At 35.0% G+C, this 72,089-nt stretch overlaps 3 protein-coding genes across 8 annotated transcripts; 1 reads left to right on the top strand and 2 right to left on the bottom strand.

Annotated features, from left to right (window-relative positions):
* The first annotated feature begins 24,926 nt into the window (after positions 1 to 24,926).
* LOC132610678 (PRA1 family protein F3-like) lies at positions 24,927 to 26,322 on the top strand. The gene has a single exon (XM_060325029.1). The coding sequence runs from the start codon at positions 25,122 to 25,124 to the stop codon at positions 25,650 to 25,652; it is 531 nt and encodes a 176-aa protein (XP_060181012.1). The 5' UTR covers positions 24,927 to 25,121; the 3' UTR covers positions 25,653 to 26,322.
* Positions 26,323 to 26,939: 617 nt separating this feature from the next.
* On the bottom strand, positions 26,940 to 37,889 carry LOC132610677 (E3 ubiquitin protein ligase DRIP2-like). 4 transcript variants are annotated; one of them, XM_060325025.1, is made up of 7 exons: positions 37,375 to 37,887; positions 36,429 to 36,528; positions 34,517 to 34,844; positions 33,936 to 34,381; positions 33,786 to 33,836; positions 27,975 to 28,047; positions 26,940 to 27,477 (listed from the first exon to the last, which is right to left on the bottom strand). In XM_060325025.1, exons 1-7 carry the CDS (start codon positions 37,487 to 37,489, stop codon positions 27,298 to 27,300), a joined length of 1,293 nt encoding a protein of 430 aa, XP_060181008.1. In that variant the 5' UTR covers positions 37,490 to 37,887; the 3' UTR covers positions 26,940 to 27,297. The 4 variants fall into 4 exon arrangements, with proteins under 4 accessions (XP_060181008.1, XP_060181010.1, XP_060181009.1 ...); XM_060325027.1 differs by lacking the exon at positions 37,375 to 37,887 and adding an exon at positions 36,999 to 37,017; XM_060325026.1 differs by lacking the exon at positions 33,786 to 33,836 and having other exon boundaries at positions 37,375 to 37,888.
* Positions 37,890 to 54,597: 16,708 nt separating this feature from the next.
* LOC132610681 (magnesium transporter MRS2-I-like) lies at positions 54,598 to 58,923 on the bottom strand. Of its 3 annotated transcripts, none has more exons than XR_009571260.1 (11): positions 58,461 to 58,923; positions 58,326 to 58,355; positions 57,746 to 57,905; positions 57,287 to 57,408; positions 56,356 to 56,430; positions 55,755 to 55,970; positions 55,600 to 55,644; positions 55,450 to 55,494; positions 55,323 to 55,352; positions 55,069 to 55,148; positions 54,598 to 54,925 (listed from the first exon to the last, which is right to left on the bottom strand). XR_009571260.1 is itself a non-coding variant. In XM_060325030.1 (11 exons), the coding sequence occupies exons 1-11, from the start codon at positions 58,650 to 58,652 to the stop codon at positions 54,839 to 54,841; spliced, it is 1,122 nt and encodes a 373-aa protein (XP_060181013.1). In that variant the 5' UTR covers positions 58,653 to 58,920; the 3' UTR covers positions 54,598 to 54,838. The 3 variants fall into 3 exon arrangements, 2 of the variants coding, with proteins under 2 accessions (XP_060181013.1, XP_060181014.1); XM_060325030.1 differs by having other exon boundaries at positions 55,069 to 55,188; positions 58,461 to 58,920; XM_060325031.1 differs by lacking the exon at positions 58,326 to 58,355 and having other exon boundaries at positions 55,069 to 55,188; positions 58,461 to 58,922.
* Between the last annotated feature and the right edge of the window lie 13,166 nt (positions 58,924 to 72,089).

Raw genomic sequence — 72,089 nt, forward strand, 5'->3', positions numbered from 1 at the left:
ATCCATCTACGCTGCCTCGAGTTCAAATCCCTCTGACTAAACACATGTTGAAGACTACTATGATCCATGAAGACCTCACAATGGATTCCATATAAGTAATGCCTCCAAATCTTCAAAGCGAAGACTACTACAGCCAAATCCAAGTCATGAGCGGGATAGTTCTTCTCGTGAACCTTCAACTGTCTCGAAGCATACACGATAACCTTAACCTCTTGCATCAGCACACAACCCAAGCCAGTCCGGGAAACATCACAATAAACGGTAAAGTCCTTTCCCTCCACAGGTAAAGCCAAAATCGAGGCTGAAGTCAATAAAGCCTTGAGCTTTTGAAAGCCCTTCTCACACTCATCAGACCACTGGAAAGGCACATTCTTCTGAGTCAACCTAGTCAAATAGGAAGCAATAGATGAAAACCCCTTCACAAATCGGCGATAATAACTCGCAAGGCCCACGAAGCTCCGAAACTCAGTCACCGAAGTAGGCCTGGCCCAATCTCTAATCGCCTCGATCTTCTTGGGATCAACCATAATCCCGTCCTTGGACACAACATGTCCCAAAAATGCCACGGAACTGAGCCAGAACTCACACTTGAAAAACTTAACATACAATTTCTTCTCTTTTAACAGGCCAAGCACGATCCTCAGATGCATCTCATGATTTTCCTTACTCCGAGGGCACACCAAGATATCATCAATAAACACGATCACGAACGAATCCATGTAAGGCTTGAAGATCCCATTCATTAAATTCATGAACGTTGCAGGGGCATTAGTAAGCCCAAAAGACATCACCAAGAGTTCATAATGACCATAACGGGTCTTGAAAGTGGTCTTCAGAATATCCTCCGCTCGAATCTTCAACTGATGATAGCCTAACCTCAAATCAATCTTAGAAAAGATTGATGCACCCTGAAGCTGGTCAAATAAGTCATCAATGCGGGGTATTGGATACTTATTTCTGATTGTAACCTTGTCCAATTGCCAGTAATCGATACACATCCGCATGGTACCATCTTTCTTCTTCACGAACAGAACGGGAGCACCCCAAGGAGAAACAATGGGTCTAATAAATCCTTTGCTAAACAAGTCTTGCAACTGCTCCTTCAACTCTCTCAACTCTGCCGGAGCCAGCCGATAGGGTGGAATAGAAATAGGTCGGGTGCTTGGCTCCAAGTCAATGCAAAAGTCAATATCTCGATCAGGCGGCATACTAGGAAAATCTGTGGGGAAAACCTCTGAGAACTCACAACCAACTGGCACCGACTCCAGGGAAGGAGTATCCAAACTAGTATCCCGACTATGAGCCAAATATACTAAACATCCCTTATCCACTAACTTCTTTGCCCGAAGAAATGATATGATCTTCTTAGGTGCTGGACTAGGAGTACCCTTCCACTCTAACCGCGGAATACCTGACATGGCCAACGTGACTGTCTTGGCGTGACAGTCTAAAATAGCATGATGGGGAAATAACCAGTCCATGCCCAAAATAATATCAAAGTCCACCATATCCAAAATAACCAAGTCTACCCAAGTGTCGTACCCCATAAACGTCACCACATAAGACCTATAGACCCGATATACTATCACATAATCTCTGACAGGAGTAGAGACACGAATAGGTACATCAAGCATATCCAGACCCGTAGAGAAGTAAGTGGACACATAAGAGAAAGTAGAACCCGGATCAAATAAGACAGAAGCCGATCGGTGACAAACCGAAATAATACCTGTGATAACCGCATCAGAAGCCTCGGCCTCTGGTTTACCCGGAAAAGCATAAAAATGGGCACGTCCACCCTCGGACTGTGTGCCTCCACAACCACCACGGCCTGCCTGAAATACTCCTCTCACTGACTGAGTGTTGCCCCTACCCGACTGATAACCACCTTTGCTAGGCTGATGGCCACCCCTGCCAGACTGCGAACCCCCTCTACCATAATATCCTCCTCTTCTAGCTGGCGGTGCTAGAGGCCTAGATGTCTGAACTCTGGAACCCTACCTGGATCTAGGGCACTCTCTCGCGTAATGCCCTGTCTCACCACACTCAAAACATGCCCCTCTGTCCATAGGCTTCTGAACTGTCATAGAAGAACCAGAATACCCTCCGCGGTCTGAAGGTCGAGAGTAAGAACCTCGGGAAGTCTGCTCAGAACTGTGCCCCCTATAACCTGAAGAACCACCTGTTAAAGCCTGAAGTGATGACTGGATGGGGCGGCTGTAGGGATGATGACGACCCTTGTCATGGTGTCCCCCACCTCTAATAGGACCTCTGAAACCGTCAAATCTGCGAGCTTTCTTGTCGCCACCCCCATTATGTGCCCGACCCATCTCTGACTCGACCCTCCTGGGATGATCTACTACTGACTGAAATGAGGCCCAGAAGCCTCCAACTGTAAGGTCGTCAGCCAAAGTGGAAGGTCCAAACCCTTCACAAATCTCCTCACTCTCTCAGCCTCTGTGGGAAGTAATGTCGTCGCGTAACGGGACAAAGCGAAGAATCTAGTCTCATACTCCGCAACCGACCTACCCCGCTGCTCCAATGTCGAAAAATCATCTTCCTGTTGTCTCTCAGAGTACGAGGGACTTACTTCTCCAGGAACACCTGGTAGAACTGGGTCCAGGTCAAAGGTGGCGACTCGGCTGGTCGACACTCCATGTACGATCTCCACCACTGCTTGGCATCCCCAACTAACTGGAAAGAAATATAATCGACCCCGTGAGACTCCACTACACCCAACTTATGAAGCATCTCATGGCAGCTAACAATAAACTCATATGCATCCTCCTCGGGAGTACCATAGAACCAAGGAGGGGACATTTTGGCAAACCCCTCGAACAATTTTTGTTCCTCACTGGTCAACACTGGCCCATCCATAGGTCTTACAGCAAAATCAAGTGCTGAAGTAGCATCAATATGGGGAGCCACTGTTGCTGCCGGCAATACCCTCGATGTACGAAATCTTGGAGCAACCCTAGCATCGGGATTCTGACCTCCCACTCTAGTCTGCGAGCCATCTAGAGTAATTGGAATCATGCCCGCCTGAGCCAAATTGTCAAAGTACCCCAACACTCGAAACACAGCCTCTTGAAAATCAGGAGTAGCAGCGACCCCAGGTTGTGCCTCAGCAGCCCCAATGTCCTCTTCTAGGTTCATCGTTACAGACCGTAACATGAGATACGGTTCGTATCTCATGTCCGTAACCCAACCTCGAACTTAGACCGTCTTTTGAATTTTGACACACGTTACCGTCTAGTGTTATGAACTGTAACATGATCCGTAACAGTGTCGCGACTGCAACATTTAAAAGACGAGAATTCAGTTTTATTTCATAAGTCTCATTCCTCTCAAGCCCTAACACGAAAGTTCTCTCCTCTCAACTTTTCCAAACATCAAGGTAATCTCCTTAAGACCATCCTAAGTGAATTCCATCAATTACCGATGAATTCTAAGTAGGAGTTTCATATTCTTAACATAGAAAGGAATCCAAGACCAAGGATTAGAATTCTTCTTCCAAGTTCAGATTTTTATTTCAAGCTTGGAGCATTACCAGGTATGTAGGGTTGCTATCTACGTGTGGGAACATCATTGTTCTTCCCCACGCTTCTTCTTCTATAAAGTATGAAGCTTTACGAAAGCTAGGATTCTTAACCATGTTCATGATAACCCTAGGTCCATACCCCATGTTATATTATGTATTAAATTGTTATAAATTCTTCATTGTGTTTTTGATACATCATTATGATTTTTGAAAATCTGTCCGTAATCCATGAAAACCCATATTTTACATTCCATGGGTCCTTACATGTAAGTTTATGAAGTATTATGATATTTTTAAGAAAAGCTATATATGTTTTATAAGTTCATGCAAGAATAATACGAATGATATTCATGTACATGCAAGTTATGATTTCATGAAATGTCATGGGCAGCAAGTGCCACTTATTTTTCATGTTCATGTTTTGGGAGTTGCATTAATTACCGAGAAGGCTACAAGCAGCCTGAAACTACGTAGCCACCGTAGGATGAGGATCAATCCACCCATTCTTAGGACGATCTCTCATAATGACTGGATCCTTTCATAATATTATTAAATCTCATGTCCCTGGCAAGGTATGAGTGTTCTGCTGGTAGGACGCAAGTACCAGACCATGTTGTCAGTTATAGTTATTGCTCTCCCTACTCACGATACTTTACACATGTTATATATGTATATGTACTTATATTTAAGTTCAGTCTCTATTACGTTATTTCCATGTCTCATGTTATTTCATTCAGTTGCTTTACATACCAATACATTCAATGTGCTGACGTCCCCTTTTATTGCCCAGGGGCCTGCATTTCACGATGTAGGTATTGATTTATATGACGATGCATCTGCCTAGTAAGACTTCGCACTTATTAGCTTGTTGGTGAGCCTCATCTCTTCCGGGGCTTAGACATTTATTATTTATTATTTTCATGATAAGATATGCATTTAAAGGTATGCTGGGGGCCTTGTCACAACAAGTATGTTTTTCATGTTCAGATTTGTGTTAGAGGTTTCATAGACTAGACTAGTCAGACATGTCATGTCAGATGTTCAGAGTCAGATAGCCATTTTAGCTCATTTACGATAATCCCACATTCATGTTTTAAATCAGTATTTTATTAATGTCATAATTCTCATGTTTTTTTTTATAAAAGCTCATCACATTCATGTAATATTTCCGCTCATGCATGTCTCATGATGATTCAACAAGCCATGTGGTTCACTCGGTCACATGAAGTATGGCACTGAGTGTCGTGTTTCGCCCAGGCCATGGTCCGGGGTGTGACATCCGTATCGAAAGTTAGGGTTTCAATTAAACCCCCCACCTTCAATGCTAAATACACCCCTGCGCCCTTCCATTACTGTTTCACTCTACTAATAAAATAATGTCAACCACATTTTATTAATCAGATCTGTTACACCTCACCCTCCCAGGAGCTAAGAACATTCCATACTCATGACGTAGTTTTGGGGAAGGATAACGTCGTGATCTTACACGGGATATAAGTCAGGTCGAACAGGTGTTACACCTTGAAAGAATTTCGTATCATTAGTGCCGTTAGTAAAACTAATGTGAGCTCGGAGGGGCCATGGAACTATTATAAGGCTAAGAAAGACTTTAAGTAAGTATTAGGAGAGTATCTAAAGGTTCCTAGGTCAAGCGGGTCGAAGGAAGTAAGTTGTTGAAACTTTGGAAAAACTTGGCAAAATTTCAAAAGAGATTCTGGTCCAACTTGAGCGGGGTATATCTCCTAGCATATGAGGAGTTATGGAGTAAATAAACTATCAAAATTGAAGTTCATCGAGTCTAGTTTCCAATTCAATGAACCATTCGTCGATGCGACATCGGAGTAGGGAGCTATGGGCATTTTAAAATAGACTACCAGAAGCATGCGAACCTGCGCGAAAAATCCGAGAAGCCCACTTATATGGTGACCCGGCCCAATTCGAGCTTGGCACCTATAAAGGGCCTCTACACTTCATTTTATTCATTTTCCTCAACTCCACAACCCTCTAGAAAGCTCCTAACACCTCCACACACTTCTCTAAATGCAATCCACCAACACTTAGCCAAATTTAGTTAATTCCAACACCAAATTAATGCTCGAGAAGTACGTCTTGCTTGATATCTTGCGATTTTCCTAGTTGGGTCATCACAAGTAAATGATAAAACGTCAACTCAAGTGCCATATCACACATGCAAGTCTGAACCAAGGTAAAATCCTCCCTTATCTACTCGTAATTTAGAAAGATTCGTAGTAAATCTCGCTAAGATCTAGCTCGTAAAAGTTCGAATTGGTAGAGATGTGAAGTAAATATATGGAGATTGTTGTTAATGAATTTCAATGGTTATTTTGACAAGATGGTATGGAAATTGAATTGGAATTTGGATTGTTGGTGTTGGGTTTTTGTTAAATTCGAAGATAAATTCGTGAATTACGACGTTTTGGCAAAATTAGCGGAATTAATCCCGTGACGGAAATTATTGGTAAAATCCGATGGATATAAATATGGGTTAACATTGGTATTATTGTGTTGTTGTTGTTGGTGCTGTTGTCGACACTTGGGATGTCAAAAAAACAGAGGAAATGCTGCCCGATTTTCTGTAACCCCGAAATAATTGAGATATAATACTTAAGATTTTGCATGCAAGCAAAAAAGAGTTAACCCAGATCTTATATCTGTAATTAGGTGCGGGGAAAGGACCAACATTGGAATAAGGAATACCTCCAGGTCACATTTTTGAAAGATAAAGGTATGTAAGGTTTCGCTACCAATTTCCTTGGCACGAATCTTAGAGCCCACTAGCGTGCATAATCAATTCACTTGAATTTCCTATGTTTTTATTGAATGGTATATTTTACGAAGAATTCATATTTTATGAGAAATATATACATTTTATGAAAGGCCATATTTCTACGGATTTTTCCGACATCTTACGAAACTAAGTAAATGTCTGTTGTCTTGAAGTTTATTGACTCCTTGCTGAAATGTAAGTTTACCTCACGAAAGATTCCCATCATGTTATTATAATTATTATTATTTGATTCATTCTTTGACCTCGATACGAGTCCCATAAGATATTCGGAGATATAACGACCTTACGTCACTCCTAAAGGTTCGATGTTATTTTCTTTGACTCCTCATGCATTTATATATCTCCTATCTCCTCATGCATTTATATATATATATAAATGTATGCACTATTTTACTACACCGAGCCGCGCTATAGTCGGCCGGGTACAACACGTAGATTTGCAACCACTGATCAGTTGGGTATTCACACCGAGTCCCGTAAGGGCCGGGTATGTTTCACACCGAGTCCCATTAGGGATGGGTACGTTATGATATGATGATGTCTTCCCGGACGCGGGGAGGATGATGATGCTATACACACCGAGTACTGTTAGGGCCGGTTACATTTCACACCGAGTCCCGTTAGGGCTGGGTACACTTCACACCGAGTCCCGTTAGGGCTAGGTACGTTATATTTATATATATGTATATATTATGTATATTTATTGCATATGAAAAAGGATTTTCTCATGCATTTCATATTGTATATGTCATCAGATGTTACAAGTTATAGGTTATTACTACTCTCCCGTACTTACACTTATATTTCACTGAGGTTATTACTTTCCTGCCTTACATACTCAGTACTTTCCTCCGTACTGACCGTCCCACATCTTGGGGATGCATTTCGTGTTGCAGGTCCTGACAGGCAGAGCAGGAGGACCTTCTCAGTAGGATAGCCAGTTTTAGCTGGATATCAGCAAGTACCATTATGCCGGGCTTGCTAGTTGGGTATTTACTGAGTCTGCATGTTATGGAGATAACAGATGTACGTACTCTTAGAGGCTCATAGACAGTATAGCGGGTGACAGAGTCTTGCATGGTTTCAGAATACTTATAATGCATATGTTGTAGCCCGAACGGCTATACAATATTTTATGATGTCCATGCTGCAGCCTTGTCGGCTAGCGTATGTACACAACATTTCGCAAAGATGTAAATGTTATCCATATGTTGGGCCTTTTCTGGATGCAGGTGTTCTTATGCATAAATAACAACAGCTATAATCAGAATAGTTGTAGTAAGGTTTTATTATGTCACGTCAGGTAGTACTCGGCCGCTAGGGTCGGGTGCCCGTTATACCCCTCGTCGAGGTGTGACAAAATCTTTTATATGAAATTAAGAAATTAAGGAATAAGGATCTCAAAGATTCTGAAATATAGTGAGTAAAATTTCTCACTTCTTCAGAGGACAAAGTTTTGTAATAAATTACTGATGAACATTTTGGTGTTAATTTAAAACTTTTTAAATCTACTACACTGCAACAACATAAAAAAAATTAAGACTAAGAATGAATCTAATCACTTGAATATGATGCTAGCAAAATAAAAAATGTAGCCAACCATAAACCATTTAGCAACCTAAAAATTATTACTTTAACTCAATATTAAACGACTTACATTTTACAGGTAAATTATTCTGTATTGGAAGTGGAAATAACGCTAGCCTTTTCCATTTTATTAAGAATGCAATCTCGACGGAATCTGGTTAAGAGTCAAACAGATAGACTTTACTAAAACTGAATATGCCACAGAACCTTTCTAAATACCTAACTAGAAAGTGTATCTTTCAAATGAAAACCTTTAAAAGGTTACCAAAACATAGATAAAAACCGGAGATATCATAAGGGAAAATAAATTAAAGACATTTTGCTCATATGTAAATAACCCTTAATTGGGCACAAATAGCCCGCCCTCGTTCTCGAAGTACCTAGTTGAAGAGTTGTATTCCTGTTTCGTTTGCATGCAATAATTTCCGGCAAATAACACAGTCTCCACTTGCGCTCAACCACCAAGCCCATTTCATCTCCATGGTCTGCTAACCAAGCACTGTTACATACAAGTATATATTAGAAAGCTTGCCTATGCTTATCTTGATACTTTAACTATATATTCAACAAGAGTTAAATGTGCCAAAATTCAAATTTTGTTCACAGAAGATAGACTAAGGCAACAAACAGTGAATGCATCAAAAGTATTTATAAAAACAAAACCAGAAATTGAAGCAGTGATGAACAAACTGACACAGAAGGCGAAGAAGATAGGATGAATTATGATGATGAATGTTAGTTACAAAATTAATGAGGTGGCTATTTAATTGATGCTGTAAAGACACATAAATTTGTATAGATAACTAAAATGTCAAAATTGCCTTAGATTGAATTGGAATTCCATGAAGCAACCACGTGGATCCCAGCCCCAAACCCATGCTTCTATAATAGTTAAAAATTTGCAGTTGTACCACAATATCAGGTTATAATTTATATCGACTTTTTTCTTGAAAAAAAAAAAGAGAAACTATTTGGGTTTTATTGTGTAGATTAAGCACTATGTGTGCTGATATTATAACAAGTAATTAACATATAAAATAATTGGGACATTGATATGTATATACCACTCTTAATAAGTAGAAAATTTGGCAATCCCTGATAACTGGGATAAAAAATTGGCAGAAAATAACCCAATAATTTAATATTAATGACATTCGGTAATTCATATTGACTATGTAACATAAAATTGACAACACACAGTGTAACATACCCATATTGTATTGAAATGGATAATTGGAATTACAAGTACAATTATAAGAGTTCATCTCCAAATTAGTAACCAGAAAAACATAAAAGGAAGAAGGAGGGAGGTTCCAAAATTAATCTAAGCAACTAAGAAAATAACAGAAAACTTCATCGCATAACCCTAATGGAATAGTTCCCCTTCTATATATAGTCATCTTCACACATAGTGCACATGCTCCTTTTAACTAGGGTCCCAAAGGTAATTTGACAATATCTCATCCATGTCCTCCCATGGATTAGTTTGGTTCATAAAAATTCATCCGCCCTAAAAAAGACCCTTGTCCTCAAGGTTCAAGTAGTAGAGCAAATGCAGGAATATCTGGTCGACATGTTCAACACCAATGAAGCAATTCGTAGCAACAATACTACCACTAACTTTCTGCTCCCATGTTCCTCGCGTAAAGGCATTGTGCAGTAGGCCAGCAACAACCAATAACATGACAAAAAATGTATTGAATACATAAGAGAACTTCATCAGATAGCTTATCAATACCATGCCCTGTTCTTTCAATTCTTCTTCAGCAGCAATTCCTGATGAAATATCAAAAGCAATTGAGTTACCATTCTTTTTAGCTTCTTCTAACACTAGGACAACTCTAGCTAGACTTGTAGTGTCACTGCATATACATAATGATGTTAGAACTGTGAAGACATTTAGGCTTGAGTAAACTGCAGTGATAATACTAAAGAAGTCCATGTCAAGAACAACACGTCGATCATGTATGTTAATGCTCACAAATTCAAGGACGTTGTGCTGTTGCACACACTTTATTATTAGAAGATCTTGAAGTTGTGCATGAAAGCCATCAGTTGAATGACGTTGTGTGGAATCATCTACAGATAGATAACCCGCAATCCTTAACATCACGTGGGTGGCCAAACTTTCCAATACCCTAGAGTATCGTAGCAAGTTCTTAGCTTGCTGTGACAAGAGTTGATATCTTTCCAAAAGATTAATGAAATCCTTTACCACGGAACTCCCTTGTGACTCTCCAGATTTGGACTGTGTCAAATTGTGCTTTTAAAATCTTCGCCGCCAAATGTGCAGAACAATCTTTGTGTTGCAAGATACAAATCAATTAAGATGTTCTATGACTAACTGATTTGTTTGTTGCATACATTGTGTAAGAATACTCTTGTGAGTCCTAGTAGAAGCATTGAAGTTCTTTTGGCCAATCACAAATACTAGTGATCTTGCTAACAATGGTTCCAGTTCACTAGTGAGCTCTGTGCATAAAGATGCCCCTGCTGGAAACTCAAAATCAGCCATCCCAGTCATAGATCGAGCCAATAACGTCTTCACCACATCATGGAAAATAAGTTCTCCACCATATGACATGAAACTCACCGAGTGCGCACTGAATGAACATACAGTTCTATAGCAATGAGGCCACATAGACGAAAAGGATGCAAAATAATGAAACACAGGTACAAGATGGGACGGTAGTAACATAATAAACAACATATTCATAGGATGTTCATATCCATTAGCGCAAGCGGATCTGTAGCAAGTGCCTCTATTATCTGATTAGGACATTTAGCTAAGAAAAACTCATAATTATAACCAAAAGTCAAGAAAGGGTCAAGGGATACAACCAAAAGGCCCGAGCTTCTTATAACGGCTCTGCTAATTAAAGAATCCACTTTGCAAATCCAGCGAACTCTGCTACAACAAGAGCAAATAATTGAGCCCGAGCACCTTTTGCTGGTGAGTTTTAACGCACCACATTCCTCCATGACAAGAAGGTCACTACCAACTTATTCTCGTAATTTTGCAATACCTATGTCAACTCTACATTTATCAACCTTAAAATAGTTCCCCGTGTCAAACCAATTGGCTGCATAACTACAAAATGGGATAACCCCTAGTGGTGATTCAGAATCATCGGGAAGATATGCACAAATCCTCATATAATAGCAAGAACAAGTATCAATTATATAGTCATTTTTCATATTTGCACCAATATGCACATCGCATATTAGATCAATATGAGACAACCCACCTATGAAAATGCTAGCGAAAGGAACCATAAACATAGTTGCAAAGTAACCTAGTTGTGCGGCTATATTTCTGTCACGATCCGACTAGGGGCCGCGACGGGTACCCGGGGCTAGCCACCGAGCACCACTCATTCTACTACTCATCTTACTCATTTAGTACTTTTTTATCAATTCATATTCAAATCGTAGGAAAAGTCATCTTTCATTTGAGAACATGAAAATACTCTTATATGCATAGGCCTCTCGACTATCAAAATACTATATACATACATAGTAATAAATCGTGAGACCATCTAACCCACTCTGCGCATCTATGAGCCTCTACTAGAGTGCTATACATAAGGACGTGACAAGACCCCGTCATGCCTAAAAATACATATACATGAATATACACAAAATAATCGTCATAAGCACCTCCGAACAAAGAAGTGCTTTCAATCAGTTGACAGCTACTACTGGTCTGGGTCGAGCTCTCCTCCCTGTCTACCTGTGGGCATGATCACAGCATCCAAAGAAAACGGACGTCAGTACGAACATTGTACTGAGTATGAGAGGCATAAACAATGAAATAAAATAATGACATAAAGGAAATATCAATATGGAACATCTATATCTGACTTTCATGTATAACAGAATTAAGTCATGCTGTCTTACTCATACTCGTCATCATATCATGTATGCATAATGTATAAGCTGCCCGCGCATATAGGTGCGGTGTAGTAATGTATAAGCTCAGAGGCGTATGTAGCCTATAAGGTTGGGGTTCAACTGAACCCCAAACTTTGGACGCGGAGCCTAAATTTATGTGTAAAAAATTATTAAAATTGCAATAAATAGTAGATATGAACCCCTAATTTTAAAAATATAATGGGTTCAATGCTAAAATTCTATAGATTGAACCCATAAAATTTAAATCCTGGATCCGCCTCTGTATAAGCTGCCCGTCCATATCGGATCGGTGTGATAATCATAACATTAGCCTGCGTCTAGGCCTCCCGCGTCCGGGGTATCATCTCATGCCGCCCACTAGTGGTGTCTGCCCATGCCATTTGGCCATGGTGTATCGTATAGCTGCCCGCCTTAGCGGTGACTGCCCGGCCAACTAGGCGCGGTGTTATATCATCATCATACATGCTCATCATAATATGCTTATCGTAACATACTTATCATAATACATGCATAAGGCTTATGAACAACTTTACTTTATCGGGGTGACGTAAGGTCGTGGTCCCCCGATTTCATTATGGAGCAATTATCGACATCCTGCCTCACCTTGAAGGAACTAACATATAAGGTGAGTGTGACCAATAAATAAAATCATGCCATTTTGGGATCATCATATCATATCTCTTATCTTATATTACCATTCATAGATATAGGCTTTTAGCTTTCTGGAATATAGGAACTCATGAAGAGGAAGAAACATTATGCTATGAGATTCATGCCATTATAAAGAAGGGACTAGCCTCACATACCTTTGGCGTTTAACTAAGCTATCGCTTGCTTGTTCTCCTTCGATATCACGTTTCTACCTTCAAAAGAGAATTCGCATTCACGTTAGTTAATCGACTATAAGAACGCGCTAATATTTCTAGGGAAAGTTGGGAGGCACTTCCTTGGTTTATACTACTTTTCCCATATGATATATCAACTCCCACACGCTCACAACAACATTCACAATATCGCAATCAACAATCATCATTTATATACATTGACCACAATCCACCATTTCTCTTCAATTTCTCCACATTGATGGTTATAGCTTACTATCGCGTTTCCTCATATCTAATACTTATTTCATGGCCTAAATGTCATTTATAACGTATTCATAATCACAACACTCCAACATTCATAATCCAACCCAACTACTATCCAACCATGACACTATTCACTCATAAATGACCCATTTCCTATGTCTTTTTACAATTCAAGTATCTTAACCCTCCAATACCTTAAACAACATGTTTTGGTCATGAAACTTACCTTAGATGATGGTTGAACAATCTTTGAATGGGATTACTCCTCTAGCACCCAAAACCCTACTTCACTCCCTTTGGGTTTTCTTGAGAGAGATGAACTTTAGCTATGTTTCATACACTTTATTTCATGGATTTCCTTTGGTTTTCTTGTGATGAAGAGTAGAGAGTATTCTAGATGCTTCTAGAGAGAAATATCGTGGAGTTGAAATGAATTGAATGAGGTTAGGTCTCCTTTTAATGACTTAAAATCTAATCCGGAATGAACAGTGACTGAAGTACACAGTGGTCGTAAACCCAGTTGACGGTCCGTATTTCAATTTACGGGCCGTATATCGTGGTCGTATTTAAGCAAATCAAAACCAGAGAGGTATGCTGAGGATCATGGCGATTTACGATCGCAGTTTACAGGCCGTATTTCAACTTATGGTCCGTATTCCAAGTCGTATTTAACCATTTGAACATTTGGCAGAAAGTTGAAGTTTTGTGAGTTGGAATACGACATGGTGGTTTACGGGCTGTATACCACTTTACGGTCGACTGGGCCAAAATGCAAATCTGCGACTTTCAAGTCTTCAAAACCTATGATTAGTCATTGTGGAGCATAACCTATCTCTTGTTCCTATTGCCTTTGAAATCTTACTTAGGGTCATCAAACGTCATTCCCTTCTGATTAAAACATCGTATACTCGTATTCTTCGTTAGTCTATTCATTGTACGTTCACGGGGAAATTTACCAGGTGTAACAATTTCGTTCAGAACATGAAGCGAACACCCGGTCTACGAGTTTGGAATACCCATCTATGTGGTGTAAAACATGAACTTTAGCTACTCTGCCAGCAATGTAACTGTGCATACATAAAACCATTGGCACTTCCGTTTTAGCAACCCGATTATATAGCTTCCCAGGATCCAAAATCTCGATCATTACAGGTGAATAATTGAATCGGTTATGCACCCAACTTATGAAAGTTTATGTGTGCATGTAAGGAACAAAATGAAGTTTATGTGAAACACCTTGGTCATCTTTCTTTACCATAGATATGTCAGTTGCCCTATAAGTGCAAAAATTACAATTGCCTCCTATTTGAGCTCCATCACTGCCATATAAATCTGTAAGTGGTCTTTGAGCAATTTTCTCGAACAATGTAAGTGCATTTAATGTCAGCGTTGAAACATCAAAAAATGAATGCTTAGGACCAAGTTGTGAGAGCTCACATACAGCAGAAACCCAATATCTCGACTTTCGTCAGAAGCGTTAAGAGAACATGCCTTAATGAGGGACCCAGAGGTAGATACATGGGCAAAGTCATTCTGTAATATCTGCCAGTGTCCAACAAGTTATGCACATGAATACACAGCATGTTAATCTCTAACGAAGTAGGGTTGATAGGCTCAATAACCCTAAAAGTCTCAGTAAAATCCAAGGAAGATAACTTTACATGTAGTTGATAAAAGCGGGAAGTAACCTTGTCTTTGAACTTAACATTTAGCTGATAACCTTTCGAAGCATCTTTGCCTTCCACATTAAATTTTTGACCTTCCATAATTTATTTTAATTACTCTGAGTCCTTAAATGATAAACAAAGTGAATCATGCATTTTTAGAGGTCAGAATGATTTTATAAAATTATTTAGGTAAATATTTTACCATTCTTATCGGGTAAAATAATTTCTATAATATTCTAAATCATTTAGGAATTAATTGGCATATTTTACAACAATTATGAGTTATTTTCTAGATTTAACCAAAGAGAAAGCAACTTTAAATAATTGTTTATTTGATGGTTAAAATTGCCAAAAATTCAATTAGCAAATATTTTATTCCATTTAATCCATGAAATTTGATTAATTAAAGAATCGACCATTTTACCCCTCAATCCTTAATTCTGTCTATTTAATGTGCATTTGCATAAATTGTTAGAATTGATCATGGTTAATCCAATGTTTACTTGTGATTAAATTCGACAATAATTAGTTGACTAGCCAATTATGGTCTTGATTGAAAGAGCCAAATTCATTGGCTCAAATCAATTAAGGTCACTATTACAAATTGACTTTTAATTGTTTAATTGTTTCTGTTATGGCCACAATTGAAATAACCAATTCATGATTTAAGGCAATTGGGGTCATTTTTGCAACATTAGCCTCTTTATAGTTTAACTGATTTGATTATGGCCTTAATTAAAATAACCAAATTCATTGGCTTAAATTAATTAAGGTCATTATTAACTTTAAATTGGCTAGTTTGGCCGAATAGGGCCGTAATTGAAATAATCAATAAGAATAAAATCAATTAAGGTTGTATTTGCAAAATTGAGCCCATTTACACAATTAGCCGCGTTTTAAAATTAACTAATAGGTTAATATGTCCTAATTTGATTATAATTGAAATATTATGACTAATAATTGATATCTTAGTTTTTACCCGTTTATTAAGATTACCCACTTTACTCTTTATATGTGTATATACATTAAATATACGTATAGATGTGCGTTATACACATGTGTAAAAGGGTCATTTCATTTCTTCATAATTTGGACCGAGTCCAGTCCAAAAACGGACCAAGACCCGGCCCAAAAGAACATATTAGCCTAAAGGGGGAAAACTCCTCATTTTATTTCATTTTTTATACCAAACACACCCTATTTGCGTGAAGCAATTAATGCATCCATCATTGTTTCATCCACTTCCACTCCATCTCACCCCAAACGCGGTAATACACTATTTTTCTTTTTAATTTCAAGTCAAAGATTTGATTTTCTGCATATATTTGTTGTGTTGTGACTGTACGTTCTCGATCCTCATTGGTCGAGTTCGAATCAACTGGATCGAGGAGAACTAGGCTCAAATCGAGCCATTCGTTGTTAACAAAGGTTAATATAGACCGTAAGATTCATTTTTCAAGTTATTTTCTAAAAAAAAAATCACTTTGTCCCACATCGATGAATTAGGTTTTAGTATTTTTTGGGGGGTTCTATAAATTGAACCCCATGCCATTAAAAGAAACAAGTTGATCAGACTACAAAGGCTTGAATGTTGAGTATTTAACTCGAAGTTTAAGTCATTATTAAAATTTTCGACTTAGCTTTGAAGGTTAAGCTTTTTCTTAGTTCTAAAAATCTGTTTTGCTTTTCTTTGTGTGGCTGAGTTCTAGGATTTGAAGCACTAAGTGGTCGTTTGGTACGCAGGGGATTATAGTCCTGGGATTATAATTATTTAGTACTAGTTTTTTGTTTGGTTCATTGGATTAAAGGTGGGATATACCATTAATAATCCAAAGCATGTGTTTGGTTTGAAGTTGGATAAAGCTGGATAAACTTATCATTTTCAATTTTAACCTTGATATTCTAATGGCTTATTGTGCATAAGTAGTACAAAGCTTATGCAGAAAAATGCAAAAAAGTGGGCAGAAAGCCAGAAACTATGCAGAAAAATGCAAAAAAAACTGCAAAAAATACAAAAACTGAAGCCAAATAATGCAAAAACTGTGCAAAAATGAGTACTATGCAGAAATTGTGCAAAAATGAGTGCAGAAACTATGCAGAAAAGGCAGAAACTGTGCAGGAATTGTGGTTAAAGGGTGAGATGTTCATTTAGAAAAGTTGTCCCAAGATTATTAGTACCGGTATTAGGTATACTAGCTTTCCAATGGGATAATATTATCCAAGATTGTGGTATAATTTTATACCGGGACTAATTAATAACTCAAACCAAACGTGGTACAAATTTAACCCAAAAATTTAGTATCGGTATATCCTACCTTATACCCTCTACCAAACGACCCCTAAGACTCCAAATTCGATCTTGTTCATGACTGCATATCAAAAAGGTTATACTCCATCTTGTTATTTCATTTTAGTTAGTTCCTTGTTTGATTATGGTGTATTTTGTTTGTTGTTGTTTTAGCTTAGATGTAAGTTTATAAGTATTGTGCTGGCATGTGATTTGAATTGGTTATCATGAATTGAGTTTGGAGATGATCTGTTTAAACATTATGCTCTTTCTAAGCAAGTCTCTAATCCTGCTTCAGTTATTGAGATGAGTAATGGATAAATGTATCTCTATTTAAGTACAAAAATTTTGATGGCTTGTTTTAAGAATGTTGTAAACCCTGGATACTTTCTTAAATGATACTTGGATCACTGATTAGCTATTCATGTCCCTTAATGTGATGATACATAACTGTGAGACTCAACATTAATGAGTTGAATGATTATTAGTGATAACGTTTAATCCCATTTGAACATCTAGATCATTGATGCATTTGTAACCTGATCATAGACCTCGATGGCTTAAATCAGATAGAACTGAGATGATTCATTTGAGTTAACTTGTAAGATTTGTTAGTTTATTGGTTGAAGCAGGCTAATTTGAAAACCCTCAGCTTGTTTTCTGATTCAAATATGTTTGTTCATGTCATGTTAGTTGCGTAGACCTTGACCAGGTTCAGTGAGGTATCATAGTTAGTCCAAACAAGTCTTAGTGAGTTTTAACATGCCTACACAAGTTTTAAAATGTGATCAAGGTGCTAGAATGTGCTTGAATAAAACTTGATTGTCTCTGAATGTGCATAAGCCTACTTGAGGATGTCCTAAAACATGACTAAAGGATATGAAGAGATCTGAATAGGCTTAATTGTATCTGAGTGTGCTTAAGTCTGTCTAAATTGTTTGAAGCCCTCCTAAGTCTGTCTAGACACATCTGAAATAGCATAAGTGTGGTCTTGGTATAATCATATTAGTATCCACTAAGGTAAAAGATGAAGGTGGGAATATATTCATAGTCTAACTAGTTTTAATCAAGAATGCACATGTTTGTTTGTGCCCCTTTTATGATCAATAAGGGTTTTAGGAGTAATTTCTGTGATCAAAATCGCATGTCAAGGGGCTAAATTACTGATCTGTTAATGTGAATTGAAGTGTTTTGGATTAAGATTGATTCAATGATGGTGTTTGTGTAAATCATAAGTATCCACAGGCCAATTAAAAACCACTTGGCGTTGAAAAAGCCTTTTTAAGGTGCCTGGGGAGAGGATCAAGGAGAACCAAGTCCAACTTGGTTCAAAATGCCTTTCCTCTAAATAAAAGGCACCATGGCACATTCTATAAGTCCATGGAGGTGTATGTTGACTATATAAATGCATCTGACCTCACCATCCTATCATTGAACCAAGGGTAAATGGCAAGATCAGTGCCTTTCCTTGTATAAACAATCTGCTGAGACTGAATAATGAACTTGTTTATGTGTAAGGAACTGTTTTTCTTGGTCTGAAGATAAAAGAGGGTTTTGTTTTCAAATCGTGGTACCAAGTATTAACTAAAAACAAAAAATGAAGATGTTAGTGTTCAGATCATTCAAGTTGTTAGATACTTCTTCAATCACTTCTGTGCTCCCCTTCCTTGTAGTATTTGGACTTGCATAATTCTCATCCCCTTCCCTTCTCTTTGGGATCATGTTTACAAATTGTTTGAGTCTGTTTTGATTTAGATGCTCTCATTACATGATTAACACTACCTAAGCTTGAAAGAATTGGATAAGTATTGACTTGATTACACTTTAAAGTTTGTGTGTATTGTTGACCAAAACATGATTTATAAGTAAGCTGACTATGAAAGCATGATGTCAAGATTGTTCTGATTGGATGACTTGAATCTAGTATGGCTTTAGTTTAGGTCGAATTTTGCTTGAATTGAGGACAAATATGAATAAACAAAGATATACATAGTCTAGACAAAGAAAAGAGGGAATATGTACCAGGTATACTACTGGTATACACAGCATATGTGTATATTATCTGTATACTTGGTGTATACATGAATGCTGACTATATAAAAAGTGTATTTAAATAAACAAAGGGGTAGACCTCACTTAGGATTGAATATGTAGCCCAAGTTTGAACTAACGAAATCTCTGGGCTTGATCCATTTTAGCCTAACAACCAAATTAGCCCATTGATCACACTTAGTCCGAAATAGGATGCGAAATGGGGGTCTGGGTAGGTTCCTTTAGGTGCAACCTTGGGCTGTCAAGCCCAATAACTTAAAAAAGTATGTGTGCGTATGTATTCTTGCCTTTTATATATATATATATATATATATATATATATATATATATATATATGATAGTGCAGCCGTATATTTGCTAACCAGGGTCCTTTTGTTTTTCTCCTCCTCCACCGCATGGCCACTTGTGCCGAGTCAAAGCCAACCTGTTGGGCCAAGGCCCAACAGGTCACTTCTTTCGCAATGAAAGATCCAAGAATGTGAAAATGGAAGCTGATATTATAAATACGCGTGAAGGCCCAGCTATGGGTAAAAATGGTCAACTAGGGGCTTGGTACGCCCCTAGCCTGTCCTTTTCTTCTTTCTTTTATTGTTTTTTTTTTCCTCATTTTTTGTAATGTGTGTATGTGTAATATTTGTAAAAAACCTCATAATTATTGGAATTCTTTATAGTTATGAACTAGTCATCTTAGGATAATGGTGCTTACGCCATTTAGTAGACTTCTAAGTCCCCAAACACTTTTCAAATCGGATTTAACATAACAATTTCTCAACAAAAAAAATATCAAATGGATAATTAATAAAATAAATTTTGATACAAGTAAAAATAGAAGGACAAAAAATGGATTTTTAAGATCACGAATAGTATGACATTTTCTTTTAAACCAGATCAGTCTTTAATCTTGGAAATATATATTTTCACAATTAAACTAAGTTTCTGGACCATAAAAAACCGAATCAAAATTTAATGATTTGGGCCAAGTCCGATAGTGGAACACGGAAATTTTGTGCTGAAACCCACTTGGAAATAAATGCATTTTCAGATTAGACCTCAACTAAATTTCGGGAAAAAATACAAAAACGAGTTCTGGGCCAAGCCTAAAACTGGAAACGCCTTTCTTTTATAAAAGTCATAATTTTGGGGCTTTAAGCCCAATTCCAAGGTCAATTTTATACATGTACACGGACTCGTAGTAATAAAAACAGATAGTAATAAAAACAGACCATTTTCATGAGTTAAGCCTGTTCAAATAAGTGAAAACATTTGTAAATAAAAAATTTTAGGATAAGACGTTCTAAACGCATTATACGGATTGACCTCAAGTTAAGTGTGGGATTAAGCATGAATGAAAAAAGATATACACTTACTTATATATATATATTATAAAATAGAAAACATTTTACACTTTTTATAAACAAAATACACTATCCTTGTACATAAAAGGAGACTATTCTTACCCGGATACTATAAATCCGAACCTAAATACTCCACATATAAGGGCAATATATGCAACCTTGTTTTTCAAAGCCAAATGATATGCGATAATGACAGTCTTTATAAATGCGGAAATAAACAGTTCATGCAACTAATCATACACTGGAATTCGAAGGTCAACCGTATATTACAGATCCTTAATACTATGATGCCTACCAGCTTCCCTAGGGGATCACCAGAACCCTTACCTAGAACTTTGGATTACGAAGGTTTTTTCACTGCATTTGAATAAACCCTTCACCACTAGTTTTCCTAATTTCCTAAAAATTAGGTGGCTATTCTTTTTCAAAACAAAGTCCGAAAGAGTACCACAAGTTCGAAGTAGCTTTCCGAATGCTAACCCCGCCCGTGAAATGCTAACCGTAACAATCACAAACGAATTTCTTCTGAAAACCCACTTGAAATGCAATCGTTGAACCTATCGAACCAATGTTCATACTTCTATCTTGTTTCGTATATTTGATGAAGTGAAGTTCGCCTAGAATTCCAGAGTCTACCGGTTAAGGACATTCATCGAACACCTTATCCTCATCTGATATTCCATTAGCTAAATTAGATACCGACGCAGAGATAATGGCTGTAGCATTCTGAAATATCTGGAGCAACATCGAATGCCGTGAAATTAATCGCTCCATTGAGGACCTTCGCCGCACCGCCCATGACTTCTTCGACTATGGCCACCTCTGTTTGTGAAGCATCCGAAGCTGTGAAGCCCACTTACATCTCCTCCTGCAGTAGTGACCATATATGGCTAATAGAGGAGAGAATACGCGAGTTGTTCTCTTCCATCTCCTTTACCAACTCTTGTAATGTCTTCCACTGAAGCAGAAAGTGTGTCCAATTGATCATTGGTAATGGTAGATGGGTAGAGAGGTGTGGAGTACGAACAATGAAAGCACAAATATAACAAACTCATATTGTATTGAAATGGATAATTATAATTACAAGTACAATTATAATAGTTCATCTCCATAGTAACCAGAAAAAATATAAAAGAAAGAAAGGAGGGAGGTTCCAGAATTAATCTAAACAACTAAAAAAATAAGAGATAACTTCATTGCATAACCCTAATGCAATAGTTCCCCTTCTATATATAGTGATCTTCACATAGTGCACATCTTCACATAGTGCACATGTTCCTTTTAACCAGTGTCCCAAAAGTAATTTGACTATATCCCACCCATGTCCTCCCATAGATTAGTTTGGTTTAAACACGTAGCCACCATAAAAATAGCTGTAAATATTTTCTACTCTCTCTATCTACTAGTGTTTTTTTTTTGTCAAATTTCTTTCAATCTCTCACCACAAAATCTATCTCATTATAGACAATCTATAATTCTTTTTTAGGTTGAAATGTTCCTTATCTTCTTCTTCTTCGAATTCGTCATTTCATCTGTGTTGAGTATTTTTTTTTTTTTTTAATATTCAATTCTTTTGATGCTTTCTATGCTAAAGTTTTTGGTCAAAAGATGACATCTTTTTGGGCTTGCGTTACTGAAATGAAGCAACAATAAAAAGGAAAAAAACCTATATAAAGAGTAAAACTCATATTTATCAACCACAGCAGGAGATTTCCGTTTACCAAACATAGTAAGAGTTTTTTTCTCCAAAACATATACGAAATCACACTTCGAATCTCGCTCAAGGCTTAAAATCCTGCTCACAATTTCTTGTAAAAAACCTGTATAAAATCGGTACGAAATATTTACATAATTGTATAAATTTTATTTAAAGATCACGTGTTCTAAAAAAGCCACGCTTCGAATCTGGCTCACAATTTCATATATAAATGTGTTTAAATTCTATATGAAATATGTGTATAACTGTATATTTTGTATGATGTTGATGTTGGTTTCTTGAAATTTCATACAACTACAAAAATATTGTATACAACTTTCATACAATATTCATACAAATTTAATACAACTACCGCAACATATTATAAACTTAAAATACAATTTCCATACAACTCAACATGCAATTATAATACAAATTTGATACAATTCAATTGTAACTTCGAACTTCAACGAACTAAGACTGAAATTCAGTCTAAAACTAGTTCAAATTCTACTCAAATAGCCCCAAATTTTAGATTCGAACTCCTCTTGTAAGTTACAGTTCTTTTGAGATATCACCTACTCAAAACGAAGTTTGTCTGCGGCAAATCGATTTTTCGAACATGAGCTTTGAGCTCCTTTAATGGCTGTCAATGGAGTTTTTCCTTTCGGCGTGATCCTTAAACTCATAAATGAGAAGTGAATGAAATCGTGAGGTGAAGCTAAGTGAGAAAGTTTGAAATTGAAATCCCCCCATATTAAAACATCCTGAATTTCTACCAGATTCAGATGAAATAGATTAAGTTGAGCTTCAATCTTCATTGTTAGAGAATTGAACAAGTTCAAGGCAGGAGGAGATGTCAGATACTTCGTGAGTACTTGAGTTAGAATCAGATATTGCAGCACCAACGGAGAGAGCTCTGAAGCCCAAAAAAAGAGTGTCAAGGAGAAGGGGAAATGGGCTGCACACAGAGGGAATGTTTTTTTTTTTTTTTTTTTCCCTCCAGATCTTCTACAAAATGTAAAATCTTTACTAGGTTTGGTAAATAGGGGAAAATACCAAAATGTTTAGTGATATAGGGTTTTATTTAGTTGTGGGGGATGATTTTTCGCTCTGCTTTTTCAATCGCTGGTTTCCACTATGGAAACACCAACGGGGGATATGGGTGTTCTGATTTGAGATATACATTAATATACACTGTTATGCATGAGTATATACATGGACATAAATGTAACGGTGATATATACATATGGATATACATTGATATACAAGAAGATGTAGATGTTGTTGCCATGAAATTGTCTGAACTTAATATTTGGTGAATGTGCGATTTTTTTTAACGAAACTTCTGTTGATTCATATTTGATTCACCCTCATCGATTTTCTTGGGCAACAAAAATCTGGGTCGTGCGTAAAGTTGGACAAGATTTTGAAAAGGGGACTAGTATGAAATTAAGAGTATGCATGAAGTTGGATCTAGAGTTTGGCAAGGCACAATCATAAAATTAGGAGTTGAATATTTGAATTCTCCTATCTTTTAATCGTTTGGTAGGATTTGGGATATTCATTGTCATTTTCTGGGCTTCAATTACTAAATCTAATCTTTGGCTAAAATCGGGCCAACAGGTTATTATTACAAAATTTGGCACCAGGTGACAAATCATTTTTTTGCGCGGATTGCCCTTCTTTTGGGGTGATCTTTAAATTTTGCCCCTCATATTTGTGGTCTTTAAATTATGCCTCTCATATTGATGATCTTTAATTTTTGCCCTTCACGTTACAATGCTGAGCGTTCACAAAGAAATCATGAGGTTCTGGATTCGAATCCCTGCTTAAGCATAAATTAAAAAAAAAAAAAAATTGCAAGGCAAGGTTTGGGTCGCGTGTATGCCGGACCCGGCATACACTTGTTAAGGAATTACCAAATTTATGCCGGACCCGATATACTCATGCCTTATGGGCAGACTTGGCATAAGTATGTCGGGTCCAACATAACTTTGGTAATTCCTTAACAAGTTTATGTTGGGTCCGGCATACTTATGGGCAAACTTTTAGTTAAGCCTTAACTAAAAGTTTTTTCTTAGTTGCGCCTTATGGAGCAGACTTTTAGTTAAGGCATAACTAAAAGTATGCCCCATAAGGCGGAACTTTCATAACTAAAAATTTGCCTTATAAGACAAAATCTATGTCTTAAGGAAAAGTTATATCTTATGGGACATACTTTTAGCTATGTCTTAACTAAAAGTCTTCCCCATGAGGCATAACTAGGAAAAGACTTTTAGTTAAGACTTAGCCCATAAGTTTGCCCATAAGTATGTCGGACCCGGCATAAACTTGTGAAGGAATTACCAAAATTATGCCGGACCCGACATACTTATGCTAAGTCTGCTCATTAAGCATAAGTATGTCGAGTCCGGCATAACTTTGGTAATTCCTTAACAAGTGTATGTCGGTGGGGGCATAGCGAAATTTAAACTCTGCCTTGCGATTTTTTTTAAAATTTTTGACTGAGTGGGGGTTCGAACCTGGAACCCATGGGTTTTAACCGAAGGACAAAATTTAAAGATTTCAAATATGAGGGGGCAAAATTTAAAGACCACCTCAAAAGAAGGGCAATTCTGTGAGTTCCCCGTGACAAATTAGAAGCCTAAGTTGCATAAAACCGCTTTTGGCACTCGATAGCCTACATGCTTGAATACCAGAAAAATAAATGGATTGGACATTTGATATTTTCGCTGAGATAAAGGCAGAAAAATCAGAAAGTATAGAATTAGAATCGGTTTTTTAGCATTTAACCCCCCCTTTGTGTTATGGATTTCCTACGTTTTTCGCTACAGTTTTTGTACAACATAACTGTTAAAGTCTCCTGATAAAATAGCTTCAAATTCTCCAATTACTTTCCTTAAATCTTTCAATTGAGATGAATTTCAGATTTAAAATTCGAGGTTAAAAACGACTCCATTTAGGATACTATCTTGTCCTCCGGAGCCAAATTTCCTAAATAATGGAGTATTATTATTTTCAGAGGGACTAAAAGTGTAATTATCTTTTTAATAAATATAACGTCCACAATTAGCCGCGAATTCAATATCCTTTCTAGGTTTTCAATTCCCCATTCACAATCATGCGTGCCGCCTATGATTTCTCTTTCAGTCGGGCCAGATCCGGCCCACTTTCCTTCTACGCCCGTCGTCGTCCATGGAGAGAACTCTTAGCCCACCCATCTTCCTATACCCGACCCATTTCCCTACCCGATTTCACCTCTCGGGTCAAACGCAACCTCACTTACTTCCGTGTCAATTACACCATGATTATACTAATCATACTCTTTTTATCCCTCTTATGGCACCCGATTTCGTTAATTGTGTACTTAATCGTGTTTATTGCTTGGTTCTTTCTGTATTTTCATAGGGATGAACCGTTGATGGTTTTTAACCGTATGATTGATGATAGAGTTGTGATGGTTGGATTAGGTGTTGTTACTGTTGTGAGTTTGGTGTTGACTAGTGTTTGGTTGAATGTATTGGTTTCGGTTTTGGTTGGGATTGTGTTGGTTGGTTTACATGCTATGTTTAGGATTACTGAGGATTTGTTTTTGGAAGAAGATGATTTTGATGGTGGTGGATTGCATTCTTTTGTTGCTGCTTCGGTATGATATAAATGAAGATTAACACCACGGATTGAAAGAATGTAGAGCAAATTATAATGATATCTTGAATCAGTTGCTGTTGACTTTTCATTGTATGCATATAGAAAATTGGAGCACAATATATTGAAGTTGATGTTGAGTATGGTAATAGTTTTTAGAAAGAATATTTGGTTGTTTTGAATGTACCGAAAGTGAAAACAGGGTATTAGCTGTTTTCCAAACAAGTTGTATTTGGGATTTTCATGGCCAAACACTGATTTTCAAATAAAGTGAAAACATATTCCGGGATAAAGTTAATAATTGTCATGGCCAATGGGTCCTAAATATTGCTGCAAATTTTCAAGGCTTTATTTCTATGGTTGTGAATGCTGTTGTTTACATTTTTCCGGCAATCAAATGGAGAATTGAGAAACATGGATTATTTAGTTTTTGTTCTATTATTGTAAATACAGAATACTACAGTTTGGGAAAAGGGAAAGGGAAAGGGATTGAGATTTTGGTTATCAGTTTTGTGGTGAAAATTATACTTTTGAGTTGGTGAACTCATGCAATGATTATAGAATCTCTGTGATTTGTGAAATTGGATCTGTTTTGCCAATTGACTGAGCTTTGCTGGATTACTGTTTGGTGTATTGTTGAAACGGTTTTCTTTATCCATGGGCAATGAGTTTCAACGCATTGGGTGTATCTGTATTTATGAAGCTTTCATTTTCGTGCTTATATTAATTATTGGTTTAGTTTATGCATGGGAGGGATTGAAATGGTCTTTATAAGTTTTGATCAATCTATCAATTATACCTCAATTCTGAATGATTTGAATAGGCTATATGAGTCATCTATATTCATCTTATTATTATTCAATATTAATCGGATTCGACGATTTTATGTTGACACTCAATCTCAACCTTCCTACTTCATTCAGTTTCAGCACTGCCTCTGTTTTGCAAAAACTGTGTTGGAGTTATGCGCTTGATTAATACCTATATCTGATGAAATTATAAAATTGGGCAAACCAACAGTAGCATCTGCCCATCATCGTTCAAACTAAGTCAATCATACAATGGGAAGTTTGATAAATCTGGAATGCAGATAGAACATTTCCAGAATAGCAGAGAGAACGAGCATGTGAATTCTAACTTTAGAACGGCAATTGGAATATAACAATTTAATTCATGATTCTGGAGGCTGATTGTCACCGAAATGTACTATCAGCATGTTGTATTGCTGTCTCATGCAGGTGAAATACTAGTATGCCTTGAAAGATAAATAATTGTGTACTATGAAGATTTAAGGTCGGATGAAGTAAAACATTATCAAAATTCACGCAGTATGAGTACAGGGTATAGTACAAGCATACAACACAATGCAGAAAGAGAGTGAACTAGAGAGCATGGTATCTCAGTTTACGAGCCAGAATAGGTGAACTCGAATTGCAGTATTCCTATGAAAACTCATAATCTTCATTATCTCATTCCTCGTTTCCCGCTTATCTGCACAAATTCTAGTCGAGGCTGTTGAAAACAACTTATACTACTACAGTCTCACCATATGCCCATCTGAGGCACAGTGGTACAGCAATTCTGGCCTGCTACTTCAACATATGACTAGCTCTCGTATAGTTTATCAAGTATATGAATGCAGTGATAATAACTCAAGAAGCTGGAACGCCTGGGACCTTTCGAGCATAAGCCAACACCATGACAAAATCCTTTGCTGGTGAACCAATAATTACTGGCATTTTTTCGGATGTGGTAGTTTGAAGCCACATATCAACCAAACTGTTCAGTGGTAAACTGGAGACTATTGATTGTCCCATACATCTAATCTCAACCTACAAAATAAACTAAAGAGTCAGCACAGCATAAAAGTAAAAACAATCAAATTGTGTATGTTTTCTTCAATGGAGTTTACTGCAAGTACTCTCTCAATCTCTCTCTCTCTCTCTGTGGTACTTAGATACCAGGATTAGTCCTTTCTTCTAAGAAGAAATGGTGTCAGCCATACTTGTCACTTGCGGGTTATATTCTTGCTAAGGGACAATTCATTTAACATCAAGCATCACACATTACCATTCCTCATCTTAGCACTTGCGTAAAGTAGAGTGTTACTGTTACCTGCCCCACAGTTGAGTTAGTTCATGTTGAAATTTGTTAACACAGCCTAAGTTCAAAACCTGACTGGATGACCATTTCACCCAATGTCATTTAAAATTATAGAAAATCATGTCCCTCAGACTTCAATCTAAAATCACCAAGGAAGATGTATAACCGTGCATAAATGATAGTGCTGTTCATTCATTTATAAATAACTAGAAAGCAAGGCAATCACCTCGTCTTCGCTCTTAAGATCCAACTTCCGTGTCAGGTATTTTTGGATGAAGGAAACTGGAATATTACCATCCCTGCAACAGTAGAGGATATGAGAATAATAATGAGTAGAATATGCAAGAATACCCGTCATAACATGTTAAAGATATTGGTCTGTCCTACTCCTGCAAATGGACTATATCAATCTTAATGAGCTTCTCTTTCTGGCCTCTAATACTCCTGGTTGCTTCTAGGTGTCTTCCACTGCCAAACTGCCATGGCTTATCCATCCCAATGATTATCTTAGGTTGCCTACATTATTTTTTGTCTTACCGCCATCCTCCAACACATTCTTTGCTAGTTATAATCCAAAATTGATTTAAATCAGATTACTGATGCGAATTTAGGTGTCATCAGGCCCATTATTCTCAGATTATCTGTTTTAGCAACTTCCAAAGCACCCCTCTTTTTTGTGCATTGCCATTTTATCTTCTGAATCAAATCTTCCCAAAAACTGCTCTTCTCCATTTCCCATTATTCTGCATTGTTTAAGAATTTTAATGTCAGCATATCAAATTGCAAGGTTCTTATTGTTCTTGATTTCCTTTTCTTTTGTCTTTTTAAATTCTCAGATCTCAAGCACACATCACTTCATGCTTGTATTACTACCTTCACATGACTGTTGGTTATAAGCCATTAAAAGTTAGCAATTGTGATTTCTGAACTTTGCTGGCCTGAAGATAGGACTCTAGTTTTGTATATGATTAGTATTTGAAATTGGAAAGTGTGATGTCCTCTTTCTTATTAAATAACCTCGTTTACTAAGGACTTTTAAGGTCACAAGATATAGACCAAACCACAACAGAGGAAAGAAATGTAATGAATGCTTCATAGTCTTTGTCCGATCCAGCTCCCATATATTTCAAACTTCACTTGTAGAGGAGATCATTTTTAGTTCACGCACCTTAGTTTTATTCACGAAAACATATGCTGATAGAGGCATGCTAACCATATAAGTACTGGTATTCGTCTATTTGAGCAAACGTGGATGCGACATTACCAGCACTAATGCACTGGATCCCATCAAAACGTCAAAACTAAACATAATTCGGTAAGAGTAGTACTAGGATGGGTGACTCCCTTGCAACTTGCAAGTCCTCGTGTTGCATCCCTTGTTTACCCAACTTCGGATTGAGGCATAGTTGTTGTTGCTTGTTGAATAATTACCCCAGAAGACAACCAGCATAATATAGGAAGATCGTCCATACTGGTCAGCTAAGTTACACGGACTCGGGTGCGAGTATCCGATACGGGTACGGATTCGAGTGTCGGATTCGGCAAAATCTAAATTTAAGATTCAGGGGTGCGTATCTGGTTATGGATACGGATGCAGGGATTCGGCTAAGAAAATTCAAAATTATAAAAAATAGAGCTATAAAGATATTACAAATTTTGAGAGATATTCTTATGAAAAACTTACATGTATATGAAATAAATAACTCACCTGTAACCTTGCATCTTCTTGATGCTTTACTAATGACATTTGATTACTTTACCAAAAAATGTATATGAAATAAAAGTACTTCTTGGTTTATCTGAAACATGAAGCAACATATATGAAATAAAAGTACTATAATATTGAAGGTATATCATTTTCCTTATCTTAAATCTGTTTTATTTTTAATTTTGAGAAATCAAAATCTCAAATTTTCCCCCCAAATTTGTCGACGGACTCCGGTCAAAGTATCCTATGTGATTGACCGTAACGTTCCGGCACCCGCACCCGTCCGTATCCGGGACGGGGACGGCACCCAAAATGGTGAGTCCGTGTAACTTAGCTGGTCAGTATAACAAATCCTAACTTTGTTCGCAACCTTTTACTAAAGTAAACGATTAGCTTTGAGGGGTTCAACCTGCGTATTGCAGACCTAATATAAGCAAATAAACGTCCCTTCTCTAACAGCTTAAACTTCTAAATGAAGTGTTCACACAATTCTGTATAGGAGCAGGCAAAGTTTCTAAATTTAAGTCTCACATCCACCAATTATCAAAAAAGAACATTCATGTGCTTGGCACAAGAAAAAAGAGTCAAGCCGCACATGAAGAACCGTTTTCTGGACATGATATAAATAAATAAAGCATCCTCTCTAACAGCTTAAATTTTTAGATGAGGTGGTCACACAATTTAGTACTAGTACTAGAAAAAAATATCCAAGGGATGGAAATAAATGAAAATAAGAAGTAGAAAAATCTAAGCCAATATATAGGGGGTGGGTCTATCGGAAACAACCTCTCTACCTCACAAAGGTAGAGGTAAGGTCTGCATACATCGTACCCACCCCAGACCCCACTTGTGGGATTACACTAGGTATGTTGTTGTTGTTAATATATGTGTGTGTGTGTGGGGGGGGGGGGTGGGTTGGTGGAAGCAATCACTCTGAACATTGGAGGAACTTTTGGGCTGTAGAAACATGCTGCAACAGTAAATCAGTTGCAGCACTGATGTGGAAGAAACCTGAGAACTTTGAGGCTTGAGGAGCATCATAGACTAACAAGCAACTGCAGTAGTGGTGGCTGGGAAATAGGTAAGAAGATGGAAAAGTAAAATTATGAGTATAGTAATGCTAGATCGCAACCATTGCGGCTTCTAGCCCTCTAAGAAAAAGTAGAAATAAATGAGTTCAAGAAATAGACAATCTATAGTACACTAGTGGAAATAGGTAAGAAGATGGAAAAATAAAATTATGAGTATAGTAATGCTAGATCGCAACCATTGCGGCTTCTAGCCCTCTAAGAAAAAGTAGAAATAAATGAGTTCAAGAAATAGACAATCTATAGTACACTAGTGTTTTGCTTATTAAAAATTAGTATAAATACACAAGAGTCAAGATATAAATGCCACATAGAGTGGGAAAATATCCCTATAAAAGGAGAATACATATCAAAAGGAGCTATGCAGGAACAGGGGCGATTTTAGGTACTAAAATTGGGGCACGTGAACACATGGTCTCTCTGTAAAATTAGGTATTTTATGTATATATTTTCTAAAATTAGTATAATACTATTTGCTGGAACTCATACTACAAAAAGACTAAATGGTGTACTTGGTTGAAGGGTGAGTTATTTACCTAGAGGACTAGGGATCAAGTCCCGCTTAATACAATTTTTCCTTCTTTTATTAGTGGTGAACCCATGTTGAAATCCTAGATTCGCCTCTGTCCAGGAATATTGCTCTCCACAAAAGCCATCCAACGGCTCAAACTAATCAGATTGAGTTACCACAGGTACTTCTAGCACCAGAAGAAGCTGGTACAAGGGAGACTACATTACAACTTATAAGCCAATATTTTGAAGACCAAATACTCCCTCACCTGATTGGTCAAATAACTATGAATACCCCATAAGATCCAGCAAGAGTCTTTAGAAACTCTATGAGAGAGATAGTTCATAGAGAGAGGCAATACTTAAGGAGCTAATCAAGCGAAGATAAGGCACGTTGAGGCGATTAACTAGGCACAAACATCCATTTCATTACTACCCAGTGGTGGAAAATGGGCGAGTTGGGTTGGGTATGTGTGTGTGGGGCGGGGGGTGGGTTGAAAACGGGTCATAACTCAATTCGTGCATAAGCAGGTTAAAACAGGTTGGGTTGTTAACGGTCAGATCCAAATGGGTTTGACCTATTTTGTTTATGGGTTAAAATAATTCGTCAGATTTTATACATTACGAAATAGGAAATTAAGAATTATCTAAATTTGATAATATAGTTATTTTAAAAGAACGTTTGAAGCAATTAAAATATATCTAGTGAAGGTACATCTTAAACCTTTAGAAGTATTACTTCATAATTTTTTCAAACTTGAAACGAAACTCTTTCGATGAACTATTTAATATATTCCCAGTTTAAACTGTGATTTAAAACATTGTTACACCAAAATCAATATAATCATGTATTCAAAAATTGTTCTTCAAATCTGATAAAAAAACTGGATCTGGTTTTTGACTGCAAGAGTAAAAAGGATATGAGAAGTTACGTGTCTGACACACTCAGAGAGCTAATAATGGGGAATACCTCTCTTAAAATAGAGCAAAGTACAGATTATTTGAAAACTTTAGACTGATCGAAGACAAAATTTGTGAGTGACGCGAAGGACAAAGTCTACACCGTAGTGATTTAGCGGAAAGCTGGCTTTTTCGAATAAGCCAATTCATTTGGGAACCTGCAGATCCACTCTTTTTCCTATCAGCCCCCTGGCTCTGTGTTTTCAGATCGAGAATTATTTGCAGATGAAGAGATGTCAAAAGGGCTTCTTACTTCCCAAACAGATCCTCCTACATCTATATATAAACGCTGGTTTATCAAGAATACGCAAGAAAAGCACTTCGAATTGTTGATTAATCGTCAGAGATGGCTTAGAACCAATAGTTCATTATCTAATGGATCTTTCCGTTCTAGTACTCTATCCGAGAGTTATCAGTATTTATCAAATCTGTTCCTATCTAACGGAACGCTATTGGATCACAGTTAACCCATATCTGACCTGTAAGTAACCCGTGACTGACCCAATTTTGCACGGTTTAAAAATGGGTTAAATCCAAATTTAACTCATTTGAATATCACTCACCAAACCCGCTTAAATATGGGTGGTTATTGAAGTATGGGACCATTTTGCCTAGTAAACCATCAGGTACCTTAACTCCGTCTTGAACATCTATTAGTAAAGCTCCAAAACTGACTTCCTCCAAAGAAAGAACTCCAAATTATGACTGGGTACGCACCATATCAGACTCACCCATCCAATTGACTAAAATAGATAGAAGGAACAATTAGTGCCTGTACTCCAATTCTTTAGAGGATCTATGACTATTCCAAGTCCAAAAGCAAAAGACTTAGTGAAAATCCACGAAGTAATGTTCTTAAAAGATGCTCCAGGTCCCCCTTTTGGTTGCTCCATAGACAAAAGTCGAATTGAAGTCAGTTTTTCTCATGAGCCCTTTTGAGATACAAAAACATAGGTAAACTTGTTAGTACAAGAAATTTCTAGCACTTATAAAGTTATAATTGTATTCGGTCATCTAAGTGCATGCCATATCCAGTTTCACTCTGCCCACACAGGTTTCCCAGGTTAAGTATAAGGACCCAAACAGTACCCAAGTTTAAACAGTGGGTGCAGAGTTGAACTGTCGAATAAGGGAAAAGAAGCACGTAGGACAGCTTCAACAAACAAACATTGATTGATAGGCGGAGCTAAAGAGAACCTACAGAACTCGCTCTCCAGAACTGTCCTTAGACTGGATTTGTGATACCCGAAAAACATATTTTGCCTTAAGCAAGAAGATAAATACAAAACAACTAAACCAACCCAGAAAAGGACATTAAACAGTTCTAGAAAGACAACAACAAAGCCTTATCAAACAAAACAAAAGTTTAAATGAAGAAGAAAACCCAGAAAAAAAGAATCAAGGACATAAAAGACCAAAACAAAAGCATCAACAACATAGAAAAACATTAACCAAAATAACCAGAGCAAAAGAGATGCAAGAGTTGTGGCGGATGTCGTTTTTACTTGATAATTTTTTAAATAACATGAAAAATGCAAGATCAGATTCCTCATTGTTTCTGGAAAATCACCATTGAATCACTCCAATTAAAGTTGAATATCGAGAAGCACTTTTACATAAAATACTGACTTGGTATATCTATACAGGTTGTAAGAACCAAAATTTATGTTTAAAATATTCTTGGTGCAATCTTCATGAATTATAAGATCATAATCAGACATGCTAAGAGCATCATCAGAAGAAATTGTTTCACAAAATAAACTAAACTTACTTTATTCTCAAGTAACTTGCAGAAATCTGTGGCAAGGGTACATCTCCCTCCCTGGCACAATTAACTTGGAGAATTAAAAACATTGGAAATTCAATCTTGTCTCTGAAAAAGTAAAACAGAAAAATTCTATAAGATAAAGCAGATACTCACTGGTCTTCCGAGGCCACCAATGAGAACCATATTGGATAGATTCTCCTTTCACATCCGGAAGTGGTTGCATCCAGTACAGTTTTCGGTGAGATATTAAACTCTCCAAAAGCTGATGCCTTTTTTTGGCGAATTCTACGCGACTTCTTAGGTTTATCAAATTCTGGGGGTGCAGGATCACCATTATTGCCATCCTTGATCTTCAATTTCTGTCCATGTTCTTTGACTTTAGTTTTACGGACATGACCCTCTCGGTCATGGGAATGCAGACCTTCTAACTTAGCCGTAGAACCTTGTGAGGCAAACCTCGAAGATTTGCTCCTGTTTGCTGCTTCCACCAAACAATTTAAAGGTTTCCACAAATCAACTTTGCCTTCCCACTGTTGACTGCCATTTTCAGTTTCTTTATCAGGTGTAGGATGGATAGAAGGCTCAGCACTAGAAGAATTCTGCCAAAAAAAAAAAAAATTGACATGACTGACTGTAACAACAATAAAACAGGTCTATGCAAAACTGACCAAAGACAAGGCCTTATGAAGCCCAAACTTAGGCACCGCACCTAACATCTGAAGAACATGACTTACCAGCCTTATGTTCTGAGTGAACTTGTTCAAAGTCTCAGGTGAGCTGGAGCTATCCAGCTGATCTTCTCCAGAACCTTCTTCTTTCTTCAGAGGTTTCTCGATTGAAAAGGCGGAACCCCGTAATGTTTTTCTTGCCACCGATTTTGATCTTCTTCCTGTCATTCCAGTTTGTGCAGATACTCTTGGAGTGCTGACCACAAGTGACGACAGCGATCTCTCCTTTCTCCTTATTGGCAATGCAACTGAAGGCACAATTTCAGGTGCGTTCACCTTTCGCCTCTTATAAGGGAATACCTTTGCTCTCACATCCTGCAGATTATGATCTGGCCTGTTGTAAAAAAAAAAATTAAAAAATAAATGACATTCTCAGAAAAATTTCATTTTCCACTCAACAGTGGAAGTCAATGTAATATGCTTACGAGCAGGCTACACGCATGAAAAAGCGGAACAAGATTGTGCTAGAAAATGAAGATTAACTGGGTTGTAGCCTCATGTAACTGGTGAAACGTCATAAGGTATCAGCATTTGGGTACTTTATGAATTAACATTTACGTATCATCACACACACACACACACACACACATACACATTTAGTAAATGAGACATACGTAATTATCTATTGTCCACATATCATAGTCTACTCTCTACACTCTAGTCTCTTGGGTGTTTCCTCTCCTTTACTACTTTAGAGACTTCTAAGATAATCAAAAAGTGAACTTCAAATCCAACAGCTACAGATTCCAATTTATTTGGTGATAAAGAAGTCTGCTGATTTTGTCTATTACCAAGTTTTCCTCCCTACATTCCAAAAATCAATCTCTTCTTGTTACATTCTATGGTCTTACTTTGCAGAACCTCCAAATTGTACCCGGAATTAATTGTAAATACTGATCCAAACCCGTAACTTCATCAAAAGGCAAATTTTATGACCAGTTGTGGGATCAACATTGTTATATGGGGTGAATATTTGACCTTAAAGACCCAACATATCAACAAGAAAAATGATTACCTCTGACAAAGGGTGCAATTAATAGACACAGGAATAAGTGAGAGAAGTTCATCTGAGATGGTTTAACCGTGTCCCTAAGTGGATCAAAATACACTAGTCTGTAGTTACGACGCTATGATGATTGAAGGTACTACAAGGAGATGAGGCAAACCTAAACCCATCGAGGGAGTTGTCTCAAAGACCTAATAATTCTCATGATCACCGTGGACTTAGTAAGTGCAAAATATGGTTAGCAAACGATCCATATATAGTTGATATAACTAGTTAGGACTCAGGCTTAGCTGTTGCTAACATTATGTCAGGTGTCCACCAAAAGACACTTTAGTCTGATAAGAGACTTGAATTCAGAGTGGAGACAAGTGTCAAATTTAGAGAACTTATACTTTTACGAAAATTCTAGTTTACCTTGAGAGGCAGATTATGTAGTATTGGAGTGAAACTCGCTTGAATAGATTTGAACAGATATAGAGGATTGATATTGCAGATCCCAACTAGTTTTGGATTAACATAATTGATTGATTGATTAAACGTGTACCAGTCATTCATCGTGACACACTAGAAGAAAACTACCTCGTAGAGCACTATGATGTTTAGAGAAATCCTAATTGTCTATGTCCAGGAATAACAAACCTTATATAGAAAAAATGCCCAGGACAAACCAAAAAGTCAACATGCCTGTCTCTTTAAAGATGGAGTGCATAAACAAGAAAGGTGAATGTGGTGGAGGAAAGAAATTCCCAACTTTGGTGGACATGTCACATTGCTCTCAAGTTAAACATGGAACAATCTTGAATCACCGATAAGTATGAAGGCAACATGTATAGCTAACATGTCAAATGAGTACTTAATCACACTTTTGCATTTAAGAAAAGAGAAAGGAAAAGAATGAGAAAATAAAATTACCTCAATTTCTCTAAAGGAACACAGCCTAAGTCAATATTGCAAATTGGACAGCATTCCATTTCTTCATCAGACAGCTTCTTGTAGATGCATTTCCTGCAAACTGAGTGAAGTTCAAAAAGGAACAGTGTCAAAACAGTAGTCATCTTTTTTGCAGAAACAATTGCTAGCTTCGATAATACTCAAACCAAAATGCAAAAAAGCTAAGCTTTTATCCAAAAGGAAAAAAAAAAAAAAAAAGTAAGCAAAGTTCAAGCCATTCATCCAACAAGATGTTTCACAGAATATACACCAGTGCAAGTTTCTACGTATAGTTATACGAACAAAGAAATATCTCATTACAAACGATCACTTCCGCGCAAAAGATAGGCATCAACCAACAACCATAAACTAGTCATTTAAATCACATTATCACAACAGGAAATCAAAAAATGAAAAGTAAAGATACAAATAAATCAAGTCAATCAACAGTTAAAGCTCCAATTAAACACTATAAATACTTGCATGAACTTTGACCAACATTTAAAAGTACATTTTTTTCACCAAAATGATACGAGAAAAGTTGCAACTTACAGATACTGAATTAATCTAATCCAATTGAGCTTCAAAGTTTAGTCAAACTGACTCTCGAAGAGCAAAAAGTATCACATAAATTGGGACAGAGCGAGTACAAATATCACTGAAATAAAAACATCCATATACATATATATATATATATAATCATTAACACGAGATTATGGAAACTGGATCGATCAAAACACATATTAAAACCAAATAAACCATCTTCAATTACAATTGCAAAGTGGTATACGCAATTACTAAAAAATAAAAGCAAAACCCAGATCGTAAAATGAACCGAAACAGTTAATCGAAAGAAATTCAAAATTAAAACAGCTCACATTGACCTTATATATATAGAGAGAGAGAAGAAAATTAAAAGGGAACTCACACGTATGAAGACATTCGGAAATAGTAGTTGCATCTCTAAAGAGTTTATTGCAAAGAAGACATGTCATGCATGCCGCAATTGTATTTTTTCTCACTTTCACTACTTGATTCGACATATATATACTAGCTTAATAAGAGTATTTGAGTTTAATTATAATCCACGTAGTGAAGTGGTGCATGCTAGAAAGGGTACATGGTAAAATGGAATTTACGTTCATTCCATGGCTATTTATATCTGCATTAAACCCAGAAACGGCAGTTGTAATTATCGGAGACACGGGAATGATTAATAGAAAAGGAAAATGGATTAGAGGGTGTTGAATCTGAGATTTGTGAGGAAATTAAAAGGGTTGGATTTGGGTTTGGGTTTGGGGGTAAAGGGAACGTGTTGGATGATCTCTTTGTTGTTGTTGTTGCTGCTGCTATGTACTTATAACAGCGTTTGTGTGTGTATTGGGTTTGGGAGTTGAAATCGAGGGTGTTTTGCTTGGGGGTGGGGTGGGGAGGGGAGAATTGCTCATGAATGAAACCGAATACTTCTGCGTTTTTTTATTTACTCTAATTATTATTATTATTTTATTAAATGGTATCCTTTCCGTTTCAATCTATGTGATGTTTTTTTTTTTTTTTTACTTTTTGAGTGTCAATTTAATTAAATTTTGAAGCTTAATTGGATTAGATTAGCTCAATATTTTAAAATATATCTAAAAACATTGTTTATAATTCATGCAGTTTAAATCTCAAAAAGCGAAAAGTGTCACGTAAATTAAAATAATAAGGAGTATATGGTCTATGTGAGGGCAGGAAGTTAAAATGCGCCGTGGAGAATGGGGAGGAAGAGTGGGGTGATTAATATTCGTTGCGTTTCGTATGCGTGACGGCGGAGCTGCAAAAGGACCAGGCAAAGGGTGGTTTGGAGATTAATTGCATATGACCGGCGCGCGTTAGCCTATACGTGCTGCAATGAAATTTTTCTATCCGACAAAGTATTTATCTTGCATATTAATTTAGGCTAGTGATACTTAGTAAGTATTTTTAATTTAATTAATAATAACCCATAACTGTTAATTTCTTTAATTTAAACATCAAGTACAAATAAACAGGGAGCTAGCTTCCATCTGGGTTCGGCAGATGGAAAAAAAATACTTTGACATAGATTTTATATTTATGTTAAAAAAAAATTAATATGTATAAATAATTTATTAAGAATCAATTAATTATCTTTTTCTAGAATTTAGAACTCCTTAACTCATAATTGTAGCTTCGCAAATAAATATTTTTATCTATTTCCTCAAGAAAAGATAAAAGAAGAAACCTTTTTTCTTTTCTTTTTTTTTGTAGAAAATTTACATTACGCACTTGAATACTTAACGAAAACAGAAGAAGTAGTAGAAATTGAGGGAGTGCTCTCGTTGTTAGATTTTTTTAAAAACAATAATGTGCACAGAAATGGCAGTGTTTCAGAAACAGAGTAACGCGGTTCGGACAACAAAGATGTCCAAACTCCAACTCAAGTCAAAAGTAAATGCTCTTCTACGGTAGTACTAGTAGTACTACATACATTGATTACCAAAGGAGTCGTGTTTCTTGTGTCCTCAAAAAGCAAAATTTTACTTTTGACCCTGCTGTTTTTACCAACAGTAAATGGCTTTGGGAAATTAAACTGCCACCACGGTTTCATTTTTCACTAAAGTGTCTCTTGGGGCCGACATTCTTCAAGTCAAATTAATCTTGTCCAAAATTATGGATTATCTGATCGGGCCGTAAATTAGAATAGTATACAAGTTCCAATATAAACAACTTTTTTTAATTAGTTTTATTCTTCAACCTTTTGTTTAAAAAGAAAATTACCTACTAGTCACTTGATGTATGCCCCAAAAAAAGAATTACCTACCTGTCACTTGATGTATTTCCTTCATAAAATTGTGTTGGGCACGAGTTTAACTTATGTACATAAACGTTTTACACTATCAGCTTATCTTTATCCGTTACTGTAGATAATCAATCTTATTTTCAAGATTAAAAATTCATATCTTTAGAAAGTTACCGGACATAAATATTTTTTTTGAATAGTTTAATAGTGTAAAATATTTATTAACACAATCAGTACATATAATATAAAATTACTGGGGATATTTCAGCAACCTTTTTTGCTATGCTCTATTATAGTAGTTGGAAAGAAGAGGAAATACTGCAGCAGCTAAAAAGAGGAAGAACAAGAGAGATAAAAACAACTCTCAACTCTTTTACTAAGAGATCAAAGATAGAGGTGACGGGCAACAATAAGAAAAGAGAAGAATCTTGGGTCCCATATATATATATATATATATATATATATATATATATATATATATATATATATATATATATATATATATATATTTCTACTAATATTAGAAGCATGAATATGGAGGTGGTTTCGTCGTCCACCTCCAACTCATGTAAAAAAAAATGTGGATTCCGTATTAACAAATCAATTAATATCAAAACGAAAAAAAAAAAAGTGGATCCCATAGTAAAAAATTAAGCAATATCCATGTAATTCTCAAAGTATCCCCATTAAGTCAATAATGATGGATTCATTCGGTTGGATTTCTATACCACGCGTTGCATTTGCAGCATTTTTGAATGACTGTCCAGAAAAAGTGTCCCCCATTAAACTTTAATGTGACAATCTCTACTTTAATGTGGCAGTCTCTTACTTATCTCTCCCTCCAATCTCCATAGCTTTTTTAGTACTCCTGTAGTACTAATATTCAATAGACAGAGAAAGTACAGGTAAGGATTACTTTTTCAAAAGTAGTTCTGAATATATTATTATTAACCTTCATTTTTTAAAAGCTACTATTACAACTGATTACATTTTGTAGTTCCATGGATGATATCTTATCTCACTAATTGTAATTCTATAATCAAATTAATTGAATATTGTTACAACTGATAAAATAAATTACTTGGATGTTTAATGCAGTACTGTTTAATATCCTAAAAAGAAACTAAGATGGGTATTACATTCTCAAAAGGCATTTTTCAATGTCTTAAGTTTCTAATTATATACGGAGCACCATAATAGCCAAAATAATTTATTAGTACATACTTATGATAGGTTAAGTAAAAAAAAAAAAAAAGGATAGAAATCTTATATCGCATCTATGCCCATGTTATATGACACAATATACATAATCACCATATGTATAAAAAGTTTCACGTTTTAGCCTAGGGGAATGGTAGTTCAAATGACGTTTCCGTATTTAGAAGTAGTTAAAAATTCAATAAGTTTTGAAATTCTGGTTCAAATTTGATTAACGCGTAGTTTAAAAAAGTGTCTTTTAGCCTTTTTCTTAAATAAAGTTATATAAACTGAAACAAAGAAATAACATCATGACACAAATTATTGAACCCGTGCTCCCAAAATTTCTATCTTTACATACGTGACTTTCAAGAAATGTTATAGAATATATCAATTCTTTTTATAATTACATAAAAATAAAATTATAAATATATGTTGGGCCCGTGCTGACACGGACTCTGGTATCTATTATATATATATATATACACACACTAAAATCTATTTTAGTAAAGATTAAACGTCTTAAGAGATTAAATTTGAATGTGATATTGCAACTAAGATTCTCATGTGAAAATGCCTAACATTATCAAATATAAGTAATCATGAAAATGGGAACTGAACCTTTTTTTGAGAAAAAAAAAAAAACAAAAAGGCATAAGTCAACAGAACAGGGAAGTTGGAAATAACTCATCTTTTTTCCCAAAGGTACGGCGGTAAATCTTTTGATCACTGTTTATTGGAAAGCAATTTAGAGTCTCATTTTAGACATTGAAAGAAAAATAAATATGCTTGATTTAGTATATTATGATGTTTGTGGTCCAATAAAGATAAATTCGATCGGTGGTGACATATACTATCTTGTTACTTTTATTGATGATGTTTCACAAAAATTGTGAGTTTATTTATTGAAAATAAAAAATTAGGTGTTTCAAGTTTTCCAAAAATTTCACACTCCGGTGAAAAGGGAGATGGGTCAAAAGCTAAATCATCTCCAAACTAACAATGGATGTGAGTTCACTTCGAGAAATTTTAAAGAGTATTGTTCGAACCATGGATAAAACATGAAAAGACATTTCTTAAAACCCTACACAATGGTGTAGCTTAAAGGATGAACCACAATGTTATTGAGAAGGTGAGAAGTATGTTCAGAATGGCTATAAGCTTTCTAACTCATTATAGGGTGAAACAATTTAGACAGCCTGTCACCTGATTCATAAGAGTCCGTTAGTTTAATTGGGTTTTGACATTCCACAACGAATTTGGACTAACGAGGAGGTGTCCTACTCCCATTTAAAGGTGTTCGATTGCAGACCTTTTACATATGTACCGAAGGAGCAAATAACAAAGTTGAATGACAAGTTAGTCCTTGCATCTTCATTGGTTAGGGAAATGACGAGTTTGGTTATAGATTGTGGGAACCAACAAGGAAAAAGATCATAAGAATCAAAGATGTAATCTTCCAAGAAAAATTGATCGGGGTTGATGGTGACAATCAACAAAGATAAAAATGACAATGGTACAATTTCTAACTTTGTTGCCCTCCTACTGTGCATGTACATAATACTTCCACAAGTGAAAAATGGTACACAAAAGGTGTAGATGAAGAGGTTTTGGGGGGATCAACTGAGTCCACAAGAGGAAGATGAAGAGAAACTAGAACAACACAGAGAAGGACAACGGCAATCTTTGAGAAGATCTCAACAATAGAAGGTACAATCCTCGAAGTATCCTTCTTCAGAGTATATCCTGATCACTAAAAAAGGGGAGACTGGATTTTCTAAGAGGTGTTGTCTTATCTAAAACTAAAACAGCGGAAGGAAGTCATGCGAGAAAGAGAATTCTTTACAGAAGAATGACACATATGAACTGATTGAACTTCCAAAAGAAAAAAGACCACTCAAGTGCAAGTTTGTCTTTAAGCTCCAGAAAGATGAAAACGGAAAGCTGGTTAGATATAAAGTTCGATTGGTAGTAAATGACTTCGAATAAAAGCAAGATATTAATTTTTATGAAATTTTCTCACACATTATCAAAATGACTTCTACTTTTACAATTTTGCAAATCTCTGCGAAGAAACATAATTTTCACGTCCAACTGCTCCACTTCAAGCAGTTGGACGTGAAAATTATGTTTCTTCATGGACCCATCACATTTTCAAGAACTGAAGTAGAGTATATTGGTGCTTCTGAAGAAGGTAAGGAGATGAAATGGCATAAGCGATTCTTTCAAGAACTTAAATTGCATCAAATGAGGTACGTTATCTATTTCGACAATAATAGTGAAATAGAAACTCCATGTATCATGCAAGATCAAACCGCATCAACATTAGATACATTGGTAGTGAGAAAGGGACAATGAGTTATTACAGGTTCAGAAGATTCACACGAGTGAAAATCGTGTGGATATGTTGACCAAGATGATACCAACAGCCACATTTGAGTTATGCAAAGAACTTGTTAGAATGTGTTCTATTTGTGAATATTGGAGAATCATTTTTTAGGTGCATGGGATTAGAGGGGATATGTATGAGGTCTAGCCCCATGTCCTATGTTTTAAGGAAAAAAGTCTTCTTTTTTCTTTGGATCTGCAACAAATCTTTTGGGCAGCCACCTTTTGAATTTGATATCCGGCTATTAATTAAGATAAGGAAGAAAAAATGAACTTTCTAATGCCATTGATGATGCAAACAATGGGTGCACTGGCTCTATAAATAGAGGAAAATTTTCCCTTCATTCAAGCAACACAGAGAAAGATAAGTAATACATTTGTTGCAACGAGAAAATCATTGATGTTATAACAAAAATTGGGACACAGGGAGTTTAACTTTAGATTGTAAATCTGGTGTCCTGCTATGGCACCGATGACGGAGGGCACTTAAAAATGGGTGCACACTATACCTTTACACGAATCCTTCATCGGAATGAGAGAAGAAAGTTAGGGACCTTACAAGAATGAGATCAGAATCAACTGTTGAGGCGTATTTTGGGTTAAAACCCAACGGAAAAAGGCTCAAAGCGGAAAATACCTTAATAGATGGATCGGGGCTGTTACAGATGGTATTAGAGCAGGAATCGCCCTTAATTTGGTGGTAAGACAAACCTCAGTGAGGACGCTGATTCTCAATATGTGGTGCTCATGACGGAGGCTAGCCTCCGTACAAGGGCGCACATTACACCTTAGGCGAATCCCACATTAGAATGAGAGAAGAAAGTTAGGGACCTTATAAGAATGAGTTCATAATCAAGTGTTGAGGGGCCTTTTGGGTTCAAACCCCAAGGGATAAATATATGCGTGCCTAGACCCAAAACATACAATACCTTAATAGTTGGACCAGAGCCGTTACACTTGTAACATAATATCCTTAAAATGACTGGTATCAAAGTAGTACAATGATGCATTTGAAGGGCGCTAGTCATAGCTAATACTCCTATATATCTATCTCTCTATCTCTCTCTCTCTCTCTCTCTCTCTCTCTCTATATATATATATATATATATATAGACACACACACACACTAGAGGCGCATAGTCCGTGCTGTGCAGGGGCCCAATAATTAAATTATAAATGGATCAATCATTCAAATTTTTGTTTGAAACTCATGTAATTGACCTTATATATATATCGTCGAATTATTAATCTATGCATCACATGAATCCATACATATATTACTGATCCTTGCATTATAATTTCCACTAATATTTACGATGTTAATTCGTATATAACTTATGTCTTAACTTGGTGAATGTGCATCCTAATTTAAGTCTTTGCAATTATATGAATAAATTCGAATAAATCTAAAATTTGACTATAGGGGAAAAGTATCACTATGCGAAGAATAAAAAAACATTGAGGAATTTTTGAAGTTCATCCCTCATTTATTATTAGTGCTTTATGTTGTAATATTTTTCTCCACCCAAAGGAGCTGTTGGAAACACAAACTACTATAGTACTCCTTAGGCGATTTCATTAAGAAATACCATTGATTGCACTGTTAAGGAAAATCTAGTTTCTTCTATAATGTAGTCTCAAATAAAAGAAAAGACATCATTCCCAACCCCCACCCAAAACTTGGCGGCACAACTCACTTTAGCAATTTAACTTAACGGACGTTTATTTACCCCCTAAACTGTGAAAAATTAAAGTTAATTTTTTGGAAGAATAAATATCATAGATATTTAGAAGAATATCTAGAATGATCTAGTGTAGCATCTTAGATAATTATCTTATAAAAATACCTAGATGTTCTAGAGTATTACTAGAAGATAAAGGTTGCTAGAATTTTCTTGTAGATGTATCTAGAAGAGTATCTAGAATCATCCATAGATAACTATAAATAGGGATGATCTTGTACATTTCAAATCAACCCAATTGAAAGTCATTCAAGCCAATTCAAGAGTTTTCTTCCATTACAAAATTCTCCTTTCCAAAGCTTCTTCGTCTTTAGTTGAATCTTTCAATCTTAGTAACGATCTTGGGCTAGCAGAAGGTTTCTCCGATTTACTTTTCTTCTGCTATATTTCTCTACATGGTATCAGAGCCATAGCCGTAGTTGGCTTCTGGATTTTATTTCAAGATCGGGTTAGAGGTAGATTCAACTGGTTTCTCTAAATGGATTTAAGCGGCCGTGTTAATGGACTGGGGATGGAGTTGTTGCATCAGTCCAATTACAAGGTATGAAAGACATGTATGGAGTCATACCTTGTGGGAGAGGATTTGTGGGATGTTGTTAATGGTAATTACACAAGTCCTCCTATTAACGGATCGGAAAATAGCAGTGCATACAAGAAGTGGAAGCAGATTAATGCGGAGGCGGAGTTCATCCTAGAGAGCTGCATCTCACACAACTTGTTTGATCATATTATAAGGTGCAAATCAGCTCATGAAATTTGGAGGACCCTTGATCGTTTGTTCAACAAGAAAGATGAAGCCCGGCTACAAATATTGGAGAATGAATTGGCAAACACCACTCAAGGTAATCTTTCTATTGCCGAGTACTTTTTGAGGATTAAGAACTTATGTTCAGAGATCTCTTTATAAATCCGGATGAGGCTATAGCTGAAGCACGAATGAGAAGAACTATCATTCGTGGTTTGAAGTCAGAATATATTCCTTTTGTTACATCAATTCAAGAATGGGCTCAACAACCATCCTTGGAGAAGTTTGAAAATTTATTGTCATCACAAGAGCTACTAGCCAAACAGATGGCTTGTGTATGTTTTAAAGAAGGGGAAGGGAATGCTCTTGTAGCCGACAAGAGGAACTTCAAAGGAAAAACATTCAGAGATACGCCACACTCTCGATCTCAAAGTGTTTCTAGCTAGCTAGAAAAGGAGAGAGAGTCTACTAATAACTATAAGAAGACTCTCAAATGTTACATGTGTGGTAAAATAGGACACATAAAAAGATATTGCCAAACAAAAGAGAGAAACATGTCTCAAGTTGAGAAAGCTGCTGAAGAAGAAGAGGACTAGGGAAAGTGCTTCATACCTGAGGCTCGTGTAGTAGATGCCCTGGCTTCCTTCAATTTCGAAAGAGACTGGATCATGGATTCAAGAGATAATACGGTCCATTACGTGGAGAAGGAAGACATTGGTGTCATCAACAAAAAGCAAGCAAATTCCAAAGATGTTCAGACTAGTGACGTGGTAGCTGCTATCGAGGAAATCAACGAATCAGATCCTAAAATTAGTAATAAAAGTCTGGACGTGAAGGATGTTGAAGGAGATCCTAAGCATGAAGTTTCTGAAACTATATATGACAATGGTGACCATTCTAGAGAAAGCATTGAGGGAGTTGTAGTGGAAGTTGAAGTCTCTGATCAATCATCTGGCATATCAGAGTCAATTACTAGCTCAAATCAAATACTGGAAGCAGATGGAGAAGCTGACGGTCAAATAAATGAAGAGGTTGACCTTGAAGGCCCAATTTCATATGGAGAGACAGATAATATGGTTCTCGGATGCTCTGAAGCTGACAAACAATTCATTGAGGAGCTGAAAAAAGAATCTGGTGGTGCATCCTACGGTGGTGCTAAGTCTTCGCAAGAAATTAATGGTCAGATCGTCACCGACTCAGGTGCTTCTCCAAATAACACAATTGTCAAGGACTTAAGAGAAAGGGGGAGTCTGGAAACTCAAGAATGTGAAACTCAGCATGAAGATGGTTCACGTGGTTCGCAAAGGCCAAAAAGAAATATTGTCAAGTCTGACCGTAACAGAGATGAAAATTTTATCAAGATGTATTCATGTTTCTTTAGTGGCCCAATTATTAGCGGAAAATCATCATCATTTGAAGAAGGAAGAAGTGTTGAGATCTTCACCATGGCACACTCACAAGCTTCGTCTGAGTTCTTCCACGACAAGTTCAGGATAGCTTCCAAAAAATACTTTAAGGGGGAGTGTGAAAAATTAAAGTTAATTTTTTGGAAGAATAAATATCATAGATATTTAGAAGAATATCTAGAATGGTCTAGTGTAGCATCTTAGATAATTATCTTATAGAAATACCTAGATGTTCTAGAGTATTACTAGAAGATAAAGGTTGCTAGAATTTTCTTGTAGATGTATCTAGAAGAGTATCTAGAATCATCCATAGATAACTATAAATAGGGATGATCTTGTACATTTCCAATCAACCCAATTGAAAGTCATTCAAGTCAATTCAAGAGTCTTCTTCCATTACAAAATTCTCCTTTCCAAAGCTTCCTCTTCTTTAGTTGAATCTTCCAATCTTAGTAACGATCTTGGGCTAGCAGAAGGTTTCTCCGATTTACTTTTCTTCTGCTATATTTCTCTACATAAACAACTTTCAAGTTAATTAAATACCACCTTATACGTGCAATACTAGTTTCATGGTTGGAAGGTGCTATACACGCGCGCCACATAAGCTCCACCTCAACGATACGTCATTAACACGTTAGATAGTCTCTCTTTTCTCTTGCTCTTCCTCCTCTTCCTACTTTCTCTCTCTCTTTCTCTCTTTTCTTTTCTTTTTCTTTCTCCACCTTTCTTCTTCCATCAAGAACTATGGAACTTCAACTCCAACAATGGCCCCATAACCCTAACCCTTTCAGCCTTCTCCCTTCTTCTAAACACCGCCCCCTTCCCCTCCCCCGGGTCCCTATGCCCCCACTCACCCCTCCTCTCCCTCTCCTTCTTCCCCATCGTTTCAAGCTTACCACAGCAATTCAAGTTCTCATCTTCTTTCTTTTTCTTTCTTTAATACAGTCTGTCATAATCAAACCTATTTGGTTAAAATTCGTCATCTTTGGTTTAGCAATGGCTTGACAAGAAGACTTTTTTTTTCCTTCTTATTTTTGCAGACTGCACCATCCTTTTTTCAGGAAAAAACAAACGCAAGAATGGCATGGAGGAGTTGGATCGGAGATGGCACTGGAAAGGAAGAAAGAGAAAAGGGGAAAAAAAGGAAAAAGGAAAAAGAAAAGGACATCTAAAATGATATAAAAAAATAAGAAAAACATAATTTATATAGGTAATTGTATATCATCTAATTATAAGATGACACGTATATAATTTGGACAATATTTAGTGTTTTTTTCCTTTTCACGCGCTTTTTAATAATATTTTTTTGCCACATCATCTATTAAGGGGTATTTATTTCACTTCAAACAAAAATAGGGAGGTAAATAAACGACCATAAAATTTAATTGCTAAAGGGAGTTGTGCGGCCGGACAGAAATGATGTCTTTTCTCTTCAAATAAATATGGGATTAAAATTCATTTTTTGTTGCTATATATGGTGAGGCGAGAGAAACAAATATATTACCAAAGCAGTCATGTGGTCATCAAAATCAAAGGCTGGCAACTGAAAGTTAAATGGGTCCCACGTTTTCAGAAATTCCCAAAGGGTAAATTAGTCCACAGATCAAACATTTGCACGGCAGCTGCAATAATTCTTTTTGATTGAATGGAAAAGGGTCAAAAATACCCCTGAACTTTGGGAAATAGTTCATCAATACCCTTCGTTATACTATTGGGCCAATTATACCCTTACCGTTATACTTTTGGTGCAAATTTGCCCCTAATATAACGGAGTGACACGTGTCAGCTTTAGAATAAAATAACCCATCCCCAATTTTAATCAAAACCCACCCCTCAATTTGACCAACTACCCGACCCAATTAACCCCAAAACTCAGTGAATTAATAACAAACAACCAAACACATCTTGGAAAATGTGGGACCCACAATAAATCATCATCTCCTCGAACTCATTCCTACCGCCGGCTCCACCACCACATTCTTCATTCAAATCAACAAGATCATCTCCTGGACCACCTCATCCACCTCTAGCTCCACCGCAATCAGACATGTCACTGAACTCTGTTTGTCGATATTCAGTCACTGCCAGCAAACCTCTGTTACCAACAAAAACAGCCACCAGTTGAATCAGTGGCTCTCAATCGCCGTTGATACCTATGCCACCAGTTGAATTTATGTTAACTTGAATTCATGGGAGACTACCTAGCATGAGTCAAATTGATAATTGTGAGCCATGTCTTAGTAGCAGTCAGCAAGCACTATTTATCCCCCTCCGTATCCGGCGATTTTCTTCGGGTACGGAGCACCCACGACTCCCGTTGCAGCTTGCCCGAGCTAGAAGATGTCGATGGTGAAATTAAAATTTGTTTGGTTGCAAAGGATTCATTGCTGATATCATCAAATATTGTTCCTTGATTTTGGGCTGCGTAAAGTGAACGAATTTCAGGTTGAAGATACATTCAGGATTGGCAATGGTGGGGAATTTTGAAGAGATGAAGAAGAAGATGATGTTTTTTTGTGGGTCCCACATTTCCAAGATATGTTTGGTTGTTTGTTATTAATTCATTGAGTTTTGGGGGCAATTGGGTCGGGCCGTGGGCCAAATTGAGGGGTGGATTTTGATTAAAATTGGGGATGGGTTATTTTATTCTAAGGCTGACACGTGTCGCTCCGTTTATATTAAGGGCAAATTTGCACCAAAAGTATAACGATAAGGACATAATTGGCCCAATAGTATAACGAAGGGTATTGATGAACTATTTCCCAAAGTTCAGGGGTATTTTTAACCCTTTTCCGTTGATTGAATTACTTCATTTGTGTAAACTTTCTGAAATATCCTTTATGACCCAGATGGAATAAACAGAAATGTTATGGTTTATCCGTAAATTCATGATGACCCGAAGCTCCTGACATTCGCTCTTATTAATAGTAATAGTAATAATATATATATATATATATATATATGTGTGTGTGTGTGTGTGTGTGTGTGTAAAATTAATTAATTAATTTACACATATTAAGTAATCAATGACTAATCAGATATATATGCACTATTCTTTGTATACTCATATAATATGTATCTTATTATACTAGATGGCCTATGCCCGTGCTGCGCACGGACCCAACACTTCGGATTATAGTGTATCTATGTATATATATATATATATATATACTATGTTCAAAATACGATTAATATAACATTGTAGTTTGTGCTCCGTATCTAGAACTTTATTTTATTCGTGTTTGCTACGAAAATTTATTAATACTCTTTAAAAGAGAAGACTTGTTTAAAAAGAAACTATTTTCCTCTCTTTGAGATAAAACAATAGCAATATTTAAGCATCAGTTGATACTTTCAATTTTAATTCGATTAATTTAACGGTGTAAAATACTTATTATTTTTTATCAAATTTAGATAATTCTAATTCAAATTATTAAATTAATTTTACATGTTTAAAACGAAACAAAGTAGAAATTGATTTTTTCCTTATTCTAAAGAGTCCATCATTATTGATTTAATTGTTTGATTTTCTAAGCATTTGTTTTTTAACATTGTTTGTTTTATTAATATGGGATTCACATTTTTTTTTAATATTGCTTGATTCTGTTAATATGGGGTCCACTTTTTTTTTTCTTGTGAGTTTGAATGTGGTCAGTTCCACATTTGTTTCTTTTTTTTAAAGGGACAACGGACGATGAAGCATGGGTCTAAACCCATGCTTTATATAGTTTCTTCTTTTTTTTATTTTTATTTTTTATATTGCTTGGTGTCGTTTAGTATGGGCCCACCCTTTTGGACATTATTAGTTTGCATTATTTATATATATATATATATATACTATGTTCAAAACACGATTGATATAACATTGTAATTTGTGCTCCGTATCTAAAACTTTATTATATTAGTGTTTGCTAAGAATACAAAGTCTGCACTTTTTTTTTTTTTGACATTGTTTATTTTTTTAATATGGGATTCATTTTTTTTTTTTATATATATATATATTGCTTGATTTTGTCAATATGGGATATTATGTTCAAAACACGATTAATATAACATTGTAGTTTGTGCTCCATATTTAAAACTTTATTATATTAGTGTTTGCTACAAATACGCATGGTGTTTAATATGGGGCCTACAATTATTTTCACATTTATTAGAGTAAGGAAAAAATGAAAAAGTAATTAAATTCTATCTTATTTTAATATATAAGTATTTTAAGTATGTTACTGTACAATAATTTCATTTGCTCCCACTAATGTATTGACACGCACGCGGTAATGAATCCATCATTATTGACTTAATGAGATACTTTGGAAATTACATGAATATTGTTTGATTTTTTAATATGGGGTGCTCTTTTTTTTGACATTATTAATTTGCATTATTTTTATGCACACACACACACACACACACACACACACACACACACATATATATATACTATGTTCAAAACACGATTAATATAACATTGTAGTTTGTACTCCGTATCTAAAACTTTATTATATTAGTGTTTACTACGAATATAAAGTCTTTTTTGACATTGTTTTTTTTGAATATGGGGTTCAATTTTTTTTTTTTGATATTGCTTGATTTTGTTAATATGGAGTCCACTTTTTTTACCGTGAGTTTGGAGATGGTGGGTTCCACTTTTTTTTATATATATTGCTTGATGTTATTTAGTATGGGGTCAATATATATGGGGCCCACAATTTTTTTTTTACAATTTTTTTTATGGGCCTGTTTAATATGAGGCCCATTTTTTTTTATATATATATATATATATACTATGTTCAAAACATGATTGATATAACATTGTAATTTGTGCTCCGTATCTAAAATTTTATTATATTAGTGTTTGCTAAGAATACAAAGTCTGCACTTTTTTTTTTTGATACTGGATGTTGTTTAATATGGGGCCCACAATTTTTTTTAATACTGGATGTTGTTGAATATGGGGCCCACAATTTTATTTTATTTTACAATATTTTTTAGGGCCTATTTAATATGGGGCCCAAAAATATGGGATTCACTTCTTTTTTTTCAATATTGCTTGATTTTGTTAATATGGGGTCCACTTTTTTTTTCCCGTGAGTTTGGACGTGGTGGGTTCCACTTTTTTTTAATACTGGATGTTGTTTAATATGGGGCCCACAATTTTTTTTAATACTGGATGTTGTTGAATATGGGGCCCACAATTTTTTAAATTTTTTTTAATACTGGATGTTGTTGAATATGGGGTCCACAATTTTTTTTTTTAGGGCCCGTTTAATATGGGATTCACTTTTTTTTTTCAATATTGCTTGATTTTGTTAATATGGGATCCAATTTTTTTTTCCCGTGAGTTTGGATGTGGTGGGTTCCACTTTTTTTTTTAATGCTGGATGTTGTTGAATATGGGGCCCACAATTTTTTTTTATAATTTTTTAAAAATATGGGGCCCAATTTTTATTTTATTTTTATGTTGGTGGGGGGTGGGGGTGGGGGGTCCACAGACAGACGACGAAAGAAGCACCAACCGGTGCTTCTAATATAGTAGAAATTAGTTCTTTTTCATGTTTGGTGTCATTCTGACATCTCTACTATAACCGGAAAAACTTCTGTTTGATGTCCTTGTAAGAATTACACCATGCCTTCGCATATAACCAATAAGAATTGTGGTATGACGGATATGATTCTTTCATCTTTAATTAAAGATTCGGATTCGAGTCATAGGTATGAAAGGATCCTGTTAGGGAGCGCTTCTCAGCCTTATGTGGCACGAATTCAAATTAATCGAAACCTTAATACGAATATCAAATACGAGACGAAAACCAAAAAAAAAAAAAAACTTCCATTTAACTGCAGGTGATAGTACATCAAGTAAAACGATTTCTCCATGCATAGTAAAGGTAACAAGAAAGCCGAAGTTTAAATTAGAAATTGTTGTTGCGTTCACATGAAGGAAGCTTCTTGAAGGGAATGGGAGAATTATGTTAGTGTTAGTCGTATGACACTGGGTGTTTTAAGCTCAATTGAAGCTTCCCCATTAGAGTATGTATCACAAGGCACATTATTTTATGAATTTTAAGTTGTATTTATTAGTGTATTGACTTTTACATAATCGGATAATTTTTTATGACCTGACATTTGAAATTCATGTGCTCCATTAATTTAAATTTGCACCATGAAGGGTGTATTAAAGGGGCCAACACTTCATACCAGAGGTTTATCTATTCTTAAGATTCGAACTTAAGACCTTTAATTAAGGGTGGATGATCGTCCTATCCATCTCACCAAGTGGTAAAAGTTTACCTGCACTTTACACCAAATCAATAAATACAAAACATGTGTCTTTCACACACATGTGTTACTTCATCATGATTAAATGATAAGTATTCTTACATTAATTTTTAATTGTGAAGGTTATTTTGTTTAGTGTAAATACCGATGCGAATTAATATTTACCTCACCGCACCCCTTGGTAGGATAAATAGGTAAAAGTTGATCTCAACATATAATTCTTAATATCAAACCTGATAAGGTAACTTGAAAAATAGAACAATAACATATTATAGCCGGCTAAATTGTACGTAAAAGTCATTTACAACTTAAATTATTAATTTATTATAGTTTCAAATTTCAATTATGTGTTACTGATTTCGCCGCTAATTGGAGTCTCCATGCCATAAAATGTCACCTCGTGCCAGCCCTGGAACAAAATTTGTAGTCCTGTTGATCTTGTTTAAACTTTTTCTGTTCTACGATTTGGTCCCGAAACTTCTTAACCACCTTTAGGGGTAGACAGGAATTTATGTCCCTCTTTTAACATATCTAACAAGTAAGTTAATATAGCTTCAAGACTTCAACATTAGAAGTACGTAATATGTTAACGTTTCAGATCTATAACACCCTCTGTGCGCGTATGTGTGGGTCACAGGCTGACAGCTTGTTGTTTTCTGTTTAGTTTAATAAATCACAAATAGCTCAATATTGGATTTTAAGTTAAAAAATAGTTTATTTTGCGTAAAACCCTGTTATTTAGTGTCAATGTAGTTTATAACAGGTTATTTATGTTATAGCCACTTTGAGAGTTAGTCCAAGGATATATGTGGAGCAAATTCGTGTTTAACAAAAAATGTCGTAGCTTGTACACCACCCACGGCACGCAAATGCAATTAAATGGTTTTAATCGGATTGGAAATTGTCCAATGGCTGACGTGAAACATAAGCAAAAAAATAAACATAACTTAGATGTAGAAGCCACGCAACCTTCCTTGTTCTCTCTATCTCTCTTTAAAATCTTGCAAGTTTAATTGGAGGGAGAATCAAGATTTGAAGCTTATGGGTTCGGAATTCTAATCTTTTAAAGTTATTGAATTCTAATTTAATAATTTGTACATATTCAATATTTTAATACAATTACGGAGATCAAAGCTAATGAGTTCGGTCAAACTCGTAACTGAAGAACCAGTTCCACCCAAGTTTACTTCAAAGAGTTAAACTGCCTATTTATAAGTTTAACAATTGAAAATTGTGATAGAATTAGTGAATTACTCCGAGAGCCGTTACAGCCTGGGATGCATATTTATGAAAGTAGTTGGAAAATTGTAAACCATTCCTTGTCTTAAATTCGAACTATATAGTTACTGTTTTTTCAAATACATATACATACATTAAGTTAGCATTTATTCTTACGAAACATTGTGGATGTAACTGTATTTCGTATCCACTAATTTAAAACATTGGTCGGTCTCTATCCCGATGCCATCTCAGCTTCTCAGAAATTCAGTACATTTGTTGAAGCCTGAGTGACGTATTTGCAAAGAGTCACATTAGCTCAAGGGTGTTCAATTGGATCCGCTTGTCAGAAAATTACATTTGTCCATAGGTGAGATTTTATTTTTATCGTGTATATATATTGATTATTGAATTTCTCCAATACACAAAAAGCTTCTAGCAGTGTGGCAAAGAAGGGTTCAAAAAACTTAGGTCATAAGTCTGTCTCGTGACACTTTTGCATTTTTTGAATCTCTTGTTTCAAATCCCGACTCCGTCCCTTCCTCGAAGTTGCAATCTAGAAATCTGAACACGTTGATGTGTAAGGGTATATTATAATATAGAGATTAAAGGAGTAATTAAGATCCAACAAGACCCTTGTGCCGAGCATATGTAATTATTGATAGGAAAACTGAAGCTGAAGCAATTCCAGCAAGCATGACCACCTGCAATATTAACGTTAAATGTTTAAAACAAAACGAAAGCTCCTTCAAGTGAGATTTTGAACAGAGTTTAACTTCTATACACTAAATTAAATTCTTGATATAATATAATAGTCCTAGAAAAAGAATTGGTCGAGTATGCGCACCCATTTGAAAAGGTGACCATGGTCATGGTTCCATGGATATGGAATATTCATTCCAAATATTGCAGCCACTAATGAGTACACTGTCAAACAAACCGTACCAGAACTCAGGAACAGCTCCAGCTGCGGTATCAGTCAAAACAAATCGCCATTTATTTGCTAATATACAAGTCGAGAAGTAACAGATCTTATATAGGATAATAATTTCAACAGATCGTATGAGTTGTACTATTATCTGAATAAGGGGATCAACATACCTGGATTAGCTGATTTCGATGATTGTCGAGCTACAACAAGGAATTTACTGTTTAGTTTTCTCTATAGTTCCTAAAGCTAGAAGCTTTTACTAGTATTTAAGAACAAGTTAATTCAGCAATGAGTAACCTGAATATTGATATAGTCCTCGGTGTCATCAATATATTCCCGCAACTGGATAAAAGAACACCAGTATTACTATTTAGTTCCGAATGATCAGTATTATTTCATTTTATGTATGTAAAGGGCATCAAGTTCCTGCTCTATTCACTTTCTTACCGTTGTCAATTTGTTCATCGTGCTTTCAATTTGCACAAAGTAAGCCTGCAAAAGTATGCAGTTATTCAACAAACACTAAGCCTGCAAAAGTATGCAGTTATTCAACAAACACATACTTTTTATCAACAAGTGTGTAAGTTCCTGAAAATACGAACCTCAAGCAACATCTCAAGTTCCTCAACATCAGTCTCCTCATGAGTTATCCCGCTGATCCTACTTGCTTTGGATAATAATTTTGCAGACTCAGGGGACCAGCAAGGTACCACCTGGCCACTCAGGGGGGATGATACTCCGGCAACTAATTTTCTTGAGAGGTAAAGGTCAGCCATGTCATCATCATCTTCAAGAAGTTGTTCGAGATCATCCCTGACCTAGAAATTGACATAATTTAGATTCAATTATGGAGGGTGTTATAATTACATTCTTGGACCACTCAAAAGATTAATAGCCAGCAAATGTATAGGTTGTGTATATTAAGTATAAATATACATATAATATACATAATCAGTGTATATGTTTTTTTTTTTTTTTTTGTTTTTTGGCTAGCAACCGTAATTATGGGCCGACAGGCAAAAAATGAAGCCTTTAATTAAACTTGCAGAAAGGAAATATAGGCTTATAGCTGCCCATTTTTCAGCTCTAAATAAACTCAATCTTGTTCCTTTTGAGACACCGAATGTTCCATGAACCATTGCAGAGACCAGAACATCGTTGTACATTTCAGGACATAACACGAGAAGAAAAAGAGAGACATACTTTTTGAACCCGACTGGTCAACCTAGTCATTGCACTCTTCAATTTGCGCACTCGATCCAAGTTACGACTACTAATCTGCAAATTAGTAAAATTTGTTACTTGGGAAACAAACTGAACCATACCCTCAATAGATGAATAATGATGCACATACTGCAGGAGAACTTTGAGAGAACGATATTGCACAAGAGAAAGGGAGCTGATACATTTATTGCAAGAAGAAAAAGCTAGCATACATGCCCAGCACAGACATATCAAAACCAAAATGCTATCCAGTCAATTAACTAAACAATGGTTTCCTTAGTTGTGCTTGGGATGAAATCAACAGTTGAGGAAGGACACTTTGTCAATTAAACTTATGTACTACTTATAACTCTATACCCTGGGATAATTTTTTCAACTGCTTGCGTCCGGATTCTGTCGTGAGCTAAATATAAATCCTAAGATTGCAAGTTTTTTCCATAAAACTTCATTAATCCGTTCATCACTAACAAGTGATTGTTTTCGTTTCCCACAAAGACTCTGTCATTCCCTCTTCTATTGGATGATAATATTTCTAAGAACACTGCTTTTTGAAGTCCATGCTTAAGATAACGTTGCAAGAAATCAGTATCTTTTTTCCTTTTCTTCCCTTCTCCACTTACAAGGTAAGCTTTGTTCTATTTTAATCCTCTAGAAAAGGAAGGTGTTAATCCAATGCTTTTGGAAGAAAACAAAGACGAAATCATCATATATAACCAACCTGTCAAACTATCGAACAAAAGAAACTTGTTCAACATTTGATGGTGGCAAGTAGATATGACTTTCAAGAACAGCAGATACGGCAGCTGATTAACGATAATTATTAATGCATAATTTAGGTACTTAGTTGGACTAACCATATAAGTGACCTTATTATACAGTGTCCCCATAACGTATTGGTTTACTATCTTACCTTGGAGGTGAGCTCATCTAAAGCAGGGTAAGCAGCCGTCTCTAGTTCTCGTGTCTGAGTGTCAAGATAACTGCATACTCCTTCTAGTGCTACTTCTAAAGCTCGAAATTCAAATGGAAACTCTGTATCATATCCACAAATTACACTAGTTAATAGAAAGAACACATAGCAATCAAAAGACATACTCATTAACTATAACAAAGAAGAAGAACAACAAGGGAAACAAAACAAAAGGAGTTTAAGAAAAAGAATTGACTATGAGCCTGTTTGGATGGGCTTATGCCTATAAGCTGCAAACAGCTTATAAGCTAAGTCAAATGGGCCCAATTATTTTTTTGAGCTTATTTTAAGCACAAAATGACTTTAAGCTGGCCAGCCAAACACTCAAAAAAACTGAAAACAACTTATAAGCTAACTTATAAGCCAATCCAAACGGGCTCTATATCATGAGGTGCATACCAGTTGGTTCAACAGTTTGCATTTCATTGCGTGACCCATTAACAACAGGTTGGTCATCATCTTCACCTTCTCCTAAGCCAATAGCAGGCAATGGTAATCTTCTTTGAAGTTCTTCAACAACAGGAACAACATTATCATCCAGTGGGTCCCGAAGCAATACCTACCTCAATCAAATAAAGCACACACAATGGGATAGACATTTTATTGTTAAATAAAAAACAGTAAAGCTATAAAGTGACAACCGATAATGTTAAGTGTGTGAGTGTGACAATCTCATCGCATAAGTTGTTAAAAAAAACACATTGTTATTTATTTAATTATATTCTTTTATTATTTAATAATATTCTCAACAGATAATCATGTATTCATAGTGAACTTAACTTCAATACTTAACTGTATAAAAAGACATTTTTACACTGTTACATCAATCGTAAATAAGTGCAATTAGTAACCTGAAAAATAAGAGAGGTAATCTGGTACAACAACTTAAATTGTGATGATAGTGTAAAAACGAAATCATATCGGAATTCATAACCGCCTCAAATTCCAGTATGCAATGTAGAAAGCAATAGAAATTTACCTCATCTGTAGTAATAATTGCTTTGATATGCTGAAAGCAGTGAACACACAACCAAAACAAAAGCTTAACAATTAAATTTCTTACACAAAAAGCACAAACAAAGAAAGTAGTAAGCAAAAGTGGTTAAAAGTTTACCTCCAAATTGAGGACGATAGCCTTTTCTCTGCCTAGTATTGCAGAAGGATAAGAAAGAAGAGGATCAAGAAGACGGAGATCTCTAGCATGTATTGAAACTCGTTTCATAATAGCATACTTATCCAAATCCAATATGCTACTCTTCCCCTTACTGTCCACTAGTATCCAGCTTCTTAATCCTCCTGTTTTCATTTCCCAAAGTTGAAAAAAAATGGAATTTAGAAAACCCCACTTTCAAGAACTGGCAAAATCAGTAAATCTGAATACTAATTTTGCTTGAAAATTCTTGATGTGCTACTGAAAGAAAGAAATGAACATATGTTAAGAGGGGATATTTGAAAGGTAGGGGGAAAAGGTGGGCTAAGATAGGGACATGACTTGATGGTGAAATTGAATGGTGAAAACAATGTTGTTACTGCTAGAACAAGTTGTGTTTTGCATGGCTGTATTTTTTTTGGCCGATAGCAAGGGCGGTAAACGAGCAAAACATACACTAAACAGAGAAATACGGTGCATCAACCGTCCATTTTTTCGACCCTATCTTCGAAAATAATCATTGTCATGTTTTGGTAATGAAAGAAAGTACCGAAAACAGTTTTCTAAAAATAGATAAATTTTTACATTTTTTGGGTGTTTTATAACTAAGGAATATTATTTATAAATATTTATGTATAATCTAGACAATTTGTTTAATGCTACTTATGAAATTTATTTTTTTTCTATTTTCACTAGAAAAGTCATTTTACTTATTTTTAAGAAACTTAGTTTTCAATGAAATTGATCGATCAAATTAAATGTGAATTTTTTTTAAAAAAATCATTCATACAAACACACTCCTAAAGTTTCAATTTTCACCGAGATAATCTTTCAAAATAATTTGGAATTTCACCTGTAAAAATTAATATTAATAGTGATTATTTTATAATTATAGAGATTTAAAATGACTAATTATAAATTTAGTATCTTTTACTTTGTCAATTTACGGAGGAGAGGCCCACACTTTTTATTAGTGGATCCAATTAAGTAACGACACGCGTATTTTTGGATCAAATAATTAACTAATGACATTTTTCTTCAATTTCTCATAGTTTGTTACGGACGTTTTTTATCCATTTCCCATTTTGTTTAATGAAGTACACCTGTATGAGTTACTCAAAGTATAATCTATTCCAAACTTGAATGATAGAGAAAGTCAAGTGCACACTCTGAAATGTTATGAAGACGCTCAATTACTATGCGTTTGACACAATCCAATTCTCTATTGAATTAGAATAAAGATAAAATAAATGGCTTTAGAAATATCACGTTAAAATATCTAAATAGATTGGCCAAATTTTGCCTGCAGGAACCACATGTAAACTTGGTCAGGATTTGACACTGTGTGACACTGCCACATGGGTAGGATCCCACGTAAGACCTTCCGAAAATATATCTCTGTCCGATTATATTTGATGAATAATTTTGTGTTTGTTTAGTATTTTTCAAAGTTAAGTATTTCAAGTTTTTTAAAGATAGTATTAGTTTGAGTTCTGGAAATATTTAAAAATTGAGTTTGATTTTGTTTTAATTTCATTTTTTTTTCAAATGAAAATAGCTCAAGCAAGCAGTTTTTGCAAAGTTTCAAAGAGTGAGTTGCAAATTCAGTTCTTGAAGATTTTAAAACAAACGCATTGAACTTGAAATTCGAAGAAGTAATATACATAAATCTAAAAGAGTCACTAGTTACTTGTTTTTTACATCCAGCAGAATCGAAAAAATTAAATATTATTATACGTATATAAAAATGTCGATCTTTTTACTATATGTTTATCATGAACATATCAGTGAGAAGCCCTAAATATATTTATTAATTTTTCTATACATTTTATTCGGTGTTTATTCTTATATCTTCTTAAAATGCAAGATAGCTAAATTATGTTATTATAATCAAATTCTTTTTTTAATTGACAATATGGTGAATTCGTATAATCTTCTTGATACATTGTATTATATTGTTGATCTTAATGAGGTAAGCTCTTACGGATTTTAGTTTTGAAAACTTCCTTCAACTAAAATAAATTTATATAAACTGCTAAAATTATTCTATAAGCAATTTTTATTTTATTTTTAAAAAAGTTAAGACTACAGAAGAGCTTCACTTGATATTTACTTTTTGTGTTTTAATTTACCTTTTTCTGAAGCAGAGGACAAAGAATATTGGTGCTTAGTGTAATTGAACAGCCAAACAGGTAATGCAAAATTTTAAGTTCACCTATACTGCAGATACACGGAAAGTTTACTCCTATTGTTAGTTTGGGCTCCGCCAATGATTATAACAGGTTTTATAAATCAGGAATTGCAGCAATTGTTGGAAAATAATGGTAGAAGTGCTTCTTGAGAACTTATTTTATCAGAACTAACAGATGAGATTGAATCAGACAAGAAGGTCCATCCCTCACCTTGGGGATTTGGGAGTTGAGACTTCCGTTCTCTTTAGTCCGTTGTAAGGCCAGTAAGACCAGGAAGAAAGAGATTGGATTCTTTCTTTTATCCTGCCCAACTCTAATCGTAATTTTGGATCTATTATGATACCTTACTCTGTCCCAATAGAAATTGAGAACGAAGGCGACTTTGCTACACTTGTTTATAGTTGGAAATTCCAACTCAAAGAGCCTTTTTTCAGCATCTGTTCTCAGACGTCTTCTTCTTTACTAATTTCTTTCGGGCCAAATAAACATGTTTTGTAAGATAGACACTTAAACTTAGTTAGTGACAGATAGACACTTAAACTCGGCATAAGTATTTAGTCTACAATTAAAAAGTACAGAAATGAAAGTATCCAAACATTAGAAGAACTAGCTTCCATTACTTCATTACCATTTTATAATTTCCCTAATTCTTCCTATATACATTTTGCTTATTCTAGGCGTAAGAATGTGCAGCTCACAAACATAAGAAGCTAGGCCAAAATAGTTGGGACCATTGACACACTCGTTAGGGCCATGATAGTGACTACAGTAAAAGGCCCAGCTGTTTGGACAAGAGGAAAGCCCCATCATGATTCTCAAAGTGATAGGGTAAATCTTGATTTACAACATGCTGCTAAAGGCCTCATCAAGCTAATTATATATGGGTGTATATTTTGTGTTGGATTCTCAATTTTGCAGGCGAAGATATATAGAAATTAGTTACAAATTAAGCTACTAGGAAATAATAAGCAGAAAATTTGACTCTAGTACTTTATGCGTAGGATTACAAAGGGGACTATCCTGATTTCACTCTCATTATGTGGGTATGTTTCCTGGAACTGCCGAGGGAGATATTGTAGCATTATTTATGAAAAGAGGTAATAGTCTGCGTGGTCAATACATTGGAACGCTAAGCTTGCACCAATTCTATACGGAGTGAGTTAAATATTCTTTCTTTCAGAAGCATATATAATCTAGTCTCTTAAATCACTCATAAAATTAAGTTTTATTAAAAGCTCCTCCTCACTTTCCATGTCTGCATTACAGGAAGTATTTTGTTCTAGACTTACATATATATTATTTGCAACCACTCGTAACAAATGAACTGAATCCTGTGTTCCTCACAGCGTTTAGTCCTCTCAACATGGTTAGAGTAGTTGTGATAGTTTATTCATCATCCGAGAAGAAATAAACTTGGGCAAGTAATTCTTATATATAGCCCTAAAAGTTTTATAAGATAGTTAACCACAAGACTAACTAATGTAAAACTTTTTGCAGGCTATACTGGGTGCATATGTGATTATTTTAGGCCTTTATGCGGTCGTATGTGGAAAATGGGGATAACAACGAGGACGTCCCTTCACCAGACGATCAACCACAAATAGAGGGACAATCCATAGAAGAACAAGTGGGGTCACACACGTGGGACGCACGGAATGTACTTCTCACGCACGGGATGCACGTGTGGCGCACGGAATGCTCATGTGATGCACGAGCACGTGACACAGAAGCTAGTTTTATTGAATATTCCTGAGACCTATTATTAATAAGATGTTTTTAGGCCACCAATTCCATTTTACGCTAATATTAATTATTCTTGAAGACGACAAACGCCTCGATTGATGAAAATGGCACATAAATAGAGTAAATATTAATGAAGAGAGATTATATTTAAGACATAAATAATGGTAAAATAGTCAAAAGCTCCTAATTTTATATATTCTGTAAAAGAGAAACACGACAAATAATTTGAGACGGATAGAGTGTATATATATAATTTGTTTGTCTATAAACACCAAATAATTATTTTATATTATATTATATATATATATATCTTCTATTGTAGAAGTGGCAGTTAATGGGACGAATAAGGCTCAAAATGATTGTACGAAAAGCATGGAAAATATTGCCAGAGGGTCTACCAACAAGGGCAATTTAGAAAATAAATCATTTAATATGGGCAATTTGTTTCATACTTGGAGTCCCTTGATTTCTCTTCTTGGTTACACGTGTTTATCAAGGTTGGACCAACTGGCTTCATTTTTCTATTTCTATTATATATAAACTAGTTTCACGAGGCCCGGGCAAATTCAAAATATAAAGTAGATATTTTACTTTAAAAAATAATTAATATTACACCTTTTTACTGTATAATAATTAAAATTTCAGATAGGAATATTTTCAATATATAAAAGTAAAACGTTCATTTCACTCCTTTAACATCTTAACTTTTATCTTTAATGAAATTATTTACTTCAAAAATGCGAAGCCAAAATCTGAAGTTTATGGCTTCTGAATCCTAACTATTTTAAGTTACTCTGTTCTAAATTAATAATCTATACATACTCAATGAACTCTTAAGATAAATAAAGAGTTTAAACCAAAGAGTTACCGATTCCGACCAAACATGTAGCCGATACTTAATTCCGGATTGCTTCAAACTCATTTTGTGTTTATCTTGAATTCATTTAAGATTTAATGTTGTATTTTATTTTCATCCGTATTAGACACTCATATATTCATCTTCTAGAATCATCTAACACAACAATTTTTTTTCAATAACTATAAATTTATACTACAATTTATAACCTTAATTTTGAGTTTTTGCACAGTTTAACCTTATTAATGATCTTACAAAAATTTCAATATAATAATTAAAATACATTGATAAAGTAAAAAAAATTCAAAATTATACCTAAAAATAATTTTAGGGCAAATCCGTATAATCACATATAAGCTCAACTAAAGAAGTAAAATATTAGAGGTTTAAGAAAAGATATAGTATGACCTCATAAATGCTCTAGTTGTAAAAGAAAATTTCGCTCCGAAATTGCATAAATTTTATCAGAATGTATAAGGGACAAATAATAAATTTTCCCCCGTCCCAAAATAATTTGTCACATTTCATTTTTCAAAAGAAAAATTGATTAATCTTGGAGCTAAATTGGATTAGATCAATTTAATATTTAAAATTAAAATTTAGATATTAAAATTATATGAAAAATACTATAAATAGCAATTCTCCTCTTAATATATCATTTTTTTAAATATTGATTAATATTTATTTAATTTGACCCTCGAAAAGTGAAATAGGATAAATATTTGAGAAAAAGGACTACAAATTAATTTAAGAAGGAGCAAAATAGAGATTCACAAACTGTTGCTATGATATTACTAATATCTAGTACCAATTACAAAGGTGCACGTGAAAAATGCTTGAAGAAAGAGAAATTTGCAAGCAAAAAGTAGCAACTTATGCGACTACCCCTGTGTGCTATCCAAAATAAAAGAAAGAAAAAAAAAACTACCCCTGTGGATCCCTTTAAGATGTGAGGACGACAAATCTTGTGGATCATTGCTGATATAGAGTAGTAATGTTCGGGATGGACTAACATAATAATGAATATTTATATCAAAAGCTATATAAATTATACACTTTAATCGATTACTTTTTTATCCTATGTGGATATATGTCATATTACTGAATATTCATTCTCTTCTCATGTATACATGTATGCACTTCAATTTTAATTCTCTGACACATTTATTTTCTCCATGAACGTTTACTTGTTCACTTTTGACTTTTCACGTTCTTTAAAAATTAATAAATGAAGTACTCCTTCCGTCCCATATTACTTGGCCACATTACTAAAAATATATGTCTAAATTACTTACTGATTTACAAAATTAAGATAAAATTAATTAAATTTTTCCCACTTTACCCTCTCCGTCCCATATTACTTAGCTACTGAATATTTATTATCTTCTCATGTATACATCTATATATGCACTTCAATTTTAATTCTCCGACACATTTATTTCCTCCATGCACTTTTACTTGTTCACTTTTGACTTTTCACGTTCCGTAAGAATTACTTAACGAAGTACTCCCTCCGTCCCATATTACTTGGTCACATTACTAAACTGTTTTTTTCCCCATGTGGACATATGTCTTAGTACTGAATATTTATTCTCTTCTCATGTATACACGTATGCAATTTAATTTTAATTCTCCGACACATATTTATTTCTTCCGTACAGTTTTACTTCTTCACTTTTGACTTTTCATGTTGTTTAAGAATTAATAAATGAAGTACTCCCTCCATCCCATATTACTTGGCCACATTACTAAAAATATATGTCCAAATTACTTGCTCATTTACAAAACCAAAATAAAATTAATTAAATATTTCCCATCTTACCCTCTCCGTCCCATATTACTTGGCCACATTACTTGTTCATTGACAAAATCAAAATAAAATTAATTAAATCTTTCCCATATTCCCTTAGTAATAAATGTTTTTGAAAATAGTCAATTTTAATTAGAATGTATTTATTGGAGAGAGATATGGTAAGATAGTAAATTATATCTTTTATTTATGATTTCTTAAGGGGCGTGCAAAAGGGAAAGTGACAAATAATATGGGACGAAGGGAGTATATATTTTACCATAATATTCGTATTTATTAGTGTAAGTCTCAATAGCCTTGTAAAATGATTTGAAAATGAGTAATTAATGTGAAGGGTAAAATTAATAATAAGAAGAATTTTTTTTTCTCTTGATATGTTAACATGGATAAGTAAAAGTGAACGGAGGGAGTGTCTTTTATCCCCGTTTCCTTCTTTGTCAATACTTTAAATGAGAAGAGAGGACGAACAATAGCATTGTAAATTTATACCAAAATTTATATAAATTGTACACCTTAACTAACTACTTTTTTATCCCACTTGGACATATGTCATAATACTGAGTATTTTTTCTCTTCTCATGTATACACATATGCACTTCAATTTTAAGTCTCTTACACATATTTATTCCCTCCGTGCACTTTCACTCGTGCATTTTTGACTTTTCACGTTCTTTAAGAATTAATAAAATGAAGTATATATTTTATCACAATATCCATATTATTGGTGTATAGTTTCAATAACCTTAGAAAATGAGTTGAAAATGAATAATTAATGTGAAGGGTAAAATAAGAAGAAGAAAAATTTCTTTCTCTTAGATATGTTAACATGGGCAAGTAAAAGTGAAGGGAAGGAGTGGATTTTATCCCTGTTTTCCTTCTTTGTCACTACTTTACTCTCATTTGCATTCTCTGATTATTGTTTCTTTACATTTATAAAATGTATTACTTTATATTTTCATTTCGGAATTAAAATTTGGTGATTTACCATATAACATATATCTTTCTAATTTTGATTCTTCTGTAACAATTCCTTTTATCTATAATTGTTAGTATAAAAAATTATAATGTAACTAATTTACCCCTTAATTACATATTTTTTAATTAATTGAACAAAAATATTTTATTAGTTTTTCTTTTAAAAAAATCAAATATATACAACAATGGTTCTTATGTTTGGATCTGAACGGTTAGTTAATTGAGATGTCTATCAACCTATCGATATACATATAAGATATTAAAGAATTTAAAGGAAAAAATCTAGAATCAAAATATTAATTTTCCCTCATATTCTTACTAATTTTCTTTTTCACATCGATGAACAACTTTCATTGTCATGATAATGAGAAAAAAGTCCAACTCTTTCCATCTCAAAGACTTAATTTCATCATATGTTTTTAATTTTTAAACTCCATTTTTTAATTATAACTAAAGTTATGGTACATAAAATACATTTTGTATATGTTGCTATATATAATAACAATTAGAATGTTTTAAAAAGTTATTTACAAAATACAAACCTTAAAGACTAGCTACTTAGAGTGAATAAACATGTTCGGTCCGTGCATCGCACGGGCATATATTGCTAGTATTTATAAAAATGGGAATTGGGAAGGACCAACAAGAGACGAACAAGGGCATTTTTGGAATTTCGAGCTTAGGGTCAATTTGAATTGACCAAAAAGCCCTCTCTCTCAAATAGTATTTTCCGTATTACCCGTCTATTGCCAAAAAGTTGTGCTTCAGCTTTTTAATCCTGTGGGCCCTATTTTCTTTTCTTTGCATTTGTTTGGATAAATTTAGGCCCGGTTTGTTCATAGATATCAAAAAAAAAATCACCTTTTTTTGGAATTTTGGAGTTGGGGTTGGAGTTGGAGTTGTGTCTGGCCATAGTTTTTGAAATTGTAGTTTTTGGTGAAATGTAGTTGTAAAAAGGTGAAAAAATATTTAAAAAATAATTTTTTTGAGTTTTTGGTATTCCGAAAGTTATATTCGGAATTTTCATGGCCAAACGCTGATTACGGAAAAAAGTGAAAAAAAAATCCGAAAAAAAAGTGAAAATTGTTTATGGCCAAACGGCACCTTAATATTTTGTGCACCCCGTTTCTTATTTTGCCTGACAATTCATTTGCCTTTTCAATCAGTTAGTTTTCTTCCCTTTTTTTTTTAATTTCATTTCATTATAATAAATCTGTAATTTTGTATATCAAATAATTTATGTAGCTCCACTTACCAATATTTGTATTTTTCCCTCTAGAAAATTTTTGTACATCTCAGTATATAATTTATGTGTGGTAAATTTATATATGGCTTTTACTACCTTTATGATAAAAAGAAATAATTATTATAAAATAATAAAAAAGAACAAGAATATTGTAGAGAAAGAGAGAAGAGAGGGGAATTCTTTATTTCTCTTATTAGGATTGATTTACAATGAAGGAGAACCTTTATATTTATAGGGGAAAAGTGACTTGATCCCAAAGTCACTAACCCTAATATTTCTCCTAAAGATAGACATCCACAATAATAAATAATATTTATAACACTCCCCCTTGGATGTCTATTTGATAGATAATGTGCCTCGTTAAAACCCTACTAGAAAAAATCCAATGAGAAAAAATCTAGTGAAGGAAAAAAAGTACACATTTCTAATAATACGCTATTTGGTTGCCTCATTAAAAACCTTACAAGGAAAAACCCAGTGGGACAAAAACCTTGAAAGGGAAAAAGAGTACAACGTGTATTAACTCCCCCTGATGAGAACTTCAATCCAAAAACTTGAATCTTCACATCTTCACTCGAGAGTTGTAGTTGGTATAGACTTGGTGAATACATCAGTCATATTATCACTCGAACAATTTGTTGCACCTTGGTATCACCATTCTTTTGGAGCTCGTTTGTGAAGAACAACTTTGGTGAAATGAGCTTTGTCCTTTTATGAATCCATTCTTTAGTTGGACTATGTATGTTGTTGCATCTTCAGTCTTTGGATAGAATTGCATCAGCATATAATATTGTTGAAATCACTCCAAGTGCATTCTTGACTTGCTTTATAAACAGATGTTATCTTTATATGATTTGACTGTCATGAAAAACAACATCGTCTGACCATAATCCTTCATAGTCATAGCAAAATATATAAATGCATCAATTGCATAAAGATATGGCACTTCAGGACCAAATTTTTTTGCAAGTTTCTCATTTCAACTTCTTTCAACAGATAATAAATTGCTTTTGAGAATTCTTCAAGAGTTTCAATAATATTCAAGTAATCAACTTGCACCAACAATATGACAGATTTTGATTTTCACAAAGTCATAAGGATAAATAGAGTCATTTGTGCCCTTAGTCAGTAAATATTCATTAAGGTGATAAAATCGTGTTCACCTTGCTTCACTTACTTCATATGAGAATTCTGAACAAATTTCTACAACTTGTATATGCTTCGGGCATTCAAACTTCAGGAATTTTCATATAATTTTGTCAAGTAATTCATATAGGTTGTGACAAAATCTATTTCTATTTAAATATGTGACATCTTCTGGTGTCTGGACAGCAGGTCCAATAAGTTTTACGTTTACCAAGATGTGTCATTTCACTTGATAATAATTTCTACGTTAGCATGCTTTATATACGTAGAATTCAGATCCTCATAATCTTTTACAATATTGTGCTATATTGTACCAACGATATCGTCGACGATATATCATTTGTATCGGTTCGCAATGTGACATAACTTATTGAGATCTCATCACTTCCATTATTTTTAGGTACCTAAACCTCTCGTGAGGTTTCATAAAGTGTTATGTCGTAGGCTCTTCAAGAGCACATTGCCTCCTTATAATGATCATTAATCATTTGCTCCTCTTTTTTTTCCCAATGATTATTGCGTTTGGAACCGATTGGTCTACCATGCTTCATGCATGCTTTAGATGTTGTCCTTCACGGACATGAATTTAATAGGAACATTTTGCAGCTGAAGTTAGAAATTAATTTTGGGTCAGCAAATGCTTCTAGCATTTGAGTAGAATTATCTTTTGAATGAGGATCATACTAATGATATATAATTCATCACATATTCCTCAGCTGCTTATTCTCTCCCCCCTTATGTTAGAAAAACTAACATACACCCCATTTTCTTTGGGGGAATCCATCTTTATGCATCATGGCAGATTAATTAATCGTATACCACATATAAAACTGTTAGATGGAAATATCTGGTTCCTAACCCTGAACCAATTGTGAGGGGAAAATTTATCATAATTTATTGGTCTGAAGCATACAAGTGATGTTGTATACAATATATCATATCTCAGACCAGCACATTAAGCTTTGTTCTCATAAGCAATGGTTTAACTATTTATCGGAGGCATTCAACGCCAAACCAGCTTGGTATAAACTAGCATTAACAAGATGAATTATCTTGATTACATAATCTGAAAATTGTGCTCTCAACTCAATTATTTTGAGCAAGTAACTTTGCATATGTCAAATTGCGGGTTGACAATAAACGCACATGTGACCGTCTTATTGATGCATCTATTTAAGACATCACATAACAAGTGAACGGGCCCATATTCACCTTTTATATTTTTCCAGAATTTAGGGAATTCAATCCAACATTAGCCAGTATAATCAACTTATCATGAGAACAAGCAACAAAAATAATTCCTTGAAGAATCTTCTAGTTCTTCAATATATGTCAAATACTCAATTTGCACATCATATTTGAATCGGGATAGCCATACCGCTCATGCCGACTAATAAAATTATTTATACTAGTAAACTTCAAGTTTACCATGCCATGTGCTATTTGTTTTAGTAAACTTCTGGTTTACTATGACATGAATTATTGTTTGCACCTATAAACTTCGGGTTTACCATGTGATTCATCATGCTTATATTTGTGTAGTACAATTTGGAGAGTAAAGAGGGTAACCATTCATATACATATTTCTTACCCACTATAATTTTCAAGATATTTAATCCTCCAATCATTTATAGCTTCAATATGATAGCCATTTACTTTAGTAAACTTCGGGTTTACTACAACTCGTGTTTCAGTCATGACACCTTCGTATATTTCAATTTAGAATGAATGACATATAGGCTCTTCCGGAACCTTTAATTTATTCTCTATAATCACATTTTGTTTAGACACTACTAGTGTCATGATCTTGTAGATGAGTGGTTAGCTATTCTGGAGCCTTTAATTGATTTTGTACTATATATTTATATATATTTCATAATAAGCATGAAGACATTAAATAAATTACCACTTCTGGTGGTAATAGGCATAAATAAATTTAATCATATAAAATGAAACTCACAAAATTTCGCCATATGTGAATCGTAACCTCTAAAGTTCGATCAAGAGGATATCAAATTTTATCATCCAGCTACATTCCTTCGCTTTGGTAGTGGTGATACAATAAGTTTTCAAAGTAGAAATATCGCTACCACGAGAAGTCTAATAGATCTGATACAAATATGTTACCACGAGAGTCAAATAGATCTGCACAAGTAACAAAGAACAAATATATAAAAGAAAGCCAAAGGAGGATATTTGAGGCTTATACACATACTTTTCGGTAATTCCACTGACTATAAGATTATGTTATACATTCAGTAACCATAAGTGGTTCCTTGCCTGAAAATTTAAAACTTTTAATTTATTTTACATATAATGTGTCAAACTTATTCCTTTTAAGAGATAATTCCAAATTAAGAGGATTCATATTATCAACAGAAAGAGTAAATAAATTGATCAATTTTTTTTTTCTTTTCTTGGTTTTCTTTCCCGACGTGAACTTTCTTAGAACTTTCCAATCTTTTACTAATACATACTATAACATCACCAAATAATAGCTATCATGATTTCTGCTAATAATGAGAGCAAAGAAATGGAAGGGAACGAGTGAACTAAACCAGAATTTTCTCTCTTGCAAGGACAACAAATATTGCGAACGATCGGGTCTTGGCATAAATTAAATATTTATCATACCTTGAATATGAACAGTGGACAATTACCCATTCAAACTTTCTCCTAATTCGATTTCAATTGCAGTATTACTGTTAAACACTGTTGGTGTCACGAGATAAACAATAGTACATGTAAAGACAATAGTAGATTTCAAAATTTGCGATTTTGGGAGTAAATTTCTGAGTTTGCTACTTCGGGAGCAGATTTCTGAGTTTACTACTTCGGGAGTAAATCGTAGATTTTTTTTTTCAATTATTCTACCTCTTCTGGAGGTGAGGCTTGATATATTCACAACCAAGAGCATTTCCGAATTTATAATCTTTATTAAATATCATCACATTCACTTCAGGGAATGGATCTGTATTTGTAACATTTGTCAAATATTCTCATTCTTTGGGAATGGTACATAATCATCTGAACGTGATTTAACCATGTCAAATTATGATAGTTTAGAACCTCTTTTAAGATGTTGCTACTTCAGGAGCAAATCGAAACGTACATATGATGTAAAGAATTTTGCTCAAACACAACTTCAATTGTAGCCAGAACAATACATCGGAAATACCTACCTCTTCATATAGGCGGCATAAATGAATTTAATCATAAGGAGACTTAAGAAATATTGTCACTTCTGGTGATTCATATATTTCTTGTAAATTCTCATTCTTCGCCATTAAAGGATATGGAATTAATATCACAATCCCTGTTAATGATATTGTTCTTCGGGAACAACTACATCCGGAGGAATTTAGCATCAATTTAATTTCTTTCAAACAGCAAAAGGAAACTTTTCGTTTAGCTTGCACTCGTGTCAAGCTCTAAATGATATAGCTCTCCCATATCTCTATTATGGTACTCGATCACAATTCAGCAAATTCTCGAAATGAGTTTAATCTCGAAAATTTTTAAGAATTCTATCTGAAATAGAAAATTAAACTCAAAATGGCAGAGTCTCGTGCTGATAACGTGTTATAAAATAATAAAAAAGAACAAGAATATTGTAGAGAAAGAG

The sequence above is a fragment of the Lycium barbarum genome, chromosome 9 (genome assembly GCF_019175385.1).
Source record: "Lycium barbarum isolate Lr01 chromosome 9, ASM1917538v2, whole genome shotgun sequence".
Taxonomy (NCBI): domain Eukaryota; kingdom Viridiplantae; phylum Streptophyta; class Magnoliopsida; order Solanales; family Solanaceae; genus Lycium; species Lycium barbarum.

Excerpts from the sequence above, each read along its gene's own strand:
- LOC132610678 (XM_060325029.1), top strand. The coding sequence starts at position 25,122 with ATGCGTGCCGCCTATGATTTCTCTTTCAGTCGGGCCAGATCCGGCCCA.
- LOC132610677 (XM_060325025.1), bottom strand. The coding sequence starts at position 37,489 with ATGTCGAATCAAGTAGTGAAAGTGAGAAAAAATACAATTGCGGCATGC. Across the intron at positions 28,048-33,785 it reads GCAAGTTACTTGAGAATAAA|GGATGGTAATATTCCAGTTT; the intron begins GTAAGTTTAGTT and ends CTACTGTTGCAG. Across the intron at positions 27,478-27,974 it reads ATCTTAAGAGCGAAGACGAG|GTTGAGATTAGATGTATGGG; the intron begins GTGATTGCCTTG and ends TTTATTTTGTAG.
- LOC132610681 (XM_060325030.1), bottom strand. The coding sequence starts at position 58,652 with ATGAAAACAGGAGGATTAAGAAGCTGGATACTAGTGGACAGTAAGGGG. Across the intron at positions 57,409-57,745 it reads GCAAACTGTTGAACCAACTG|AGTTTCCATTTGAATTTCGA; the intron begins GTATGCACCTCA and ends GATATGATACAG. Across the intron at positions 55,971-56,355 it reads TGACCAGTCGGGTTCAAAAA|GTCAGGGATGATCTCGAACA; the intron begins GTATGTCTCTCT and ends GTCAATTTCTAG.